Raw genomic sequence first — 72089 nt, 5'->3', positions numbered from 1 at the left:
CTCATTTCTTCGGTTATAGTCACATCTTTTGAGAAATCTTGTTAGAGGAAGGCGATGGGCATTAGAGAACAAAAATAACGGAATAGTGGTAAATAGAGGGATAATTGATCTTCGTAGTAAGGGATGGTTTATGAAAGTTTGGTACCAAATTTACCCAATTAGAAATAACAGTTGATGGAGCTGGTATCTTAATCTGATAGCCCCGGCGTTAAACATGTTCTTCTTTTGTCCTGTATATCCACATTTACCTCATTGCAATTGTAACTATCCGAGGAGGTTTTATTAGGAAAGTTGGGTTTATGTGACCTTTTTATTTGGACAAGCATATGCATCTCCGTTTCCTTTTTGTCATTTTAATTGTTTATTTGTATAGTTGAAACATTAGTTTGTTGTGAGTTTCAGATAACATATTTTGAATTCGCCCCAAACTGCGACCAATTTCATCTCTAACGCATCCTTGTGAGGACACGGGGCAGCCTGGTGAAGTATTCCACACGACAGGCAACAAAGACTCCACCACGCTATGATTATATAGAAGCTCCACACTTAACATGCTTGATTCGTCCGCACCGCCCATGGAATAGTTGATGCATGCGGCACATCCAATTCGATGATCTGCATGTAAGTACTGCTTTGCTGAGTCTCCACAGTTGTTTTCGTGTGAAATGTGCAAACTACAACGAGGTTCTTATTTCCTCTAATTTGCAGGTGTCGAGTTTTGCAAGAATTGCATGTGTACATGGACGATATTGGTCAGTGATCTTAAGATGCCCTACTGTACTACATGGAAGCAGGTAATTATGCAAATCGTAATCACGTTGGTATAAAGGTTGGACTCTACTACATGGAAGAAAGAAACATTTTATGAAGTCCCTCTACTGAAACTATTAAATCTATTTTACTCTGTATTGTTGCAGCTTCATTACCAGTTCATATCACATTTGGAAACCAGCATTAGATGAGACTACCCAGCTTTAAAACATATTAATATAGATAAAAATATACTATCAAACTCAGGTAAAAGGTAAGTACAATTTTTAAGGAGTCGTGCCTGCTTCAACAAATATGTTCTTCAAAGCGTAGAACAAGCACGTACATCTCCATTAATGTTTACTAGCAAAATGATCCGTGCGTTGCAACGGGAGAAAAACAATTATAATCTCCAATGATGCTGATCATATTATGTCTTTAAAATTTTAGGACATTTCTTGAAATGCATGAACATTTTTTTTCAAAATCATGGACTTTTATTGTTTTCACCAAGATTGTTCCCAAAATTATGAACATTTTTCTGAATATGCGAATATTTTTACAAAAATCCCGAGCATTTTTTTTAATTCACAAACATTTTATATTTTCTTCAAACTTTTATTTCAAAATTCCCAGTTTTATAAATTGCAAAAGTTTTTCAAATTTCTAAATTATTTAAACAAAAAAATGGAACGGAAAAAATAAAATAAAAAATGAGACTAAAAACAAAGACACGAACTGTTTTTAAGATTTTTACACAGACTTTTGTTTAAAATCGTTGACTTTTTTATTTTATGGACATTTTCTCAAAGTTTAAACATTTTTTTATATGCAAACATTTTTCAAAACTCCTCAGTAGTTTTTGAATTCTCAAAAAAATATGTTTTGTTGAATATTTTATTTCGAAATTCTCAGTTTCTTAAAATTGAGAAAAGTTGTTTGAAGTTCTAAATTATTTAAAGTAGAAAAACAAAATGGAACTGAAAAGAAAAATAAAAAACTAAACTAAAAAAACAGGCGCCCACGCATGGGCCGGCCCAAACAGGTGTGCTGCATCTTTTTTCATCGCCCAGAGCGTAATATAGGAGGTGCCTACATGGGCCGGCCCAGTCCGGAGATTTTCCTGTTTGATACGTTTTTTTATGACTTATAGGTGGCATTGGTGGGTAATTTTAGTCAATTTTAAGGGCAATTTTGCGTTGCAACGGCAGTAAAAATATTCACATGTAGTTACAACGGCTGCGGGTTGAATACTCAGAAGCGGAGATACTTTTTTGTAAAAGTGACGACGACGTATGGACATGAATCAAGGAATGACATGAAGTGCTTCCCATAACTGAGCAGGTCCTCAATGTAACAAATCGTACGCACTTCGAACGGTTAAGATTATAAACTCAATTGAAGCAACCTTTTGTGTTGCTATGGTGTTGGCAACTGTCTGGCCAATGAAGATGGAGTCATATCCCAAATAGAATTGCACGGACATTAGGTGAATGGTGTATTGGCTTCCGGTCCTGCTTTCCAGTATGCTCCTGGTTGCTTCTACCACGGTGGCGTTGGCTCGAACTACATCATGTGAGGTTAATTTTCTCCTTCCATGCTTGGCCTCAAAAGGACCAACTGTTATGATAATTTTTGAGAGCATAGCAAGGATCTGCTTCGTCTCAAGAGGATGGTGGTTCGTGCGACATCGGTGGTATCAAGTCGCTCGACAATGTTGAGCAAAGCTCATCGGGCAACTTGCTGAGCCTATCAACTCCATTGTCCTACATTTTATATATATGGAAAGGAATGAGAGTCGATTCCTTACCGTCTCATCACAGGTGCAATTTTAATATTTTCCATGGACAAAAATTAAAAATATAGTATATACTTTCACACAGAGACATCTACAGTTTACTCCTACAGTTTACTGAAGTTTATTGCATGACATGACGGATGTACTCCTACAGTTTACCGTGGGAGCTCCCAGGTAAACTGTAGGAGTACATCCGTCATGTCATGCAATAAACTTCAGTTTCTCCCTTTGACCCTCATCCGTGCACGAGGTTCCAAGAAAATTGCCGTTAACGACGGAGGAGGCGTCCCGATCTGCAAGTCGCGCCGGAGCTAGGGTTCCAGTTCCGGCAGCTGGGGCGGCGGATGCTGGCGGCTGGGGAATCTATCCCTAATAATAGGAAAGGAAAAAGATGGAAAAAAAGGAAAGAACCTGCACTCGAACTCGCGTCTTTCCAATAGAAGGAGCAGTCCCTCGCCACTACAGCCAGCCTAGTGCAAGCGTTATATTTGGAGACCGCCTTGAAATAACCAAAGACCACTATCGCGACCAGACGGCGACGTACGGCAGAAGCACTACGTGCTTTATTAATAGGGTAAGATTTACTTCCAGATGTAACACTTCAGCTCATACTTATCAAATTTTAGGGAAGCTTCATAAGATTTTTAGGGAAGCTTAAGAAGGTTTCCTGAAAGTACTAAAGAGATCTGAACTTCAAACTCAGTTTTTTTTTTCTTTGGTTGCTTGGCAGTACAGTCTACAGTATATAAAAAATCTTCTCATTTCTTCAGTTATAGTCACATCTCTTGAGAAATCTTGTTAGGGGAAGGCGATGGGCTTTAGAGAACTCAAATAACGAGATAGTGGTAAATAGAGGAATAATTGACACTAGTAGAAAAAGGGTCTTTTGTCCCGGTTCGTAAGGGCCTTCTGTCCCGGTTTTGCAACCGAGACTAAAAGGTCGTTACTAATGCCCTCGGCCTTTAGTCCCAGTTCTTACACCAACCGGGACAGACGGGCCTCCACGTGGCCGCTGCGGCCAGGTCAGGTAGGGGGGCCTTTAGTCCCGGTTGGTGACACCAACCGGGACCAAAAGGCATCCACGCGTCAGCACCTGGCTGAAGCTGAGTTTTTTTGAAAGGGGCTGGTTTAGGGGTTAATTTAGGTTGTTATATACACCAACCAAGGAGCATCCATGAGCAAGCACAAAAAGAAATAATTTTATCTTTCATCAATGAGCATCCATGAGCATGCACAAAATTTCATCACGCACACCACCATCATACTTAAAAGTGCAGTAGCAGTTCAACACTATCGTACTTAAAACGTTTACACTATAAAGATTAAAGCTCCATCAGGTTCTTAAGATCTTCACTCCTGCTTCTTCACCTTCTCCTTCATCATCCTAATGCACTTAGAGCGGCGAAGCCCCAGGCCAGGCTGTGGGATGTACTCCTCTACCAGAATTGGCATGGCCCTATCGCCCAGCTGTGGGATCACCATCGCGAGGCCATCGTCGCTGCTACTTTTGTTGTAGCCAGAGTCGCTGCTACTTTTGCTATAGCCAGAGTCGCTGCTGCCGTAGACATAGCACATGTCGCAGTACTCGCTGCTCCTGCTCCCATTGCCTTGCCAAATGCAAAAAAGTTTTTTTAAAAATGGGTGTGAGACATAGCCTAATGGATAGGAAGAAGAGACAGAACGTACTGGCATCGTCGTCGTCCTGGTAGCGCCTCCAACACATAGTCGTGTCGAACACCTTCACGGCGAACGTGGCATTGTCGTCGTACCTGAAGACAAGGAAGTATCCGTGCCGCAGGTCGTAGGCACAGATGAACTGCTTCCAGCCACGATCTAGGTACATGCTTCCATCGGTGTCGAACGCCACCTCCACGTCCCACAACTTGCGAAGCCCGTTGCCGGCCTGCCTCAGCTTCATGTTTTGTGGCCATGACCATCCAACATCTTCACAAAATTGTCCGACAGCACCTGCCTGCTGGAGGATTTTTCAAGTATAATCGTGAAGAACTCCATCTCTGAAAAGCAGCAGAAGAGACCAATTACTACCCTTTACAACATTGTCAGTACTCGCTGCTCCTGCTCTCATTGCCTTGCCAAATGCAAAAAAAAGTTTTTCTAAAATGGGTGTGAGACATAGCCTAATGGAGAGGAAGAATAGACAGAGCATACTAGCATCATCGTCGTCCTGGTAGCGCCTCCGACACATAGTTGTGTCAAACACCTTCACGGCGAACGTGGCGTTGCCGTCGTACCTGAAGACAAGGAAGTACTCGTGTCGCAGGTCGTAGGCACGAACGAACTGCTTCCAGCCACGATCTAGGTACATGCTTCCATCGGTGTCGAACACCACCTCCACGTCCCACAGCTTGCGAAGCCCGTTGCAGGCCTGCCTCAGCTTCATGTTCTGTGGTCGATGGCCGTCCAGCATCTTCAAAAAATTGTCCGGCAGCACCTGCCTACTGGAGGATTTCTCAAGTATAATCGTGAAGAACTCCATCTCTGAAAAGCAGCTGAAGAGACCAATTACTACCCTTTACAACATTGTCATACAACATTTACAGCAACATGATCATCAGTATTAGGTAGGACCTAATTAAATACCCTCTTTAAGGTAAAATAGCATAAAACAATATAGACCCTGACTCGAGGTCGGAGGGGGGGGGTCGGTGACGGGGACGACGACGTGGATGATGGAGGGGGCTCCTAGATTTCTGCATAGTGCTCTCAAATTTTAGCATTCAAAGTAGGAGTACTTTTCTAATTTGAGCATTCAATAAGCAAAACCAAATCGTAAAATAAAGTAGTATTCAAATTAGCATGCATTCAATTATAAGCAAAACTACATCATCTCTTGTCATACATATAGCATCACTAATACAGCTAGAACCATAGCGCCCGACGGGTATCGTCGCGGGCGGTGGACACCCAAAGATAAGGAACCATCACAGGATCATAGCTCCAGTGAGATCCCTGAAGAACCTGCCAGGTATTGTCGAACCTGCCCTCCAATGCAACCATGTAGTGACGGACGTGCTCGTCCTCCTCGCTGACATGGTGACGTACCACCTCCGCGGTGTCCGGAAGCCTCGGCACCGTCACTGGCCCACGCGACCGCCACCAAACAAGGATCGGGTCAACAACGGGTTGCCTCCTCACCAACCTACGTCCCCCGGAAGGTAGCACCTCCCAATACCAGCCCGGGGAAGCCCAGTCCCGAACATGGCCCTGATCAAGCACGCCTCCACCGCCGAGTCGACAACGACGAGGATGCGGGATAGGCATCGTCGACGTCGATGCGGGAACTACTTCTATATATAGTTAAATAAAGTTGTTTTATTAATTAAATCAACTAGTTCAACTACTAAGCACTTACTATAAATAAATAAAGTAGTACTTACTAAAAACAAACTACTTCTATATATAGTAAAATAAAATAGTTTATTAAATCAACTAGCTAGTTCAATTATATATGAAGCACTTACTATAAATAAAATAAAGTAGTACATACTAAAAATAAACTAGTTTAACTATAGTTCTATTATTTTTCTAACTAATTATATTAAACACTTTCTCTTCTTATTTTTTTCCTTTTTCCTCTATTCTAAATATGAACATATTCATAAATGACTTTGATCATGCACAATTTTTCTATACATACACAATATGAACATATACATAAATTGACAAAGAAAATATTATGAACAAAAAAATCATTAAAATTCTATTAACAAAATTACAACAGAAAAAAATCATAAAAATTCTATGAACAGAAAAAAAACATAAAAAATTGACATATTCGATCTTTCCATATATATGAACATACAAACATGTATATTCAATAACAATATCACAAAAAAAATCTTTTAACAGAAAAAAATCTAACACAATATGAACAAATTAATTACACAATATGAAAAAAATATAAAAGAAAAATCTATGAACTACACATCTAACAAAAAAATCTATGAGCTACAAAAAAATCTAAAAAAAATCTAACTCAATTAATTACACATCTAAATTATACTACACATCTAAATTAACTACTACTAACATCAAATTAAATTAGCAAACTTTTTGCTCACGGCGACGGTGTCGGGGACGGCGACGGCGACGGCGAGGTGCGGCGCGGGGCGGGGGCGCCGCGGCGACGGTCGACGGTGAGGTGTGGCGCGGGTCGGGGCGGGGCGGCGACGGGCAGGGGCCGGCGGCGTCGCGGGGCACGGGGCGCGGGGCGGGGGGGCGGCGGCGCGGGACGGCGCGGGGCGACGACGACGACGGTGAGGCGGAGGCGGACGGGCAGCCTCGCGGCGTCGGGCGGCGGAGAAGAACGAATTGAACCAAATCTTCGCGAGTGCTGCTTATATAGGGAGAGCATTGGTCCCGGTTCATGGCACCAACCGGGACCAATGCACCCCTTTAGTCCCGGTTGGTGGCACCAACCGGGACCAAAGGCCTCTTTTCAGCAGCCCAAAGGGCGGGAAACAGAGACCTTTGGTCCCGGTTGGAGACCTCTTTTCAGCAGCCCAAAGGGCGGGAAAACAGAGACCTTTGGTCCCGGTTGGTGCCACCAACCGGTACCAATGCACCCCTTTAGTCCCGGTTGGTGGCACCAACCGGGACCAAAGGGCGTGTGCTGGCGCGGTGCGGTGCTATGTTTAGTCCCACCTCACTAGCCGAGAGGGGTTCGGAGTGGTTTATAAGCCGTGCCGAACCAACCACTTCGAGCTCCTCTCTACTGCAGGCTTACGGGACTAAAATCACTCTCTATGCTTGTGGGCCTATTGGGCCTACTGCGGGCCTGCATCCTGGCCCTAGTAATGAGTTTCTAGTCGTATGTAGGCCGTGGTGGCCTTGTAGGTGGCACTTTTTTTTAAAAATGTTCCTGTTTTTTTGCTTTTTTTTTCTAATTACTTATTTATTTTCTTTTACGATAATTCTTTTTGCTATTAAAGTTTGAAACAAAATTTTAATTACTTATTTATTTTCTCTTATGATAATTCTTTTTTGCTTTTAATGTTTTGAAAAAAATTCTAATTACTTATTTATTTTCTTTTATGATAATTCTTTTTGCTATTAAAGTTTGTAACAAAATTTTATATAATTTTAGTTTCAATAATACTAGAGGTTTATAAAAGCTTTTTAGTTGATTCCTTTATTTTAAATTTTTCCCAGTTTTTTTGCTTTCTTTTTTGTTTCTAATTACTTATTTATTTTATTTTACGATAATTCTTTTTGCTATTAAAGTTTGTAACAAAATTCTAATTAATTATTTATTTTCTTTTATGATAATTCTTTTTCTTTTTAATGTTTTGAACAAAATTCTAATTACTTATTTATTTTCTTTTATGATAATTCTTTTTGCTATTAAAGTTTGTAACAAAATTCTATATAATTTTAGTTTCAATAATACTAGAGGTTTATAAAAGCTTTTTAGTTGATTCCTTTAGTACCAGTTCTAAGGCTGTTACAAAGGCATTTTATTTGGTACAGGTTTTAAGGCTGGGGCCCCACGAGCACCTTTTAGTACCGGTTCATGGCATGAACCGGTAAAAGAGTTTTTTAGTTGATTCTTTCTGCAGCTGTTTTTAGTCCAACATCGCCAAGCGAGAGGCACTCGCAACGGTTTATAAGCCCTGAGTGTAGAGACGATGAAGGGAGAAGCGCAGTGCTCACCTGCACGTTGGACTGAAGCTAAGCAACGTGCAGGTGAGCATTGCGCCTCTCTTTTATTTTGGCATGGTATCATCATTTCATCCACATAGCATATGCAAGAAAGTTGAGAGGGTTACGGCAAAAAGTGGATGCACTTCGTGTACAAAACGGACAATCTCTTTCGAAGTATCAGGATTTCATACGGAAACTTGTCTGTTACAACATGCATTTCGAATGAACTACAAAAGGGTTGAAAGTTGGCATGGTATCATCATAATAGTTGTGGAGAAAGTCTTCATTTTTTCTTTGATTGTGTCCTTTCCTTATTGCGCCGTAACCATGGATAATCTTCATCATTTATAAGGATGCTTGGGTCAGCCTTGACTTTGAAGGGAGGAATTTCATGAAACTTTTCATAATCTGCGGACATGTCTGTCTTGCCCTCCACTCCCACGATGTCCCTTTTTCCTGAAAGAACTTTGTGGCGCTTTGGCTCATCGTATGATGTATTCGCTTCCTTATTTTTTCTTTTTCTCGGTTTGGTAGACATGTCCTTCACATAGATAACATGTGCCACATCATTGACTAGGACAAACGGTTCGTCAGTGTACCCAAGATTGTTCAGATCCACTGTTGTCATTCTGTACTGTGGGTCTACCTGTACCCCACCTCGTGACAGATTGACCCATTTGCACTTAAACAAAGGGACCTTAAAATCTACTCCGTAGTCAAGTTCCCATATGTCCACTATGTAACCATAACATGTGTCCTTTCCCCTCTCGGTGGCTGCATCAAAGCGGACACCGCTGTTTTGGTTGGTGCTCTTTTGATCTTGGGCGATCGTGTAAAATGTATTCCCATTTATCTCGTATCCTTTCCAAATCGTAACAGTCGAAGATGGTCCCCTGGACAACGAGTACATCTCATCACAAACAGTGTTTTCATCTCTGAGACGTGTTTCCAACCAACTGCTGAAAGTCCTGATGTGTTCACATGTAATCCAGTCATCGCACTGCTCCGGGTGTTTGGAGCGCAGACTGTTCTTGTGTTCATCGACATAAGGGGTCACCAAGGTAGAGTTCTGTAGAACTGTGCAGTGTGCTTGAGACCAAGAATATCCGTCCCTGCATATTATTGTCTCCCCTCCAAGCGTGCCTTTTCCAGTCAGTCTCCCCTCATACCGCGGTTTAGGGAGACCTATCTTCTTAAGGTCAGGAATGAAGTCAACACAAAACCCAATGACATCCTCTGTTTGATGGCCCATGGAGATGCTTCCTTCTGTCCTAGCGCGGTTACAGACATATTTCTTTAGGACTCCCATGAACCTCTCAAAGGGGTACATATTGTGTAGAAATACGGGGCCCAGAATGACAATCTCGTCAACTAGATGAACTAGGACGTGCGTCATGATATTGAAGAAGGATGGTGGGAACACCAGCTCGAAACTGACAAGACATTGCACCACATCACTCCTTAGCCTTGGTAAGATTTCTGGGTCGATCACCTTCTGAGAGATTGCATTGAGGAATGCACATAGCTTCACAATGGCTAATCGAACGTTTTCCGGTAGAAGCCCCCTCAATGCAACCGGAAGCAGTTGCGTCATAATCACATGGCAGTCATGAGACTTTAGGTTCTGAAACTTTTTCTCTGCCATATTTATTATTCCCTTTATATTCGACAAGAAGCCAGTCGGGACCTTCATACTAAGCAGGCATTCAAAGAAGATTTCCTTCTCTTCTTTGGTAAGAGCGTAGCTGGCATGACCTTCATACTGCTTTGGAGGCATGCCGTCTTTTTCGTGGAAACGTTGCAGGTCCTCCTGTGCCTCAGCTGTATCTTTTGTCTTCCCATACACGCCCAAGAAACCTAGCAGGTTGACGCAAAGGTTCTTCATCACGTGCATCACGTCTATCGAAGAGCGGACCTCTAGGTCTTTCCAGTAGGGTAGGTCCCAAAATATAGATTTCTTCTTCCACATGGGTGTGTGTCCCCCAGCGTCACTCGGAACAGCTAGTCCGCCGGGACCCTTTCCAAAGATTACGTGTAAATCATTGACCATAGCAAGTACGTGATCACCGGTACGCATGGCGGGCTTCTTCCGGTGATCTGCCTCGCCTTTGAAATGCTTGCCTTTCTTTAGACATTGATGGTTGGTCGGAAGAAATCGACAATGGCCCAGGTACACATTCTTCCTGCAGCTTCCCAGGTATATACTTTCGGTGTCAGCTAAATAGTGCGTGCATGCGTGGTATCCCTTGTTTGTCTGTCCTGAAAGGTTACTGAGAGCGGGCCAATCGTTGATGGTTACAAACAGCAACGCATGTAGGTTAAATTCCTCCTTTTTGTGCTCATCCCACGCACGTACACCGTTTCCATTCCATAGCTGTAAAAGTTCTTCAACTAATGGCCTTAGGTACACATCAATGTCGTTGCCGGGTTGCTTAGGGCCTTGGATGAGAACTGGCATCATAATAAACTTCCGCTTCATGCACATCCAAGGAGGAAGGTTATACATACATAGAGTCACGGGCCAGGTGCTGTGATTGTTGCTCTGCTCCCCGAAAGGATTAATGCCATCCGCGCTTAAACCAAACCATACGTTCCTTGGGTCACGTGCAAACTCAGCCCAGTACTCTCTCTCGATTTTTCTCCACTGCGACCCGTCAGCGGGTGCTCTCAACTTCCCGTCTTTCTTACGGTCCTCACTGTGCCATCGCATCAACTTGGCATGCTCTTTGTTTCTGAACAGTCGTTTCAACCGTGGTATTATAGGAGCATACCACATCACCTTCGCAGGAACTCTCTTCCTGCGGGGCTCGCCGTCAACATCACCAGGGTCATCTCATCTGATCTTATACCGCAATGCACCGCATACCGGGCATGTGTTCAAATCCTCGTACGCACCGCGGTAGAGGATGTAGTCATTAGGGCATGCATGTATCTTCTGCACCTCCAATCCTAGAGGGCATACGGCCTTCTTTAATGCGTACGTACTGTCGGGCAATTCATTATCCTTTGGAAGCTTCTTCTTCAATATTTTCAGTAGCTTCTCAAATCCTTTGTCAGGCACATCATTCTCTGCCTTCCACTGCAGCAATTCCAGTACGGTACCCAGCTTTGTGTTGCCATCTTCACAATTGGGGTACAACTTTTTTTTGTGATCCTCTAACATGCGATCGAACTTTAGCTTCTCCTTTTGACTTTCGCATTGTGTCCTTGCATCGACAATGACCCGGCGGAGATCATCATCAGGCACATCGTCTGGTTTCTCTTGATCTTCAGCAGCTCCCCCCGTTGCAGCATCACCGTATTCAGGGGGCACATAGTTGTCATCGTCCTCTTCTTCTTCGCCGTCTTCCATCATAACCCATATTTCTCCGTGCCTCGTCCAAACATTATAGTGTGGCATGAAACCCTTGTAAAGCAGGTGGGTGTGAAGGATTTTCCGGTCAGAGTAAGACTTCGTATTCCCACATTTACTGCATGGACAACACATAAAACCATTATGCTTGTTTGCCTCAGCCACTTCGAGAAAAATATGCACGCCCTTAATGTAATCGGAGGTGTGTCTGTCACCATACATCCATTGCCGGTTCATCTGCGTGCATTACATATAATTATGTGTGTCAAAATTAAGAAAATCAGACAAATATCTATCTAAAGTAAGAAAATCAGACAAGTATCATAAAGAAGATAAGAACAAGAGGCTCACCACGGTGGTGCCGACGACGAGATCGGCGCGGGCGATCAACGGCGGTGAAAACGGGGATGGGGCGTGACGGACCCCTAAATCTAGACAAATCTCGAAAAAAATGGAGCTCCTAGGTCGAGCTTCGAGAGGAGAAAGATTAACCAGTGTGGCTCGGGCATTTCATCGAACACCTCATGTGCATAGGAGGTGAACTAGAAACCTCGCCGGATTGAAAAAACAGAGCACTGTGGAGTGCTCTGCCGCGGCGGTGGGTATATATAGGCAAGTTATTTGTCCCGGTTCGTGGCATGAACCGGGACTAAAGCCACCCCTTCTGTCCCGGTTCATGCCACGAACCGGGACCAATGGTTGTGGGCCAGCAGCGAGGACCATTGGTCCCGGTTCGTGGCTCGAACCGGGACAAATGGTTCTACACGAACCGGGACCAATGCCCACGAGGCCCCGGCCGGCCCCCTGGGCTCACGAACCGGGTCTAATACCCCCCATTGGTCCCGGTTCTTGAAGAACCGGGACTAATGGGCTGGCCAGGGCCGAACGATAGCCCTGTTTTCTACTAGTGTGATCTTCGTAGTAAGGGCTGATTTATAAAAGTTTGGTACCAAATTTACCCTATTAGAAATAACAGTTGACGGAGCTGGCATGTAAAAGGTAAGTACAATTTTTAAGGGAGGGGGGTATAACATCGTTGATTTTAGCTCTTATTGTTATAGATGGGTGGACAATACATCTCTACTCTGTCCTTTCCATAATTCTTGCCATGGTTTTAGTTCAAATTTCTTGACAAGAATTATGCATGAATTGGAGGGAATACTTTGGTACTTTATTAGTTTATTCTTGTTTATCTCTCATATGTGTGCTCGTAAGCATTTCAGTTAATGTTTTGCTACCATATCGATTGGATATCTGATTGAACAAAGAAATGTATATTTAGGCATTGGACATGTTTCATGTCTGAAATTCCAGACTAGGCATTAGTTAATGGATAGATATACAAGGAGTAGTCTTGAAGTAAGATTGGTACAAGAAGGTGATCATAGCATCAGATTGTCTTAACTTGGCGCAAATCTCTGGTCATCATGCATGGGTATATCTCTTCCACCACCAAATCCAAGACATAAGTCAATGGTGGCTAGTTTTTGGTGTATTTATTTGCTTTTGTTAGTCGATGGTGTAATAGTTATTTATTGGTTAAATCAGCTACCCAACTTGTATCTGTTCCGTTGTATGAGGCTCAAGGGTTAACCCTAGCTCTTGTGACAAACAATTCAATCAGAAAGTTGCTTGTTTTATATTTCGATTATCAAGCATGCATTTGTATACCAATAGTCAATTCTGAAACATAATAAGCAAGACCATGCCCTTTTGGCCGTCGAACGAAAAAGTCTCCTTGGTCCTTTATTTGCACCAATCCTTGTGTAACCACAACGAAAAAAGACTTGAGTTTCTACACGGAAATAATAAATCAATGCGAGTTGTACTAGAGTATTGCAAATGATGTTGTTTATGATAATTTAGTGATAACACTCAACATGCTATCTGGTTTGAAAAGGTGGTTCAAAAACTAACTTTCTCCAAAAGCAAGACTTGATGAGATTACCACTTATAAGTACTAGACTTTTTAGAATTCTTTCTTAGCCTTAGATGTCCTTGATGTCATGAATGAATTTATTTTTCAATGAATAGACACGTATTATCCTCTAAAGCTCTTATGCTTTTAGTACTTTTAATTTTACTCTATCAGTTAACACGTGCATTGCACGTGTACAATTATTAGTATATAGAAAGAGGCGGGTTTCATCGTGATCAATTTGGAAATGTTTTTTTTTTTTGTGACGAATTTGGGAATATTGGCTAGGGTTGATTCATTCCTTTACGTACCATAACAGTTGCTCTATTACGAAATTTATGGAGAGATTAATGGTTCTATATAATGAGGGCCCATATATACCATGCTTGTTGCTCTCTCTCTCTGTATATATATAGTACCGAATATCTAAGAATCATATGCACTGATCACAAGATTCCAAGCAGATCGGTGTCACAAAAGTGTGTGGTACTACTCTTCACGCGGATTTTACTTAGGCTGCGTTTGGTAGCAAGGTATTTTCAAAGTTTTCTGAGAAATACCGTGGTTTCTGAAACAAACCATGGTTTTAAATACTTAGATGTGTAAACCATAGTATCCTACTCCCTCCGTTTTTAAATATAAGTCTTTTAAGCGATTTTACTAAGAGTCTACATACGGAGCAAAATGATTAAATCTATAATTTAAAATATGTGTATATATATCCGTATGTAGTCCACTAGTGAACCCTCTAGAAAGACTTATACTCCGTATTTAGGAACGGAGGGAGTAGAAACCATGATATTTTTTATGTATCGAAAAAAGAGGCCCCAAACTCTTTTTTCTAAACAGAACAAAGCGCACTTCACGTCGTTGTCTATGTCGAGATAACTATATCAGATTCTATCGTCTCCTACTTTTCCTCAATCTGTTATCTCGTAAAATAATTCTAATAGGTGCTTCTTCTTCTAGCCGGCCTCACTTATGAATCTCACGTTTCTTTTCTCGGCCATGAGACAGATTCTATGTTTTTTTTAGAGTACGCCAATGACGTACCATATTTTTATAGAATGCAGAAATAATATTTACAGGACGCTAGCGTAGAATGCGAACATTCGAGCCAGCCAACTCCATACAAACATACTAAGGCTACTACCTCACAAAACGTTGAAGACCTCCTACTCCTTTCCCTGCAGTTCTAAGATCCTGCACCTCCTTCCCGATTTGGCCCAACAATTGCGTAGGGTTCATGATTTGCCACGGCCTGTTAAACATCCGGGCATTTCTCTGCTTCCACAATGCCCAGGTCATGATAATTACCAATGTATCAAAACCACGCCGCTCGGCGCGCCTGAAGTGGCCCCTCGCCCAAAGCCACCATTCCGTCAATGTATCTTGAGGCTCCGGAGTCCTGATTTGGATGTTGAGCTTTTGGAGACCTAAGTACCACACCTCTCTTGCGTATACACATTGGATCAGAATGTGCTCGATATTGTCTTGGTCCTGGAGGCAAATAAAACAAGGAGAGGGGTGATCTTGCAATCCATGTCTGGCGCGGTGATCCGAGGTCCATAAACGTCGCTGCGCGGCCAATCAAGCAAAGATTTTGCATCTAAGTGGTGCCCAGCTCCTCAGATTCTATGTTAGCTGATGTGCATGTAGCAGGGGTAAACATATTATACAAATCCTAGCATCTAGGTCCGGCGAACGTGTACATGACGGCTGCATGCAGCCAACCGCCTTTAGCTGCCGCTAATTACTCAGCTATCGACGCTAAATATTTGGTCAAAACTTTGGTAAATAGCACCAGCAAACACATGTAAAACTGAAAAAACAATGCTTTTAAGAAACTACAGTATTCATTGCCCATCCATAAAAATACTTTGCTTGTTCAATTACTATCGTTTTCTAAAAACTTTGCTGCCAAACTAATCGTACGTGAAACATTTATTCCATTCCAGCGAGTCTATGTGTCTCAAAAGCCAAAGAGTAAAATGCATCACAAGTCCTAAAATAATTGAAGGTGTATCAGCTTATGCTCTGTTTGAAACCATTCAGATTATATATTACAGTTTTTATAATCTATTCTGTCTTCAAATATGATAGATTATGATGTAGATTATAAAAACTAGATAAATAGAATATTAAAAACTCACAATCTACTCTACCCCAGCTAAAATCAAATTATGAATTGCTAATGACCCATTACCCTTATAAAGTTAAAGATAATTACATTCCTGCCATCGCCATCCTCCTCTTTAAAAAAAAACAGAGGGCAGACAGGTCATTATGCAATGTAAAATCTGGATTACAGTTTATATAATCTGGCCTCCAAATATGCCCATCGAGATTATTTTTATAAACCATATTATATAATCTATCTTCGTAATCCAGATTATCATAATCTATTCTGGTTCCAAACAGGGCCTTAGTTCTATAACTTTAAAACCGTTATTACCGGTCCTAAAACTATCGAAGGTGTGTCAGTTTAGTCCTATTACTTTGAAATTGCAGCTTTGGGTCCTAAAACTATTGGAGGTGTGTCAGTTTAGTCCTATATCTTCAAAAGTGGAGTTTTGGCTCCCAAAATTATGTAAGTTTATTCATCTTAGGTCCTGAGCTTCCATGACCAGCATCCATGGTGCATTTTTTCTAATGAACCCCTTATATGTGTTTACTTCCTCAAAAATGGAGACCATGAGCTAGTCGGCATGGAGGACCACATCCCTCTCCCTTAGCGTCGTCGCTAGGGAGATCCCGGGCAAATCTGGATCGAGGGCGCCATCCAACTCACCCTCTATTTCTCTCACAACATCGTCATTGCCTCGACACCCTTGCCATAGAACTGATCCTGTAGGTTACTATTTGGGCATGAGCATGCCCACGTGTAGGGAATTGTCGTTGCTGCGGGACAACAAGGAGGAGTGTTCAGAAACTACGAAGCCGGCTCAAAGGTCGGCAAGAGTGATGCAGCCCCAACAGCAGCCACGGGCGGGTAGCGATTGGACATTGTGTGACATGTTGTTCTGCTACTGTTGGGTGAGGCTGTGATGACTGGTCTACCCTTCTCGGTGGAGGTCAACCCATCATGGCACTGATGGCCTTCGTATTGTCGCCTCTGGACATTTTGTGCATGGGAGAAGACAAGGGCGTGAGAATGAGGTGAGACAACACTCCAGGGACCGGGTTTTCTTGCATATTTATCTTTCATAAGTTAACCTGGTGGGTCCATTGGGTCAATGTGGCAACAATCCAAGCTACTCCAAGCGAAAAATCGACGGTTCAATGCTGGTCGTGCAAGCTTAGGACCTAAGGTGAACAAACTTACGTAGTTTTATGACCCAAAAAATACAGTTTAAAAGTTATAGGACTAAACTGACATGTCTCGTATAGTTTTAGGATCCAACTACACATCCAATTGCCCTTTTTTAGATCATGTATCCGACTATCTTTAGTTAGTTAAATACTCCACCTCTTCAAATAGTTAAGTAAAATCCCCACAAATAAATACATATTTTCTTTCTGTATTTCAAATGAATTTAAGCTTAGAGCTTGATATTTACATATTTACAGGACATCAGTTGCCTAACCGTATTTATTACTGGCACTGCTACTACTACTAGTAAATTTTGATTGAAGTGGTTGACAGGTCGTATAGTCGAGAGCGAAGTTGTGTGTAGTCGCGCTGTGGAGTGTGGACTCGGTCGCTCCCATTAGTTGCGCTTGAAGCAACAGCCGACGCGGCCCAGGAAATCCCGATCCAGAGCTCCCTGCTAATTCACCGGCAATGTCGACCGCCGACGGCGCGCCGGAGCGTCGCCTGGTCTTCGCCTTCTACCTCACCGGCCACGGCTTCGGCCACGCCACCCGCGCCATCGAGGTGCGCGCCCTCCCCTCCACTACCCTCCCCAGCCATTCCGGCCACCACGATCCCGACCCGTCCGTTTCGCCGGAGAATTTGACTCTGTTTCTGCGGGTGGCCGTGGCAATTCGCAGGTGGTGCGGCACCTGATCGCGGCGGGGCACGAGGTGCACGTGTCCACGGCGGTGCCGGAGTTCGTCTTCACCGCCGAGCTGCGCTCCCCCGGCCTCCACGTCCGCAAGGTCCTCCTCGACTGCGGCGCCGTCCAGTCCGACCCCCTCACCGTCGACCCCCTCGCCTCCCTCGAGAAGGTTCCGCGCCCAAATTTCCTCACACTCCTACGCTACCGGCCCGCGCCTGGCTGATTGGGTGTGTGATTACGGAAATGCAGTACCATCAGACGGCCGTGGTGCCCCGCGAGTCGATCCTGAGGACGGAGGCGGAGTGGCTCCGGTCTGTCAGGGCAGACCTAGTGGTACTATACTGCTCTGCTCTTCTCTGCTATAAGTCAGTCCATGTCAAAATTGATTCCTCTGTTTCATGGATACAATGTATGAAGTGAATTCTGCTGTGGTGCTGCTTCTGGGACAGGTCTCGGATGTTGTTCCTGTGGCGTGCAGGGCGGCCGCAGATGCCGGTATACGCTCGGTGTGCATTGGGAATTTTAGGCGAGCTTTTGTTTTCCCTCACTCTGTTTCTGCTGCATTGCCTGAAACTGTTAGCATACTACCATTTTGCTCTACCTTGCCTCTCATGCTATATGGTGTCCTGCTAGACCTATCAGCATTTCTCAGGAGTTACCACATCTTAGTATTTTTAGGTGCAATCTTCAGCCCTGCATAATCATGCAGAGTTTTTTTTTCTAGGCTCTGCTGGTGTGATGATGTTATCTGACCGCATATTGACTCTTTGGACAATCTCCACTTGCACTTGCATTAAGAATAACAAATGCATCACATGTCTCAAAATTCTGCATTTTATTTCGCCATGTGCAATTTGCAGTTGGGACTTCATATATGCAGAATACATCATGGCAGCTGGGTATCATCACCGATCTATTGTTTGGCAGGTTCCCTTTTACTATTTCCAGATCATTATTTTACCTTTTTTTTCCTTCCAAAGTGTTCAAAATTTCGAATTTGACCTTTATAATTCCTGATTGATTCAATGTTGTATATTCCAACTCTCTTCCACTGTCTTTTAACACTGTCCCTTTTTGCACACTTATGCTCCTTGGCACTTTTACCTACTCAACGTGACTATCTCATCAACATTTACAGATAGCAGAGGATTATTCCAATTGTGAGATCTTACTTCGACTACCTGGATATTGCCCTAGTATGTGCAATTGTGTCTTTCTTTTTTTCCGAATATTTGTGCCCCACTTCTCAGTAATGATCAGAACTGAGTGTTCCACTCTATAGTGCCAGCTTTCCGTGATGTCACTGATGTGCCTCTAGTGGTAAGAGGTTTGCGCAAATCCAGATCTGAGGTTGGTGTCCTTCTGCTGGAGAACGATATACCACAGGCTTGTTCACCACTCTGTTTTTTAGTTATTATTTTTGATCTATTAGGTGAGGAAGGACCTTGGGATTGCGGAGAGCACTAAGGTGGTCATTTTTAATTTTGGTGGACAGGTGAGTTTAAGAGACATGTTTGATTACTTTTGCGGTAAAGGGAAAGACATACACCCCCTCAGAGACATACTTACTTAAGAAGTGCTTGGGGTATTCAACAAAAAATACGCTAACCAATCAGTTTGAAGTATCATGCAATTGTTTGAAATTGTATTACCATTACGTATTAATATACACACATAATTTTGAACGATTTTTCTGCAACAGTAAAATCTTTAAAATACACTATATACTGATGATCACAACAAAAATGCATGTGTGAACATTGTTCTTCATATAATCACGTACCATGCTTTGTTGAAAGCCTGCAATCTTCTGTATTGAATGGTCATGTGCTTACATACTCACATATCAAATGAAATTATCAATGTACTATTATCCCCAGCCAGCAGGATGGAAACTGAAGCAAGAATGGCTGCCTGATGGATGGATCTGTTTGGTATGTTTCTTTCTGCAATGGAGTTTTGTTTTTACAAAACCGTCACTCTTGCTGATCTTAACTTAGTAATCTCTTCATAAAAGGTCTGTGGTGCATCTGATTCTCAAGAGGTTCCTCCAAACTTTGTTAAGCTTGAGAAAGATACTTACACACCAGATGTTATGGCTGCATCTGACTGCATGCTAGGTAAAATACAGCATTACATTGAATGCTAGGTATTACTTAAAAAAAACTTCCAAGATACTCACTCCAGTTTCTTATAGGAAAAATTGGGTATGGAACGGCAAGTGAAGCTTTGGCATACAAACTACCATTTGTGTTTGTCCGCAGAGATTATTTTAACGAGGAGCCATTTCTGCGGAATTTGCTTGAGGTTGAACATTTCTTACCATCACAATATTCTTGGGGTAAGTCAGTATAGTGTGCTGAAAATGCCTTAATTCGACGTCCTTCTCCCACTTTATTTCAGCACCACCAAAGCAGCATTGAGATGATTAGAAGGGATTTCCTTGCTGGGCACTGGAAACCATATCTACTCAGTGCTCTCACCCTTCAACCTTGCTATGATGGCCCAACAAATGGTGGTCAGGTAATTTCCCTGCAAATATCATAACTGCATCCTAGCTTGTCAGGACAAAAAACCACTTATGCAGACAATTGTATTTAGAGACCATAGGGGCAATTGTCTAGTGAAATCATCTGAAATTTTACAACACACATGTCATGGTTTGAATCCTAAAAAATCTCCACAAAAAAATAACCCACCCGTCCTGTGGTTGATGAGAATTGAACTCTTATCATCAGCCAGAGATACGACGTGCCACTCCGTTGGGCTATACCACGTTGCAGCTTGCAGTCAATTATATTAGAACCTTTGAAGATTCACAATTAGCTGCAGTACATCATTGTGACAGTACCAGCATAATCCTCATATATGTTTGAAAAGATAGATTATCAGTTCACTAAATCTACTATATCATAAAGAAGTCATGTACTTTTTTTCTGTCGAACTTAGAGTTTAACTGCCTGGCTTCTATTGTTGAAATTCATAATATTTGTAATGAGCTAATACTTGTCCATGCAGGTGGCTGCTCGGATCCTTCAGGACACTGCTGTTGGAAAGAAGTGTGCTTCTGACAAAGTGAGTCATTCTGGACAAGTGTTGACTGATCAGTGGGTTTCACACTATTTTTATATGTGACTATGATAGAGATATTTGCATCCCACTGTTCCACTCATTATATGTAACTGCATCTGTCTTCATCCCTGAATTCTCAAGTTTCTGTGCTTCATATGGAAAACCTTTTTCCTTGGGATGGTGGAAGGTCCAGTAGCGTATTTTACAACCTATGCTGTGTTGCAAGTAAACTCGTCACTTATTGAGCACATATTTTCTGTTCTCTTTTAATTTTATAAACGATGTTAGAGTTGTAAGCAACATTTCAGAAACCCTGTTTTAGTGTTCTAGTGCTGAGCTGATCAACGTATTTTATCTGCATTTATAGTTTAATGGAGCAAGACGATTGCAAGATGCAATAGTGTTAGGATATCAACTACAAAGGACTCCTGGGAAAGATGTGGGAATTCCTGACTGGTATTCTCTTAATGGCACAGAAATTGGTGCCCATCCAGTCATAGAAAATACTGAAAATATCAAAACGGCAGAATCGTGAGTTTATCCTTGTGTTTCTCGTACGTTTGTAGTTCTACAATGATAAATTTCTTTTACTGACATACCAAATTTGGTTCTGGTAGATGTTGTGAAGACTTTGAGATACTCCATGGGGACTTACAAGGATTAACAGATACCATGGCCTTTTTGAAGAGCTTATCTGGACTTACTGGAAATGAATTGAAGAATTCTGAAGTGCAATCCCGAGAAAGAACTGCTGCATCTGTGCTCTTTGACTGGGAGGTACTAATCTTTCAGTCCTTTGTGTCAATTTTAGTGAACTGACCTGTACATTCAGATAATATCTTCTTGTAGTTCATAAATAGACCAACTTTTGCCTATGCTCTTGTTATGGTTGCTAGGGTTTGAGCGGGAGAGAGAGAGAGCTGCGAGGGCGCGAGAGAGCCGGCCGTGGGGGTCCTTTCCCACGGTCGGGCAAGAGGGAAAAGGGTTTTCCTTCTTAATTCTTGCCTGATTAGATTGATACATCTCCTCTCCATATAGAGAGAGGTTTACTTGACTCCCAAGTAAGGTTACTTGACCCCTAAGCAAACCCTAAGACTAACGGGCCCAGGCCCATCACGTACTCTAACAGCTCTGAAGTTACATTTTGGAATTTGCTGAGTTATTATCCTTGCATACTATTTTGGTTCAACCAGTGCCATGGCTCATTTCTATTTAGTTTGCACAGGCCATGTAGGGCTAACTTTCCATGCCGGATTCAAGTTTTGTCATAAAGTACAACTCGACGGGAAATTGTAAGATAGATACTTTGCGTATATTATTCTGGTTTCACGTTGTTCACCACAAATTCTACCATGTTAACTAAATACCAATTTTGTGGTGCAACATATGTTCAAACAGGTAATGTTGCTCTTTGTTTTGCCAATAATCCTATTTCTTTCATTGATCTTTCTTTTTCCCAAATTTATCTGTGTTCACTTGTATTCTATCCATGCATATACATAACTTTGTCAAGCTTTTATAGGAGGAGACTTGACACGTAACTAGGATTACTGGCTTGTTTGTATGTTATGTTAGGTTGACACCTGAAGTTAGTCATTCGAAATGCCCAACGAATGATTGGTTTTCTATAATTATTTTTCTCTTAATCGGTTCCTTTGCAGAGGGAAATATATGTAGCAAGAGCGCCTGGACGGTTAGATGTCATGGGTGGCATTGCAGACTATTCAGGAAGTCTTGTTTTGCAGGTATGCTCAATTACAGGTGAAAAATGACAGTTATGTATCTGATTCAACGTTAGATAATATCATGGTCATTAACTCTTACAAATATTTTAGTCCTCTGACAACCATTAACGTCTGTTGTGCCTGAAACAAGCAACTTTTCCCTCTAGAGTGATAAAATGATTTCTGCTCAGATTCTGCATCTTTAAGTTCTATATGCTGTGCAAAAAACTAGAATTCCATCGTTCTTCATATATGCTATATTTTCAGTAAACCGTTGACTTGTCATGATCTTTCTTCAGTATCACAGATAATTAGATAGAACTATGGAAATAAACGCAGTATTATTCTCCTCGGGTCATATTTTAGTTAGCTGTGAATTGTGATGGAAAATTTTGATGCCATTAGTAGATGCCTCTTCGGGAAGCATGCCATGTTGCTGTTCAAAGAAACCATCCCAGCAAGCAGAAGCTATGGAAGCATGTACAAGCAAGACAGCTTGAGAACGCAGGGGTGGTACCTGTGGTACAAATTGTATGTTCTACTCAATTGTTTAAATATTTTTTGTATCATTCATTCTCAAGATTAGTTACCACTATTGTCTTTAGTTATTATCTGCGGAACATGGGTATACTGTATATTGTTTGTATGATAAAAATGCCCATTTTGCCCAAGTTGTAACTCCGGTAAAACTGGTGAATGTGCAGGTTTCATTTGGCTCTGAATTGAGTAGCCGTGCACCAACTTTTGATATGGACCTGTCAGATTTTATGGATGGTGACAAACCGGTATCCTATGAAAAAGCCAGAGAATTTTTCTGCCAGGACCCATCACAAAAGTAGGTACCTTTATTTTTCTACAGAAATTCTGAGTGGTCGAGTATATTCACATGTTTCGTAATTATATCCGATCTCAGATGGGCTGCTTATGTCTCCGGAACAATTTTAATATTGATGACTGAGCTAGGCGTGCAGTTCACTGACAGCATGAACATTCTGGTCAGCAAATAATCTTCTCGTTGTCCTCCATTAATGTGCATGTTTATTTTTGTTGTCAACAAAAATGATTTTAAATGCTCTATTTAGGTGACTGCGCGAAATCACAACGGCATACTAGTTGATCGTGTTTCTTATCTTGGACACATGATAAGGGTTATGTTATGTGTTTTATGCAATCAGTTCTTATTTAGTTTCTGCCCCGAAACTGTAGGTTTCTTCTGCTGTGCCAGAAGGCAAAGGTGTTTCTTCTTCTGCATCAGTGGAGGTTGCCACGATGTCTGCTATTGCAGCTGCCTATGGTTTGTTGATTGCCCATAGCTACCTTACCCTAATCCTGCCATCTAGTATTTGACTAACCTTATTAGAATCTCCCAAATTGTTTTCTATTTTATTTTGTTGCCTTCAGGTTTAAACATTACCCCAAGGGATCTTGCTTTGCTTTGTCAAAAGGTATGATCTTAACAAAAGTCTGGTTGTAAGAATAGGATCTGGCAAGTGCGTTATTGTTCTACGATTTTTCAGGTTGAGAATCATGTTGTTGGAGCTCCATGTGGGGTCATGGACCAAATGACATCTGCCTGTGGAGAAGCTAACAAACTCCTTGCAATGGTCTGCCAGGTTAGTACTCTATTAGATTTCACAAGTCAGTACATTTATGTTAACGCCAGTCAAAACCATGTTACTTCTCTATTGTTCAATCACAGTTTTGCTGCAGCCTGCAGAAGTGAAGGAATTGGTTACCATTCCAACTCATATTCGATTTTGGGGTCTAGACTCTGGCATACGACATAGGTAGTTTTTATTTTCCTCACTGAGCTTTCTGTTAGTGGACTCATGGGACCGAACTTTTGTTGTTGGGCGCGTTGTATCTGATTGCAGTATTCTGTCATGTCTTGAGATAACAGTTTTTTCTTTTTGACACGTTGAGATAACAGTGTTGGTGGGGGAGATTATGGATCTGTAAGGGTAGGCACTTATATGGGACGAAAGATGATTAAGTGTGCAGCATCCGACTTAGTATCGGTACCCTCAGCTTCAGATGCCCCTGCTCAGTCTGATGATTATAAAGAAAAGGGAAGGGATGTACTGAAGTCTGAAGCTTCCCTGGAGTATCTGTGCAATCTGCCACCACACAGGTCACACTTTCTTTACTTAGTTCGCAAAAACATGAATCATTCTGGACATTGAATGTACAGTAGTATCTTATAGTAAGATCTGAATTTCAGATATGAAGCTGCTTATTCAAAAGATATTCCAGAGACCATCACTGGCGATGCATTTTTAGAGAAATATGGAGACCACGATGACATGGTAACAGTAATTGATCCAAAAAGATCTTACAGTGTGAAAGCGCCTACTAGACATCCCATTTATGAGAACTTCCGAGTTGAGGTTCGATATTTTCACCGGTTTTTTTCTGCACTATGTTTGGAATTTTTCTCTGTTTCCCAGCATGCTGTTGTGGCAATGGTTCCAATTTTTTTTGGTAGCAACATAAGTGGCACAATGGTGTAAATGATCATGAAGAGAAGAGCTAAAATCTCTCCAATCAATGATCATTCATCTGATTTCTCTTTACTGAAACAAAAAGGGCAGCCCGGTGCATGTAGCTCCCGCTTGCGCAGGGTCCGGGGAAGGGTCCGACCACTTTGGGTCTATTGTTCTTTACTGAAACAAAGCAATAACTAAATAATTGTGTTGATTTTACTGCTGACATTCTTCTATTTTTTCTGGCATATAGACATTCAAAGCACTATTAACAGCAGTTAATACAGATGAGCAATTGGCAGCCCTTGGAGAACTTATGTACCAGGTGAATTTTAATCACTTAACCAATTTATTTGTTACGATGTATGTTTCGTCCACAAAAAATGATGTTTCCGTGTCATATTTTTGTTTCACTGGACTTTAGGATTGATCCTTCACTGTGTTCCATAGTGCTGACATCGTTTTCACATCCCATTGCTGACACTTGGCAGTGCCACTACAGCTACAATGCGTGCGGGCTTGGTTCGGACGGCACAGATAGGCTGGTTAATCTAGTGCAAGAAATGCAGCACAAAAAGACGCCGGAAAATGGAGGTCCTGATCTGTACGGTGCGAAGATTACGGGTGGAGGGTCTGGTGGTTCGGTTTGTGTTATCGGGAAGAATTGCCTCCAAAGCGCTGAAGAAATCGCCGAGGTAATTAAGTTCATGCACTACCATGTTGATGGCTTCACTATGTGTCGGAGTATGATCGATTTAGTATGTTCCCTCAAGTGCTTACTCCCTTGTGTCGCACTTCGGCAGTACGTCTGATTCTGTTCCGGAATGCACCGTGCGGTCCACTGGGCTATAGTTGCTTTTACTTTGTGTGGGGGGGATTATGACTTTGCCCTTGCATATTTTCCAGATTCAGCAAAGCTACAAGGCGGCCACGGGCTACCTACCGATCGTCTTCGACGGGTCGTCTCCAGGTGCCGGCAAGTTTGGTTACCTGAAGATCCGCCGGCGGCGTCCCTCGTTGACAATCCTCGAATGAAGTGGTCGGCTTTCCCTCGTGCCCAGTGAACTCAGGTTTGTTGAGAGGTCAGGCTGCTGAATTGATTGAACACAGGACATGGGGAGCAGCAATTCATTGTGTATGTCGGACTGCAGCGTGAATAATAAGCTCTCTCTGGAGCACGTTTTCTGTAGCACAGATCTTTGCGTTGCCATGGCATTTGTGTTTCAGCCGCGCATGCCAGGAATACATATATAGCACAAGATAAGAATCAAATACAGTAGTTTTTTTAGATGAAAGTCAAACTTGGTTTATGATTCACCGCCACCAAATAGGTTAAATCTTCTATGGGGACAGGAACAAAAAATAAGTTTTTCCCCCTAGTTTTTTTAGGCAGAGTGAATAATAACATCACAATGTTTTTTTCTTAGTTTATTAAACGGGATAATGCCATTGTCGGCAAACACATGATGGTGAATAGTTAAAACGAAACAGCAAATACATGTTGTTGAAAAAGTAGTAGTAGTTAAAACAAAACGGCAAGTAAGCAAATTTCAAACAGACAAAAAAGTCTGTGCAGACCAGCTTCACCTGTCTCTTCCGCTTCAATCCCGACCCTCCGTTAACTGAACCACTTTGTGTCTTTGTGTCCACACCTGCCCTGCTCTTCAGAGATGGGCTTCAGATGTCTCGGAATAGGGTCTTGACATCACAGGAGGTATAGACGCCCGGGTGGATCATCTAACAGCCAAACTTGGAAAAAAAATCCTATGAGACTATAATGTGAGACCCTGCTGGATGATTGACATGTGGCATCTTTAATCTCAAAGCATCTAATCCCATTTTCATTAGCTCTTAATTCTAATTAGCTATTCCGGGTTGCAATCCTAACCTTCTTTCGTGGGCTCGAATAGGTACGTAATAAGTATAGACGCGGTTAAGATTTAGGTTGGGGTGAAATTCCGTTAGATATCAAATCAAACCGAAACGTGGATCCCAAGGGAACATATGGTTTTGGGTACAAAAATATGGAAACTAGGGATAGACGATTGGTGGCCGTTACGATGGATTGCGTGTTTATGTGTCAATTTTTTAGGGGCTAAAATAAATAAATGCTATATAATTTGAGAATTTGTAGCTACAGCTTAAATAAAGATGGTCTTAGCCTACAAAGTGCACTTTAAGATTCCACATGTCTTCTATTTTAACATGGCTTGTATGTAGATTTAATACTTACAAAGCAACGGGCAATTGGTCTTCAATTTCGTCTCCCGTTATGATTTTGCTAAGGTGTTTATCCTCAATCCGGATCAGTACCGGTATGGAAGAAAGACGGATAATGTATTATTGATTAAGATCGCACTCTAGATTTTATTTTTTAAATGGTTAACAGGTAAAATAACATCATATTCATATTCTACATATTTTTTAATTAAATTCCATATATAACATGTTAAATTTAGAGTTATGGTTTATAAATATGAGTATTTTAAAAAGCATTTGATACGTATTGAATATTTGATATGTATTGTGAGTTTAATGTTAAAAATATCAAGGGGATTTCTATAAAATAACGTGACGGACTAAGAATATCTATTTCCGTTATTAGTAGGTAGGTATAGGTATAGATTTCATAGAAAAATATTAATCTCTTTAAAAAATATATGAATATTTTGTAAGTATGCAAACATTTGTTGTTGAAGTCATGAACATTTATTTTTATACAAATGAACCTTTTGTCCTAGAATACATACAAAATTTTCCGGCATAAGTAAATATTTTTGAAGTATGTTAACATTTATTTCTGAAATCATGACCATACTAGTGTCAAAAAACGTCTTACATTTCGGAAGGAAGGGATTATATTTTACATAGAGAAATTGCATTTTTTTTAGAATACGTATATAGTAGAAATTATTAATAGATATTTTGTAACAATGTTTAAAACTTATACAAAGCCTACACATTTTTTTGAGGGGTAATTATTTAATTTTAATAGAAAATAAAACTATGTATGGGCCAAGAATAAACACTCATGTACCGAGGTTAGATCATGATACGTCTCCAATGTATCTATAATTTTTTATCGCTCCGTGCTGATATGTTACCATTCTAAAATACTTTTGGGTATTTATTTATCATTTTATGTTATTTTTAGCACTAACATATTGATCCAGTGCCCAGTGACAGTTGTTGTTTTCTCCTTGTTTTTCACTTTTGCAGTTTTTTCATACCAAATGGTGTCCAGTTGCATTGGAACTTTTTGATGATTTTTTGTGGACCAAAAAAAGACCAACGAGCATCGAAAGAAGCCTTGAGGCCTACGAGGGGCCCACAAGCTAACATGGCGCGCCGTGATGGCTTGTGCCTCCCTTGTGGCCCTCCAGACTCCGTTCTTTGGCTTATTAATTATCATCCACCCTAAAAACACCAGTGGGAGTCCTGCAACACTTGTTACGCCGCCACAACTCTCTGTTCCGACGGGGGGCCATCTGGAGCTCCGTTATGGCATCCTGCCGGAGGGGGATCGATCACGGAGGGCCTCTTCATCAACCTTGCTGCCCTCATGATGAAGTGTAAGTAGTTCACCACGGACCTACGGGTCCATAGTCAGTACCTAGATGTCAATCTCTCTCTTTGATCTTCAATACAATGATCATAGCATCTTCACTTTGCTCCATATGATGTAATTCCTTTTGTGTGGTGCGTTTGTTGGGATCCGATTAATTGTGAGTTCATGTTCATATTATTCATGATAAATACAATGATCATAGCATCTTCACTTTGATCCATATGATGTAATTCCTTTTGTGTGGTGCGTTTGTTGGGATCCGATGAATTGTGAGTTCATGTTCATATTATTCATGATAAATATTTGAGTCACCTCTGAATGCTTATATGATTATAATGTGCAAGATTATGATAGCTTCACAATTCTCTTTGATCTATTGAAATAGTTTGGCCAACTAGATCAATATTTCTTCGGTGAGAGGGGTGTGTTGTGGTAGGTTCAACCTCGTGAATTTCTATATCCCAGTGATAGAAGGGGACAATATCTGTCTTTGTGTTGCCGCTACTAAGGATAAAACGATAGGGTTTATTCATATTGCTTGAGTTTACTTTGTCTACATCATGCCGTTGTTCTCCATCCATTACTCTGTTTTAATTAATACTCTAGATGCATGCTAGATAACGGTCGATGAGTGGAGTAATAGTAATATGTGCAGGCAGGAGTCGACCTATTTGTTTATGGACATGGTGCCTATATACACATGATCATTGCCGCGAATATCACATAAGTATCTTCTTATCTGTCAATTGCCCAACAGTAATTTGTTTACCCACTGTATGCTACTTTTCATGAGAGATGCCATTAGGGAAAGCTATGGCCCCCAGGTATATTCACAACATATTGATAAAACATTTATTATCTTGTTTTTATTTACTTGTTTTATTTTATCTTGCTATATACAATTATCTATACACCTCACTTTCTTGCAAATAACAAGACAAGAGGATTGAAAACCCTCTTGCCCGCGTTGGGTGCAAGTTGTTTATTCTTTTGTGTGCAATCGCTAAAGATGGTTGTGGTTGATATTCATATTGGTTCGATAAACCTTGGTTTCATAACTGATGGAAATACTTCCCCACTTTGTGTTGCAATAACACGTCCTCTTCACGGAAAACCCAACGCAGATCACGAGTATGGGGAAGTTTTTCTCTTGCTTTTGCCGGGGAATATCATCACCAACTACCAAGTAACTCCACACAAAATTTCATTCACTTGTTCCTCTTTGTATTTTCTGGTATATTTAGTTTGTCTCATAAAAAAGTAAAAATACAAAAATATTTATCTTTGCTTGTTTTGCTTGTCTCTAGATTGCATCTTCGCTCTCTAGTTTGCTTGTCTTGCTTGTTGCTTTGCTTGCTCGATCGCCATGTCTCACGATAGTACTAAGTTGTGTGACTTATCAAATACTAATAACAATGATTTTATTAGTACTCCTATACGACCCTCCACTAGTGCGGATGCTTTTGATATTAATGTTCCATTACTGAATCTTGTCATGAAAGAGCAATTTTTGGGAAGTCCTAATGAGGATCCCGCTTCACATCTCAATACCTTTGTTGAACTTCGTGATATGCGGAATAAAAAGGACATGGATAATGATATTGTGAAATTAAAATTGTTTCGTTTTTCACTAAGAGAGAAAGGTAAAGTTTGGTTTTCATCTTTACCACGTAATAGTATTGGAACATGGGATAAGTGCCACGCTTTTATTACCAAGTATTTTCCTCCTGCTAAGATCATCTCCCTTAGATATCAAATAATGAATTTTAAACACAAAGATCATGGACATGTTGCACAATCTTGGGAGAGGATGAAATTGATCATAATAAATTGTCCAATACATGGCTTAAACTTGTGGATGATTATTCAAAATTTCTATGCTGGACTAAACTTTGTGTCTAGAAATCTTCTAGATTCTACTGCAGGTGGTACCTTCATGGATATTACCTTAGGAGAGGCCACCAAACTTCTGGATAACGTCATGGCAAACTATTCACAATGGCATACAGAGAGAGCTCCAACTGGTAAGAAGGTAAATTTTGTTGACACTAGTAGGAGAAATGCTAGCAGTAGCGCTGGTTTTTCCCTTACTAGTAGCGCTGGTGCCAGTGCTATTGCTATCGCGCTACAGCTAACCTGTTAGCAGTAGCGCTGAAAATAAAACGCTACTGGTGTACATATTAGCAGTAGCGATGGAATAAATAAAGCGCTACTGTTAATCCAACGCTACTGGTAATTTTCCAGCGCTACTGCTAATTTTCCTGCTTTCACAATTTAATTCCCGTCGTATTTATGCCCCCTATGTATTTGAGCATGCTTTATAAAGTGGTTTCATCATATCATAATAAACATGCATTATTGTCATCACATCATACATATAAAGTAGCCTCGTCATTTATACCATCATCATCATCATCATCCAACACAAATATCATCAAATCTCGAAAATAGCGATACACACAAGTCATGGCACACCCACAAGTTTCATCATCCCTATCTAAACTATCTGGACTATGTAGTACTTCTTGAGGCACCGGTTTCGCTCCGTATCTTGCCGTAGCATCCACCTCAAGTAACTCATTTTCACTTCGGCTCTGCTGTCGAACCCTCTGTGGCTAGCGCCTAGGTACCTATCGACCTGGGCTTGAGCGTCTGGCCAGTGGCTGTACACTCCTGAAACCCTCCCAATGAATACGACGTAGCAGTCCTTCGCCATCTTCGATCTATGTACCTGCATCGTAAGTTGATTAATTCAACGATATATAATATGAAACATAATGTACTTGAGAAACACAAGAAGTAAACATATATAAATAATGAAGTTCCTCATACACAAACTAATTAACTAGAGCGATGTACGGTAGTTCATATAAAGACTAGTAGTATTAATTATAATTGAACACACACATTGTCATCGTCAATCACTATTCCATGTCGAAGTTCCAATCTTCATATTCAGGGATGAAACACCCGAGCTTCTTGAAAGGATTCATGTCCAGACCCTGAGTGACTAGCACATCTCGGACAGTCTCCCGCCTCATTGGCCCATGGTAGAACATCCCTCCTTGTTCGACGACCTGCTTCATGATCACCTGGGCAAGTTCACACTGGATGTGATAAAACTCAGCTCAGACTCGATGGTCTGGTGTGCTTCCTATGCTTGTGGCCCAGCTGAGAATCTCGACATCACTGGAATTAGATGTCTATCCCTTCTGAACTCAATCATGTGATGCATGAGGTAGAATCCATCAGCCCTACTACCGTTTGGTTGCTGGATGCACCAGAAGTTGGTCTTATGGCCGAAAGCCGGCGCTTTATTCTTGTACTTTTTCACCTGGATATATCCACCAGTAAAGTTGTAGGTGAAAATGGCTAGATCGAGAACATTCTTTATGTGCGTGTAATCCTTCTTCTTTATGTTCATCGATGAGTCCAAGTACAGAGCATAGGAGTATTGTGGGTAGAGACAGACGAGGACGGCACCCCCCGCCACTGCGAAAAATAAGTAGAGCTCAAATTAGCTGGCCTGAGGTGTGCCCGCATCATGCATCCGCTATATCCGTGGCACACCTGGCCTGAGGTGTACCCGTAACTAAGATAGTCGTGCACCGTCGTCATCAGCGCAGCTCTCATATAGAAATAATATTTTGTGCTGATGTCCCATGTCTTGACCGACGATTTCCATAACGTGTCTAGCTCCTCTTTCAGAAGCCCCATATATATTTTAATATTATTTCCTGGTTGTTTCGGCCCTTGAATCAGCATGCTCATGTGTATGTACTTTGTCTTCATGCACTTCCATGGGGGGAAGTTGTACATCCATACAAAGACGGGCCATGTGCTGTGGTTGGTGCTCTGGTTTCCAAACGGATTCATGTCATCGGTACATGCACCAAGCACGATGTTCCTTGCATCTTCTTCGAAAATACGATATTCGGCATTTAGTGCTCTCCATTGGCTACCATCTGCGAGGTGTCTCAGCTTCGGATCATCTCCATCATCGGGATTCTTCCTCTCCGCATGCCAGCGCATGAGCTTTGCTTCCTTAGGATCTATGAAATACCGCTGCAGACAGGGAGTGATTGGAAAGTAGCGTATGACTTTCTGAGGAGCTTACTTTCCTACCTTCTTGTATCGAGAAGCATTGCACACTGGACTCTTGGTTTTTTCCACGTGCTCACCCCGATAAATGATGCAATCGTTGGTGCATGTGTGGTATCTAATATGCGGCAGATCCAGAGGGCAAACGATTTTCTTGGCCTCATCTACACTAGTAGGTCACAGGTTCCCCGCGGGAAGAACTTTATTTTGTAGATACTTCAAGTGCTCATCGAGGCTTTTGTTTGTCCATTTGTTTTTCGCCTTCGTCTTTAGAAGTTCGAGCATGAAACTCAGGCGGGTAACCTCGGGATCGCAACCATCACATAATGGAGTATTCGAGTCTACTTCAAGTTGCGCCAGCTTTGCCTCCTCTCTAGAAGCAACCGTGTCGTTATTCGTACTCTTGCGAAGGAGGTCTCGAACATGAGGGTCCTGCACGACTGAACTTAGTAGCGTCGAAGTCTGCGGCGTGTCCATCGACTCTTCTCCGCCGTGTCCGGACTCTGCTTCTTCGCTGTGTCCAGAATCTTCTCCGACGCCATATCTGGACTCTTCCCCGCCGCCGTGTCCGGACTCTTCACAACCATCATGTCCGGCGCCATCGCCTTCGTGTCGATCAGTCATCTCTTCATCTAGACCCATGTCGTTATTCCCTTCCATGTGTATGTCCTCATCATCATCTTCACTTATCCAAAGAGTATATCCATCCATGAAACCATTGATCAGCAAGTGGGCCTTCAAACTGCCACGATCAAAAGGGTCCAAAATTACTCCTTCTTTGCATCTTGTACACGGACATCTAATCCTAGTCCGTTTATTTTCATACATGTCCATCACCGCGAATTGCAAGTATCGCTCCACCTTCCTACCACTCACCTTCATGACTGCAAGGTATAACAAGCAAAAGGGTCATAAAAATGCATGCATATAAAAATTTGGCATGACCTTGCCTAAAAATAGGACATATCGAGTTTGCTCAAAATTCACCGAAACGGAAATAAATTGACATTTCGGCAAAACATAGGAAACTCACGGGTCATGTCACTCACACAAATCCCTTCATATCGCAAACAGACATGTTCCCATTATTGAAATGCACAACTTTTTACTCACTGATATATATCCCGAGAGAGATTGTGCACTGCTAAATAGTGGAGAAGTAACAATGGTGGAGAAGTAACTTAGAGAGAGGAAAGGAGAAAGGAGGGGATAGGGAAAAGGGGGAGGAAGGGCGAGAGGGGGTGTGGGTGAAATGAGGGCAACAATGGTGGAGGAAAGGAGAAAGGAGGGGATAGGCAGGGCCGGTCCTGAGATTTCAGAGGCCCGTGGCGGAACTAAAACATAGGGGCCCTTAATATAGGCACCAAACTAATAATCAAGCAGTATACTTTTTTTGCGAGTAAGTAGTCGATATTCCTGTCAATTAATTTGTAAATGTTACCTAGAAATATTTCTTCTAACAATCCAAGAAGCAAAATTGTTGGTGGTCGTATCAATATTGACATTATCTAATACATTTTTCTCAATGCATAAAGTTTCACTTAAGAAATCTGTCGATACATTATGTATGTGATTCTATCAACGAACCATGTATGTTTTCTTTCTTTCTTTCCGACCACCGGATGCAAACTTTTTAGATGATGTGACGGTGCCAAAATTAAATAAGTAATTAGTAATTGATACTAACATAAACCTAACGAAAGCATCAGTTCATCTCGATAAAATCATCAATTCGACTAGGAAAAATCGCACATGACACTATTTCCAGAAAAAAATACACAGGGCAAAAGATGAGACATACCTTCTCTCATCCGGCCATGGAGCATCCGCTGCTGCATGCGCTGTGTGTTGCTCTTATTCCTTCAGTCGCCGGGAAACATGAAGATAAAACAAGTTCGTCGAGGCGGCGCACACGCAAGGTTAACATCGTTAATCGTTGATTAGATCAAGTGAATTAGGCAACTAGCGATCCTTCCAAAAAAATAGCTAATTAGTAGCGCCACAAGGGCAACATGTGCATGCATGGCCCAGGCCTGCTCGCAGCTCGCGTGCACAACGTAGCTATTACGGGGGCCCCTTGAGACATGGGGGCCCGGGGCGGCCGCCCCGCTCACCCCCCTCAGGGCCGGGCCTGGGGATAGGGCAAAGGGGGAGGAAGGGGGAGAGGGTGTGTGTGTGTGGGTGATAGGTAGAAGGAAGAGAGAAGAAGGGCAAGAATGGTGGAGAAGTAACAATGGAGGAGGAAAGGAGAAAGGAGGGCAAATGGGAGGAAGGGGAGAGGGGGTGTGTGTGGGTGAAAAGCTGCCCACATCCACGTGTAGCAGTAGCGCTGGTTCCAGAGGCGCGCTACTGCTATTGCACTCAGTAGTAGAGCTTTTCCCCAGACAGCGCTGCGACTACAGCTGGTGTCGGTGGCCTCGTTAGGCTCCTTTTAGCAGTAGCGATGGTTCAAGGGAAGCGCTACTGCTATGGAACTTAGCAGTAGCGCTTTTTACAGCCCATCGCTACTTATACAGGTACTGTGGGTGGCCTCGTTGGGCCCCGTTTAGCAGTAGTGCTGCAAATGCATCCAGCACTACTACTATGGACCTTAGCAGCGCGTAGTGTTTCTAGAGCTACTACTAGGCTCCTACCTATAAGGTTTTCCCTACTAGTGTGAGGAAATCATTACTTTGAGTGAAAAAGTGGATGCTCTTATGAATTTGGTTGCTAATAAAAATACTCATGTTGATACTAATGATATGCCCTTGTCCACCTTGATTGAACAAAATAATGATTCTATTGATGTGAACTTTGTCTCGCGAAATAATTTCAACAACAATGCTATAGGAGTAATTTCAATGCTAGGCCGTATCCCGGTAATAATCCTAATGGTCATGTCAATTCTTATGGAAATTCCTCTACAAATTCTAATAGGATACCCTCTGATCTTGAGAACACAATAAAGTAATTCATTAATTCTAAAAAACTCAATACTATGGTAGAAGAAAAATTGCATGTTGTTGATACTTCGGCTAAAACATGGATAAGATTGTTCTTGATGTAGAAACTCTTAAAAAAGCTTTGCCTCCTAAGCAATATTTTAATGGGACTATTAAATCTATCCAAGTTTCTATTAATTAAAGTAAGGAGAGGACCGCTAAGTTTAAAACTAAGCAGGAATTCCTAGAAAAAGCTCTTCCACCCGGTTTTTATCAGAATCATGATGACGATCTCAAAATGATTGGTACTTCTCCTATTGAATCTTTGTTTACTTCTCTGAATGTTAATGATAAAGGGTCGGGAGATGAGTCAACTCTAGTGAAGGAGCATCCCGTTTGCTTGGAGGGTGATGATTTTAATGCTAAAACTGGAAAAAGTGGGTTTGGAGAGGTCAAAACTCTAACTAGTCATGTGGCCACTATTTTGGATTACAAGGACTTTAATTATGATAATTGCTATTTATTAGAATGTATTTCCTTGTTTTTTTCCATTATTAGCTCACCCAATGTTTATGAAGAAAACAAAGCTTTTAGTCAACATATATTGGAAGCTATGGTAAAAGCGTATGATGAGAAACTTGAGCTTGAAGTTTCTATTTGAAAGTGCATGTAGTCCCCATGTGTGCTTTTGGTAATTGATGACAAACCTAATGGACTAATTTTTGCATTTAGTTATACATTTGAAGGAATGTTCTATTTGCAATGCATTAAGAATATTGGATGACTTGAAGTATGTTTATTCCATGAAGATGCAAGAAGGAGCTCGAATGAATTCTAAATGAATGGCATATACCTATTGTTGTGCATGCATCAAGGTTTAGCTTAATAATTGAATCAAATATGATACGATCAAGATGAATTCCATGTGATGAACAAGATGTGATCTATGTGTAGTTCATTGAGGATCTTAGACATTCTCATGCTTTTGCTTATGGTTTGAACCATGATGGATCAAGATCTTGAGAGAAGAATTAAAGAGAAGAATAATTCTACATATGTCTTGAACATAAGATCATGATGTGATCATATGTTGAGTCATGGATGATTATGTCTTCAAGCAAGTAATTCAACTGAATAATTCAATGTGCCTCTCAAGAGACTATGATGTACCATGAAGACGATCAAGTTATCGCCAATCTGAGATTCATGGAGAAACTTGATATGGTCATGGTGAATCTAGATATTGGTAATCATGTCTTGAAGCAACAAAGCATAGTGAATAAATAAAAAAGGGCCTTCAAGACATAAATCTGAATCATGGATCAAGATAAAATATTGACCAAGATGAAGATCAAAGATTTAACTCAAAGACGACCATCACACAACCGCAAATGATGTACCACATGGGATATTGTGGTATGGTAAGTAACTGTAAATTGCACTTTGTGTAATAGCCCAAACTATGTGTTCTCTATATCTATGTTGATTAGGTGATTCTCATGGGCTTGCATCAAGAGAAAGATTCCAAGTGTCCATGAGAGGATGACATCAAGATATGATGTTCATGGTTGACAAGGGCAATCTCATGATAAGCATCCTCAAGGATTACATGCTTGAAGCTTGTGGATGATCACATGACGTACATGTGAAGATTGAATGCAATGAAATAATCCCCACATGGCGTATGGGGGAGCTATCTGAAGTCTTCACCAAATGGTGTGATCAAGGTTATGCTTCCATCTTGAGCCAATAATAAATTTCAACATCAAGCTCAAGTGGAATGCTCAAGTCAAAGGTATTAGTTCCTTTGGTTATAGTTGCATGGATCAACGACCATAAAAAATACATATGCCCAAGAATGGTCTTTTGCAAGCTATCTAGTATAGCTATTTTATGATTCTTGAGTTATAGGGATCCCGCACCATAGTGACAAGTGACAATAAATTTCAGCACAGTATATAAATGTTTCCTTACCAAATTCCACTTACCAAATGCGCCTACCTCCCCGACAACGGCGCTAGAAAAGAGTCTTGATGACCCACAAGTATAGGGGATCAATCGTAGTCCTTTCGATAAGTAAGAGTGTCGAACCCAACGAGGAGCAGAAGGCTCTGATAAACGGTTTTCAGCAAGGTAATAACTGCAAGCACTGAAAGTAGCGGTAACAGGTGATGGTGAAGTGAGGTGAAACGTATCAAGCGAAAAGTAACAAGTAACAAGTAGTAGCAACGGTGCAGCAAGTGGCCCAATCCCTTTTGTAGCAAGGGACAAGCCTGAACAAAGTCTTATAGGAGGAAAAGCGCTCCCGAGGACACACGGGAATTTCTGTCATGCTAGTTTCATCATGTTCATATGATTTGCGTTCGTTACTTTGATAGTTTGATATGTGGGTGGACCGGCGCTTGGGTACTGCCCTTACTTGGACAAGCATCCCACTTATGATTAACCCCTCTCGCAAGCATCCGCAACTACGAAAGAAGAATTAAGACAACGTCTAACCATAGCATTAAACTAGTGGATCCAAATCAGCCCCTTACGAAGCAACGCATAGACTGGGGTTTAAGCTTCTGTCACTCTAGCAACCCATCATCTACTTACTACTCCGCAATTCCTTCCTCTAGGCCCAAAGATGGTGAAGTGTTATGTAGTCGACGTTCACATAACACCACTAGAGGAAAAGACAACATACAACATATCAAAATACCGAACGAATACCAAATTCACATGACTATTATCAGCATGACTTATCCCATGTCCTCAAGAACAAAAGTAACTACTCACAAAGCATAATCATAATCATGACCAGAGGTGTAATGAGTAGCATCAAGGATCTGAACATAAACTCTTCCACCAAGTAACCCAACTAGCATCAACTACAAAGAGTAATCAACACTACTAGTAACCTTACAAGTACCAATCGGAGTAGCGAGACGGAGATTGGTTACAAGAGATGAACTAGGGTTTGGAGAGGAGATGGTGCTGATGAAGATGTTGATGGAGATGACTCCCCTCCGACGAGAGGAGTGTTGGTGATGACGATGGCAACGATTTCCCCCTCCGGGAGGGAAGTTTCCCCGGCAGGATTGTCCTGCCGGAGCTCTAGATTGGTTCTGCTCAAGTTCCGCCTCGTGGCGGCGGAGAATCCATGAAAAAGCTCCACCCTGATTTTTTCTCGGACGAAACCCTTCATATAGCAAAAGAGGGGGCTAGTGGGCCGCCAGGGTGCCCACAAGCCCTGTAGCCGCCGCTAGGGGGGTAGGTGGCGGCTACCAGGCTTGTGGGCTCCTGGTAGCTCCCCTCTGACACTTCTTTCGCCCAGTATTTTTTATATATTCCCAAAAAAATCCACGTTGATTTTCAGGGCATTTGGAGTTGCGCAGAATAGAGGACTCAGACTTGCTCCTTTTCCAGTCCAGAATTCCAGCTGCCGGTATTCTCCCTCTTCAAATAAACCTTGCAAAATAAGATAGAAAAGGCATAAGTACAGTACCACAAACTACAATAACAGTCCAAAAAGCGATAAATATCAACATGAAAACATGATGCAAAATGGACGTATCAGTCACACACTTACATATGTTGCGATATTGCTCAAGTAAGTTTGTGTAACTTACATGTGCTTGTGAGTAATCTTGTTGTGCTCATCTTAGTAGAACAAGTTATTGGTGCACTTAGTTGAGCCTAGTATATTTAGGATCTGTGCTTGAAAAGTATCCTCTTAGTTTATTTCCGCATTAGGATAAAGCCAAATGCATAGAAGTTTTTAAAATGCCTATTCACCCCCACTCTAGGCTACATCGTGGTTCTTTCACTATTCCTAGAAAGTTGCATGATGAGTGAAAACATACTATCAAAATTAAGATAAATAAATATGAATGCAATGCTTTGTGTGACCTTGGTGCTAGTGTTTCAACTATACCTAAAACTTTATGTGATGTGCTTGGTCTCACTAATATTGAATAATGTTCCCTAAACTTGCATCTTGCGGATTCTACCATCAAGAAACCCTTGGGTAGAATAAATGATGTGCTTATAATTACAAAAAAAATGTTCTTGTAGATTTCATTGTGCTTGATATTGATTGCAACCCTACTTGTCCAATTATATTTGGAAGACCCTTCCTACGAACTATAGGTGCAATCATTGACATGAAAGAGGGAAACCTAAGGTTCCAATTTCCATTAAAGAAAGGAATTGAACACTTTCCTAGAAAGATAATTAGGCCATCATATGAATCAATCATGAGAGCCACTTATGGATTGAGTGTCAAAGATGACAACATTTGAAACTATGCAATATGCCTAGTTAGGGGCGTAAAACAATAACGCTCGTAGGAAGGCAACCCAATAGTTGTATTTAATTTTTTCTTTTTATTTCTGTTAGTGTGTGATAACATGATTATTTCCTCTGTAATTATTGTGTTTTAATGTTTTAATTAGTGTTTGTGCCAAGTAAAGCCTTTGCGATGATTTGCATGATGAGTGATTTACATGACGAGTAGAATTGATACGATGCAAAAATACAAACTTTGACGTCGAGTGTACAATTTCTTTGATTTTAGTGGAACGTCTTTATAAGATGACTTTTACACAATATTTCTATACAAATTCCTCAGATATTCCTAATTTTCCAAACAAGTTGGAGTTACATAAGAATAGGTTCATTACAGATTACTATAGACTATTTTGTTTCACTTAGATTCTGTTTTGTATGTGTAGTTTTCTTGTTTTAATGATGCTATGGATTGTATGGGGAGGTATAAGCCATGGAGGAGTTAAGATACATTAACATATGCTAAAATAAAATAAGAATCAGTTTGTAACAACACCTGAAAGTATTTCATATGTTGCTTATACTAACGGATCTCACAAAGTTTTGTTGAGTTTTATGTGATTGAAGTTTTCAAGTTTTGGGTATTGTCCCGAAGGACAAATGATTAAGGAGCAGCAAAATCCTAATATTGGGGATATTCTAGGAATACTCAAGCGTCTAAGCTTGAGGATGCCCCAGAAGGCATCCCCTCTTTTCGTCGCAATCCATCGGTATGTTACTTAAAACTATATTTTTATTCGTCACATAATATGAGTTTTGCTTGAAGCATCATTTGCTTTTACTTTAAGTTTATCACAATCAATGTTTAAAATGGAGAAAAAAATTTAAAAATCATTCCAGCCAAGTGTTGTAAAGAAAAAACATTTTCTGATTTTTTTTTGAAAAAGTGGACATTTTTTGAGATTTCCATTAAGAAATTCGACGAATGTATTTTATGTTTTCAGAAGTTCCCGGAATGTTTTTAGACATGAACATTTTTCTGAAATTATGAACAAATCTGAAAACAAGAATTGTCTCTAAAATTCTTGAACTTTTCCAAAACACGAACAATTTTTAAAATTATATGCAATATTTAAAAATAAGAACATTTTCTGGATTTTGAAAACAAGAATTGTTTTTGAAATTCCTGAATATTTTTTCAAGCCTGAACATTTTGAAAAATTGTGAATAGTAATTAAAGTCAAGAAATATATTTTAAATATTTAAAAAAACATGTGTAATTTTTAAACAGAAAAAATAGGGAAAACATAAAAAGGAAACAACAAAAGAAAAATAAAAAAGTAAAAAAGTAGAACAGAAAAAGAATAAAGAAAATAACAAAAAATGAAAAGAAAAAAAACCCGGTAAGGTTCCGAAAACCAAGAAAACCGACTGGAAAATGTCTCAAAAGATTTCTAAGACCAGAAACGCTGCTACACGTTCACGGGCCGGCCCCCATCAGCTCTCGATCGGCAGCCCTGTGCGAAAGCTGGACACTGACGCAAAGAATGTCCAATAGGATCTCCCGGTTAGGCGACAACAATAGTCACGTTCCGTGAAAAAAAGGCCACAACTCGGCCCACCCGTTGAAACCATCGGAAACTTGGATCCCAAGTTGCCGACGACGACACCAACCGACGACCAACACCAAAACGAACCCGTGCCAGTTCAAAAAAAAAGAAAAAACGAACCCGTGCCCGCCAAGGAAACGATCCAAGATGCGTATAAATCTGCCACCGGCGGCTCGTCGTCCCACAGAACCGCAGAAGCAAACCAAGGAAACGATCCAAGATGCGTCGCGAGGGGCGGCAGCGAGGGTGGGTGCGCGTGTACGACCGCGAGCTGGTCGACCCGGATTGCAAGCGCCGCGCCGCGCACGTCGTGGACGTCGACGGGCAGGCCCCGGTGGTGGCCAACGGCGGCTACGTCAGGGCGTCGCGGAGGCCGACCAACCACTCCAAGCCCGGCGGCCGCCGCGCCCTCGAGGCGCTCTGCAGGAAGGCCCTCGAGCAGGAGGAGGAGGAGGACGAGGCGCCTCCGCCGCAGCCGGCCGGGCGGTACGGGTACTCGCCGGGCTGGTGGCCCTCGTCGCCGCCCTTCGGCCACGGCGCCGTCGCGCAGAGGCAGGCGCGGGCTCAGCCGGCGCCGGTGCGTTCGGAGGCCGGGAAGGCGTCGTCCAAGGCGGGCCCGGGCCGCAAGTTCAAGCACGGCAAGATCAGCAAGACGTATTACCTTGACGAGGACGAGATCGATTACCTCTACAACTACGATCCATGAGCGGACCGGTCTTGTTTTCCTTTTCGTGTGGAACTCGGCATGAGGAGCTGTATATGCTGGATCGAATTGATGTGTGTCTTTTCCCGTATATGCTTTTCTAATTCTAATCAAGATTAAACTTGATTTTCCGGCTCTTCAACTTTCTTTTTGAGCAAATCAGACTGTTCAACTGTGTTCCATAAAAAAGAAAACAGTGTTTGTTGGTCCCGAACTAATGCACCTTATTTCCGGTAGTGGCATCTTGAGTCATTATTTTACCCAAATGATAGATGTCACAGGTGTGACACGAAATAGCATCGTTCTGACATTTCTACAACTAAAATTATCATTAAAAACAATCATAAATAAACTGGAATTTGCCATCCAAACATAAAGCTATCATTGTGACGGGCGTCTTACTTTTTTGGTATTTCGAACGAAGATCGGGTTGCGTCACCCGTTGTTGCCGTCGACACATGCACGTCTCTGCTCCAATAACGACAAGGCCTCGCGCACCTTGTTGACCCATCGCGGCCGACGCCCACCCGACTGTCCGCCCCTCGCCTCGCGCCGTCCGTGGCCGCCGACGGCGTGACCCCGGCCACTACTGCAACCTGGCGGCCTCATGCGACGCGGAGGCCTGGCCATCGTAGGCGCGTCTGCCCGCCTGTCGCTCCGTGTCGATCATCGTCACCTGCGTCCAATCAGGATCCTGCATCACCCACCGACTCCGCCGTCGTTCGTCGGTTGCCTCGGGCTCGAAGTATGCCTATCTCGGACGGCCTTGTCCGTTGGAGCTTTTCCGTATCGGGTCTCCGCCGCCCCTTGTTGACTGCCATGAGCTTTTGCGCTCGGGTGTCTGCTGCCTCGAGCACGCCGTTCCCTGCAGACCGACGTCCCCTTGGTCTGCTGGACCACCCCGCTTCATCGTCCATGACATCGTTATCATCACCGAGCAGCGCCCCGACCTCGCGTGCGATCGGATTGATCATCCGTCTGCCACGATCGACTCCATATGTGTCGTGCGACTGATCTGACTAGTCAGTTGCATGCGCCTCCACAGGTCGTGTGACGGATGTCCCCGAGTACAGCGCACCTCTCCACCGATCGAGCAACGAACTGCCGCTGCGTAGCCCCGTCGGGGCCGCAGCGCTGCCACCTAGTGGTTCTCCCAGCGGTTTCCCCAACCCGCGAGCCGCCGCTACACCGCCCCTTTAGGGTGTAGCATGGCGGCACACGGTCCCCGCCACCACACGAGGTCGTCCCCGTGGTTGCACCGACTCGCGCACCACCACTGTGTCGCCCCTTCGGGTCGTAGCATCACGGCACGCGGTCCACGTCCCCACCCCGAGGTCTTCCTGCTCTGGCCCCGACCTGCTTGCCGCCGCTGCGGCGCCACTTCGGGCGCAGCAACGTCGCTCGCGGTCCACTCTGTCGTCTCCGCGCGTCGACTCTACGTGGTATGCGTCGCGCTGCCTACCTTGGCACGAGAACGCCACCGTCCACGCCGGTCTTCGTCACGTTGTCGGGTTCTTCCTCGCCTGCTTCGAGCATCGCCGTCGCACTCCTAACCAGACGCCGCAGCCGCCGTCAGGCCGCAGCCGCCAGTCCTCTTTGGTGATGACGTGTATCGCCCACCCGAGCCATGATGCGCCTCTTCTTCGGTGCTGTTGTAGCTCGTCCACCCTCTTCGTCAACCCTCCAGCACCAGCTCATCGTCAGCGTCGCCATCGTCTACCCCGACCACTTCATCTAGTCCTACCATTGCGGGCGACATCGCCCCCCCTCCCGATTTGCGTCACAACCGTCGTTGAGTCTCCTTCTCTGCTGGCCCCTTCGACTCCTAGACATGGCATACAGCTTGTGCAGGTCCCTCATCTATGCATGCCCGGTGCTGGCAACACTGATGCGTGCCTTCCTTCTCGGTGTGTTCCCAGGCCTGGCAAACCTGGAGTGATGCATCATCAACAGCGCCTTCGTCCGTCTACGCATGCGTGGTGCTGGCAACACCGATGCGTGCCTTCGTCCACGACGTGTCCTCGAGCCTAGCAATCCCGGCGTGACGTGTCTTAACTACGTCTTCTTCTCGGCGCACCACTTCTTCGACACCACCGCGTCCATGACTAACTCGACGCCTCCTTGCGCTCATGGCTCCACGACGACTTCCTCGACACCGGCTACCCCGACTTTACATCGACCACGACGTTCTTCACACGGCTATCTCAACCACGGCTACAACACCATACACTCTTGGCTACCTCGACATCGGCATAAAGGGCTATCGCCTTGCTTGAGCAACCTTGTCGGTTTCCACTCCAGCCACAACTTCCGCAAACCATCGACCGTTACGACTATGGGGGGATGACCTTCGGCTTACCTTCGGATTCTTCTTCAGTCTCATCATCTGCATCGCTACCGTTTTGACTGCGGTGGGATGTTGAGTGTATTGTTTATTAGGAAATATGAGATAGACTAGGATTTGTCCTACCTTGTCTTGTACTCCAAATTGATCATTGTAATCCTATATATATATATATGTCCATGAGGCTCATGCAATACAACAACTATTTAACCAAACTCTCTCTCTCTACCTTCTAACATGTTCGTCCAATCCCTTGTGCAGACCACAACCCCGGCCAGGGTCATATATATAAATAAATAAGATGAAATTAAGAAACTAACAGTTATGGATCTTTGAAAAGAATCATAAAAAAGTATATGCTGCAAAAGTAAATTTAGTTGTCAGTTTAATTGTATCTAATTGTCACATTACTGATGGCCACCGGATCTGGCAGTATTGCCTCACGCGCGATTTGTTGGATTGCTTCCTTAAAAGGTGCATTCGTTAATAATTTGCATGCGTGATTAATTAGTTTCCTAATAACTACTGTTAGTACTATAAATCATGGATATGAAAATAATTGAGATTAATTAGGTGCCATACTATGGACTTCCATATGCATGCAATTTGCTTCCATACAAAGACTAGTTTCCAATCGTGAGGAACCTTATTTCCGGTGCAACTTTAGTTGCCTTGTAGCCTTGTAGTACTACAAATGATCTTCTTTTTCGGCCAGCTTCTGGAAGTGTTTGCTAAATGAAGATTCCTTCCATCTCATCATAGATTGTTTGCTCCCATCTCCATGAAATTTGTTTCCATGACAACTACCAATTGCTTAGATCTAGCTAGTGCCTCGTGTATGCCAGAATATGCTTCGATCTGTAAACATCTGTTTATAGCATGTATGTGAGAATAATAAATTTTTCAAAAATTTAAGGGAACTATTCCTCGTTTCTAGATGTTTTGACTGAAGCATCTTTCCCCATGCGAACGAAACAAAGCATGTAGATTTACGCAACATTTCTCACACACCATGGAAGCATCGTATCACATCTCAAGTAATGCTAACCTTTTCTGATTGATGGGAATTTTTTTTGTTTAATGGAAATATAATGCAAACGTGTTGGAACCATTTTTCCAGTGTCACTGATGTTACAATTGGTGTTAAGAAATTAGATGTTGCATTTAGTTGCTTCATGCATAAGATATAATGATTCCCTACTTTGTCATTCGATGTTTCGGTACCAAAGAATCAGAAAAGGCACATGCTTCCTCACATGTTTAATAAAGCTTTTCGATGCTTCGGTAGAATAAAAAGGTCACATACTTCCTCCAATGATATTCCTGCTTATAGTGCACTAATGTTGTACCGAAAACTATGTTCAATAAAGTGTACACATCATATTGGTATAACAATATTACAAGTAGAAAGTATAACAACTACTATCTCCGTCCCAAAATTACTAGTATTACCATATATGTTCAACGAATGAAAAATATGCTAACTAAGTTGCATAAATTTGTTTCGAACAATATTTCTAATGTACACAGATCTGATTCACAATATTTATGAAGTACACAAAGTCCGATTAAACCAACTAGAGTATTGCTCTATCCAAATAAAATCTTCTTTCTATAAAAAAATAACCATTATCACGTGTACGCATAATACATGCTTGAAGCATATTAGGGATCTGATTCCTAGAAATACAATTGTCCTCAAATTGCTTTCGTCATACGAAAATCACCATGCTTCCAAGCTCCAACACTACAAACCATGCTACACAATTGATATGCTTGATCTCACATCGGAAGCCATGACCACCATTGATGACCTTGACATGCTCATAGTTGGTAAAGCACAATCATCTTCTCAACTTAGCCCTGCCAAAATTTAGGAAGCATGAGTAGTTTGATTTGGATACAAGCATGATGCCAATGAAACATCATGAAGCATGGAAATGAAGTCAACCGAACATAATGTAGAAACAGAAGTGTGAACTAACAAACCAAACTGTACATAGAGAAGAAGCATAACTATCATGTGTGTGAAGCTGACTGTGTATTATGAATAAACACATGTATGATACTTTTTTTACATGATACAAATGAATCATGAAAGTTGGATGCATCGTATTCGTGCAATCCCAACATAACTTCAACATATTGGAAGCACATTTATAATACGAACACGAAAGATCTCTGTCCAACCGTTCGAATTAAGATAAGAATGGGGTGGCACATGCATCTTGTCCAGAATGTGTTTTTTCAGGAAGCATGATTTAGTCGTCATGTAAGTAAAACATGAAGCCTACATGTACATATGTTGCACAGAGCCAAATAAAAAATAAAGACAACGAAGAAGCACAAGTTTGATATGTAAGAAGCAAACTGGCCAGTGTAGAAGCATTGGCATGGTAAATATAATGCAAATTGTAAGGACCGACGATGTAGTGCTACATGTATGAATTATGGAAATTAGGAATTAGGAAGCATGGTATGGATGCAATCTCAACATACTTTCTATAGAATGAGGATAGTGAGGACCAAGGCTGGATGAGGATGGTATGGAGGTTCATTCGTGCAACCTGCCATGTGTGGTTCCTTCATCTACGAACAAGATCGACTTGCAGGAACAAGATCTTCCATAATCGATACGTGGGTGAGATGAGGATGGTACCTGCAGATGGGGGGCTGTGGGAGACTCTAGCAATGTTCCTCGCCTGACAGATACATCCGCTGATCGAGACAAAGCTCTTTTGTGGTGGACTATACGCCGTGGTGCTCGAAGCAGTTGTAGATGACCGAGTCGGTGATGGGGCTGCGAGCTCGCTGGTCGTGCGCGTCGTAGCTAATGTCGGGACCGGCTACATGATGAGACGGCGCACCGGCGTGGCTAGTCGCACCGGGCACGCTGGTGTGTGTTCATGGTGGTGAGAACAGGGGCGGCGACGAAATTGGCTCTGTCCGCGATGTAGATACGAGGAGACAGAAGCAGTTATGGTAGGTGAAATGATTACATAAGGGATTATGGGTGATGATCGGGCTAGATAATTGTGCTATTTTAGAAACGAATAAAAGGATTTTTAAAGGCTATCTTAACTGTAAGATGAAAATACATCGACAAACCGTGCATGGTCTGACAAACATCTGCTATCAGACGACTGCTACTAAGTGTTTCCCTATAAATTATCACGCTTTTTACATACAATTATGGAGATGGTTTGCTATTATCTCACACCTAAAAAGTGCCTACGCACTATTTGAAGAGAACGAGCAGCCGGTCCTCACACACGCATGCATGCAGTTTTGTTGTCTAATTTTTTTATTTATTCATGACGTGGCATGTACTAATAGAATACTCACATGGGCAAGTCAGCACATTTAATGCCATGTCTCTTAGATGTTGCATGTGTATTTATTCGGTTTTATAATTTTTAAAAAAGTCATATCTTTTAAACCATGTATCGAAATTCAGAATCGTTTTCATCATTGAAATCCTCACGACAAGATCTTTGAAACTAGATCCCGCATGAATATCTTTTGATGAATTATTTTGATGCCAATTTTGATGTTATATGGTGCAACTATATTACTACATCGTGCAATTTTAATACAACATGGTGCAACTTTTTTCAATCATTTTTAATGTTGCATGATCGAAATTCTTATGAGATTTGCCACCTACGAACCATGGCAACCAATTTTTAGTGATGTGCAACTAGTCTACTATCCGACCAACTCCCTAATAATCAATGTGCAATCCTTCCTTTTCCTATTCATGGATGATATAGTTTTTCACTACTGTCGTACCATGCCCCACCTACCTTACCAGCTATATGTGCAACTTACTCTGTTGTTTCAGCTAACTTTCTAGTAGTCAATGGACAACTCCTCCCTATCCATACTTATGGATATGTAGTTTTAGTTGGTGAGGGCAATATACGAAGTTGCACATAATGTTATGCCCTACACATTTAATCATGTAAATAATGGCATAACTCTCTTCCTAGCGTTAAGTATAAATCACGATCACCCCGATGCCCAACCAAGCACCTAACTCATACTTTTTCACGCCTTCGGCTCTTCTAACTTCACTCAATACCTGAGCGTGAGCCATGGACTTTTAGTACTTTGGGTGGAATAGAATGATGGTAGGGATTGATTAGAGAAGACAAAAGTTTAGATAGTCTCGCACCAACTAGCCGGATAGTTAGGCTATGGAGATGCGTTCCAATCGATATCAGTGCGAGGAGTAGGGATTGACATGCAACTTATGCACTAGAGATATAAGTACATTAAAGTTCTCTACTAAAAATAAGTGGGTGTCCATCTAATCCTAAATGCATCATGAAGAACTCAGGCAATTGAGGAACCCATAAATGAAATAGGCAAGGTAAGTTCTATATTTATCCCTAGTAGTATATGGAAGTCACTAAACATGAGTACTTTGTATGAATAACATGGTGCTAACTTGAAGCAAAAGTATAGAAACGGATAGTAATGTTGCCCCCTCTCTCTTTTCTCTCATTTTTTGAATGAATCTTTTGCCGCCTATCTCTCTTTTTTCTTCCCCGCAGCTAGGGAGGCACCCTAATAACGATAATGATGATCATCACACTTCTATTTACTTACAACTCGATAAAACTAAAAAACTATATGACTACATATGAATGTCTCTGATAGTGTAACATGATGTGCAATGATACTAGCGTATAATGTATGTAATGATGAATGGTGGCTTTGCCACAAATACCATGTCAGTTATATAATCATGCAAAGAAAAATAACAATGAATGATAAAGTCATACAAAAGATAATGGTGGAAGTTGCATGGCAATATATCTCAGAATGGTCGTGGAAATGCCATGATAGGTAGGTATGGTTGCTATTTTGAGGAAGATATAATAAGGCTTATGTGTGATAGAGCGTATCATATCATAGGCTTTGATATGTCTCCAATGTATCTACTTTTCCAAACACTTATGCTCTTGTTTTGGACTCTAATTGAATGATTAGAATGAAACTAACCCGAACTACTACGATTGTGTTATTTTTGTACAGAAATAAAATTTCTTGGATTGGGCTAAAAATTAACAGAGAATATTTTCAGAATAAGTAAAACTTATTGGCAAAGAGACCTACTAGAGGGGGGCCACCAGGGAGCCACGAGCTTAGATGGAGCCCCACTAGGGCATGCTATGTGAGCTCATGGGTCCCACGAGCCTCCATTAGCCCTAACTCTAACTGTATAAGTATCATCTTGTCCAAAAACAAGTCAAAAAGAAAGTTCATCTTGTTTTACGATATGAAGCTGCCGTCGCCGCCTCCTGTTCTTCTCCGGAGGGCTAGTCTAGAGTCCGTTCTAGGCTCCGGAGAGGGGGATTCATCGCCATCATCATTATCAACCCTTCTCCATCAACAATTCCATGATGCTCACCATCGGGAGAGAATAATTTATTTGTAGGTTGCTATATGGTGATGGGATTGGATGAGATTTTTCATGTAATCGAGTTAATTTGTTAGGTTTGATCCCTAGTATCCACTATGTTCTGAGATTGATGTTGCATGACTTTGCTATGCCTAATGCTTGCCACAAGGGCCCGAGTGCGAGGATTTCAGATCTAAACCTATTATGTTTCCATGATTATGAGAGTGTTTTAGATCCAAAACTGGAAGTTGTAAGAACATATTATGTGTTATGAATCATAGACCCCAAAGTGACAGAAATTGGGATCATCTTCAGTTACTTTATTTCGGTTCTCTATTAAAATGAGACCTTAATTGCTCTTAGATTTCCATTAGGACCCCGCTGCCACGGGAGGGTTGGACAAAAGATGTTATACAAGTTCTTATCATAAGCACGTATAACTATTTATGGAATATATGCCTACATTGAATCTACGAATTGGAGCTAGTTCTGTGTCGCTCTAAGTTGTGACTGCTACATGATATATGACATCCATTCAATTATCCACCACCGATATGATGCCTACACTTTGCTACCATTGCCTTTAGTAAGTCACTACTGTTGAAACCATGGTTACAATTGCTACAAACTACTGCTGCTACTACTATTACTGTTACCGCTACTATCAAACTATCAAAATTTTGTGCTACTAAATACTTAGTTGTAGATATATGTATATATATATATATTTCCAAGTGTGGCTGAATTGAAAACTCAACTTCTAACGCTCATAAATATACTTTGGTTCCCCTTTTGTCAAACCAATATTTTTTGGTGAAATGCTACCCTCGAAGACTTTTGTGATCTCCTATGCTTGTGGGTTATCAAGACCTTTTTTCTAGCGCCGTTGTTGGGGAGCATGGATTTATTTATTGAGTTCACTTGGGAATTATTTATCCGGCCATCATTATAAATAAACTGAAGGATTCGAGAACTAGGGTCATACCCTCTAAGACGAGGGGAGGTAAGGAATTGCCATCTAGCTCTCCACTTGATTCTCCTTCTGTTTTAAATAAGCTTGTGAAACCGCCACCTACTATTCAATGTGATATATCACAAGTAATATACACTACTTCTACTATGGAAGATATTCATGATGATTATACTACTATGCTTGATACTTAAATTGTGCCATTAGGTGAATTCCATAATGAACAAATTGCTAAATCTAAACAAAATGAGAATGTTGAAACTGATAAAAATTATGATTCACCTATATGCCTAGCTCTCCTACCAGAGATGAAATGCCTAAGATGCGTGAATATTATGTTATGGATGAGGAGATAGCTAGAGAATTTGTCGCTTGAAATAATATAATGATCTCAAGAAGTTATTGGCTAAGTTAAAAGAAAAATCTTTGAATGAAAGAATGAAACATGATCCAAAATTTGCAACTTCACCTATATTTGTCGATGATAAGGATTATGAATTCCGGGTTGATCCTGAGCTTATTACTTTAGTGGAATCCAATCCTTTTAATGGTTATGAATCTGAAATTGTTGTTGCACATCTTACTAAGATGAATGAAGCCAGGTTCATGCGTAGATGTCTTCTCGAGTAGAACACAAAAGGTTTTGTGGGCGGTGATGTGCGTTTTGCTGCCCTCCTTAGTCTTTTCTTGATTCCGCGGTATTGTTGGATTGAAGCGGCTTGGACCGACATTACTCGTACGCTTACGAGAGACTGGTTTCATCGTTACGAGTAACCCCCTTTGCTCAAAGATGACTGGCAAGTGACGGTTTCTCCAACTTTAGTTGAATCGGATTTGACCGAGGAGGTCCTTGGATGAGGTTAAATAGCAACTCATATATCTCCGTTGTGGTGTTTGCGTAAGTAAGATGCGATCCTACTAGATACCCCCGGTCACCACGTAAAACTTGCAACAACAAAATTAGAGGACGTCTAACTTGTTTTTGCAGGGTATGATTGTGATGTGATATGGCCAATGATGTGATGTGATATATTGGATGTATGAGATGATCATGTTGTAATAGAAATATCGACTTGCACGTCGATGGTACGGCAACCGGCAGGAGCCATAGGGTTGTCTTTATACTAACATATGTGCTTGCAGATGCGTTTACTATTTTGCTAGGATGTAGCTTTAGTAGTAATAGCATAAGTAGCACGACAACCCCGATGGCAACACGTTGATGGATGATCATGGTGTGGCACCGGTGACAAGAAGATCGTGCCGGTGCTTTGGTGATGGAGATCAAGAAGCACGTGATGATGGCCATATCATGTCACTTATGAATTGCATGTGATGTTAATCCTTTTATGCACCTTATTTTGCTTAGAACGACGGTAGCATTATGAGGTGATCTCTCACTAAAATTTCAAGACGAAATTGTGTTCTCCCCGACTGTGCACCGTTGCGACAGTTCTTCGTTTCGAGACACCACGTGATGATCGGGTGTGATAGACTCAACGTTCACATACAACGGGTGCAAAACAGTTGCACACGCGGAACACTCGGGTTAAGCTTGACGAGCCTAGCATGTGCAGACATGGCCTCGGAACACATGAGACCGAAAGGTCGAGCATGAATCGTATAGTTGATATGATTAGCATAGGGATGCTTACCACTGAAACTATTCTCGACTCACGTGATGATCGGACTTGAGATAGCGGATTTGGATCGTGTACCACTCAAATGACTAGAGAGATGTACTTTTTGAGTAGGAGTTCTTAAGTAATATGATTAATTGAACTAATTGTCATGAACATAGTCTAATGGTCTTTGCGAATTACGATGTAGCTTGCGCTATAGCTCTACTGTTTTTACATGATCCTAGAGAAAATTTAGTTGAAAATTGATAGTAGCAACCTTTGCAGACTGAGTCTGTAAAACCAAGGATTGTCCTCGTTGCTACGCAGAAGGCTTATGTCCTTAATGCACCACTCGGTGTGCTGCACCTCGAGCGTCGTCTGTGGATGCTATGAACATCCGACATACACGTTACTGATGACTACACGATAGTTCAGTGCAAGATACTTGATGGCTTAGAAGCAAGGCGCCGAAAACGTTGTAAAACGTCACGGAACATAAGTGATGTTCCGAAGAGATGAAATTGTGATTTCATGCTTGTGCCCTTGTTAAGAGGTTCGAGACCTCCAAACAAGATTCTTTGTCCACAAAGTAAAGGAGAAAAGCTCAATCGTTGAGCGTGTGCTCAGATTGTCTGAGTACGACAATCGCTTGAATCAAGTGGGAGTTAATCTTCCAGATGAGATAGTGATGGTTCTCCAAAGTCACTGCCACCAAGCTATGAGAGCTTCGTGATGAACTATAACATATCAAGGATAGATACTATGATCTTTTGAGTGATTCGCGATGTTTGACACTGCGAAAGTAGAAATCAAGAAGGAGCATCAATAGTTGATGGTTAGTAAAACCACTAAGTTTCAAGAAAGGCAAGGGCTAGAAGGGATACTTCGTGAAACGGCAAAACAGTTGCTGCACTAATGAAGAGACCCAAGATTAAACCCAAACCCGAGACTAAGTGCTTCTGTAATAAGGGGAACAGTCACTGAGGCGGAGCAACTCTAGATACTTGGTGGATAAGAAGGCTGGCAAAAGTCGAGAGAAGTATATATGTGATATACATAATGTTGATGTGTACTTTACTAGTACTCCTAGTAGCACGAGGGTATTGGATACCGGTTCGGTTGCTAAGTGATTAGTAACGCGAAATGAAAGCTACGGCATAAACGGAGACTAGCTAAAGGCGAGGTGACGATATGTGTTGGAAGTGTTTCCAAGGTTGATATAATCAAACGTCGCACGCTCCCTCTACCATCGGGATTGGTGTTGAACCTAAATAATTGTTATTTGGTGTTTGCGTTAAGCGTGAACATGATTGGATCGTGTTTATTGCAATACGATTATTCATTCAAAGAGAATAATGGTTACTCTATTTGCTTGAATAATCACCTTCAATGGTTTACTGAATCTCGATTGTAGTGTTACACATTGGTGCCAAAAGATACGAGTTAATAATGATAGTACCACTTACTTGTGGCACTGCCGCTTGAGTCATGTTGGTATAAATTGCATGAAGAGGCTCCATGCTGATGGATCTTTGTACTCACCTGATTTCGAATCACTAGTGACATGCAAATCATACCACATGAGCAAGGCCTTGTTTTCGTTGAGATGAAACAAGATAGTAACTTGTTGGAAAGTGATACATTTTGATGTATGCAGTCCAGTGAGTGCTGAGGCACGCAGTGGATATCATTATGTTCTTACTTCACTGACGACTTGAGTAGATACAGAAGTATTTACTTAATGAATCACAAATCTGAAATATTGAAAAGTTCAATTCTGTTTCAGAGTGAAGTTCGTCGTAACAAGAAGATGAACTGTCTACGATGTGATCATAGAAATGAATATCTGAGTTACGAGTTTTTGGTACACAGTTAAGACAATGTGGAAATTGTTTCACAGTTCATGCCACCTGGAACATCATAGTGTGATGATGTGTCTGAACATCATAGCCACGCACTATTTAGTATGGTGCATACTGTGATGTCTCTTATCGAATTACCACTATCGTTTATGGGTTATGCATTAGAGACAACCGCACTCACTTTAAATAGGGCACCGCGTATTTCCGTTGAGATGACACAGTATAGACTGAGGTTTAGAGAAATCTAAACTGTCGTTTCTTGAAAGTTTGGGGTTTCGACACTTATGTGAAAAGGTTTCAGTCTGATAAGCTCGAACCCAAAGCGGATAAATGCATCTTCATAGGATATCCAAAACAGTTGGGTACATCTCCTATCTCAGATCCGAAAGCAAAGTGTTTGTTTCTAGAAACGGATCCTTTCTCGAGGAAAGGTTTCTCTCGAAAGAATTGAGTGGGAGGGTAGTAGAACTTGATGAGGTTATTGAACCATCACTTCAACTAGTGTGTAGCAGGGCGTAGGAAGTTGTTCCTGTGGCGCCTACACCAATTGAAGTAGAAGCTGATGATGGTGATCATTGAGCTTCGAATCAAGTTACTACAAACCTCGTAGGTCGACAAGGTCGCATACTGCTGCAGAGTAGTACGGTAACCCTGTCTTGGAGGTCATGTTGTTGAGCAACAGTGAACCTACGAGTTATGGAGAAAGCGATGGTGGGCCCAGATTCCGACAAATGGCTGGAAGCCATGAAATCCGAGAGAGGATCCATGTGTGAAAACAAAGTGAAGACTTTGGTAGAACTACTTGATGGTCATAGGACTATTGAGTAAAAATGGATCTTTAAGGGAAGACAGACGATGATGGTGATAAGTCACTATTAAGAAAAGCTCGACTTGTCGCAAAGATGTTTTCGACAAGATCAAACAGTTGACTGTGATGAGACTTTCTCACTCGTAGTGATGCTAAAGGTCTGTTAGAATTATGTTAGTTGTTGATGCATTATTTATGAAATATTGCACGTAGGATATCAAAACATTGTTTTCTCGACGGTTTCCTTGAGCAAACATTGTATGTGATACAACCAGAAGGTTTTGTCGATCCTAAAGATACTAGCAAGTATGCAAGCTCCAGCGATCCTTCAATGGACTGGTGCAAGCATCTCGGAGTTGGAATATACACTTTGATGAGATGATCAAAGATTTTGGGTTTGTACAAAGTTTGTGAGAAACTTGTATTTCCAAAGAAGTGAGTGGGAGCACTATAGAATTTCTGATAAGTATATGTGGTTGACATATTGTGGATCAGAAGTAATGTAGAATTTCTGTAAAGCATACAAGGTTGTTTGAAAGGAGTTTTCAAAGGAATACCTGGATTGAGCTACTTGAACGTTGAGCATCAAAGATCTATGGAGATAGATCGAAAGCGCTTAATGGAAGTTTCAACAAGATGCATGCCTTGACAAGTTTTGAAGGAGTTGAAAATAGATCAACAAAGAAGGAGTTCTTGGTTGCGTTGTAAGGTGTGAATTTGAGTAAGACTCAAAACCCGACCACGGCAGAATAAAGAGAATAGACGAAGGTCGTCTTCTATGCCTTAGCCGTAGAATCTAAAGTATGCCATGCTGTGTACCGCACCTGATGTGTGCCTTGACTCAAAGTCTGTTGAGAGGTACAGAGAGTGATCCATGATTGAATCACTAGCAGCGGTCAAAATTTATCCTTGGTAACAAATGGACTGAGGAATTTTTCTCGATTATGGAGGTGGTTAAAGAGTTCGTCGTAAAGGGTTACGTTGATGCAAGCTTTGACACTAATCTGAATAACTATGGGTAGTGAAACGGATTCATACAGTAGAGTAGATATTTGGAGCATTTCCGAATAGCACGTAGTAGCAGCATCTATAAGATGACATAAAGATTTGTAAAGAACGCACGGATCTGAAAGTTTCAGAGCCGTTGACTAAAAACCTCTCTCACGAGCAAGACGTGATCAGACCCCATAACTATACGGGTGTTGGATTCGTTGGAATCACATGGTGATGTGAACTAGATTATTGACTCTAGTGCAAGTGGGAGACTGTTGGAAATATGCCCTAGAGGCAATAATAAATTAGTTATTATTATATTTCTTAGTTCATGATAATCGTTTATTATCCATGCTATAATTGTATTAGTTGGAAACACAATACTTGTGTGGATACATAGACAAAACACTGTCCCTAGTAAGCCTCTAGTTGACTAGCTCGTTGATCAAAGATGGTCAAGGTTTCCTGGCCATAGGCAAGTGTTGTCACTTGATAACGGGATCACATCATTAGGAGAATCATGTGATGGACTAGACCCAAACTAATAGACGTAGCATGTTGATCGTGTCATTTTGTTGCTACTGTTTTCTGCGTGTCAAGTATTTATTCCTATGACCATGAGATCATATAACTCACTCACACCGGAGGAATGCTTTGTGTGTATCAAACGTCGCAACGTAACTGGGTGACTATAAAGATGCTCTACAGGTATCTCCGAAGGTGTTAGTTGAGTTAGTATGGATCAAGACTGGGATTTGTCACTCCGTGTAACGGAGAGGTATCTCGGGGCCCACTCGGTAATACAACATCACACACAAGCCTTGCAAGCAATGTAACTTAATGTAAGTTGCGGGATCTTGTATTATGGAACGAGTAAAGAGACTTGCCGGTAAACGAGATTGAAATAGGTATGCGGATACTAACGATCGAATCTCGGGCAAGTAACATACCGAAGGACAAAGGGAATGACATACGAGATTATATGAATCCTTGGCACTGAGGTTCAAACGATAAGATCTTCGTAGAATATGTAGGATCCAATATGGGCATCCAGGTCCCGCTATTGGATATTGACCGAGGAGTCTCTCGGGTCATGTCTACATAGTTCTCGAACCCGCAGGGTCTGCACACTTAAGGTTCGACGTTGTTTTATGCGTATTTGAGTTATATGGTTGGTTACCGAATGTTGTTCGGAGTCCCGGATGAGATCACGGACGTCACGAGGGTTTCCGGAATGGTCCGGAAACGAAGATTGATATATAGGATGACCTCATTTGGTTACCGGAAGGTTTCCGTGCATTACCGGGAAAGTTTCGGGCTCATCGGTAGTGTACCGGGAGTGCCGGGAGGGGTGCCGGGGACCATCGGGAGGGGTGTCACGCCCCAAGGGGTCTCATGGGCTATGGGAAGAGATAAACCAGCCCCTAGTGGGCTGGAATAAGTTCCCACTAAGGCCCATAAGGTTTGAGAAGGAAAAAACACAAGGTGGAAAGAGTTTCCAAGTGGGAAGGTGGAATCCTACTCCAAGTAGGATTGGTGTAGGACTCCTCCACCTCCAATTTCGGCCAACCCTTGAGGGTTTGAGGCTGCCTCTTCCCTCCCCCTCCCACCTATATATACGGAGGTTTTAGGGCTGATTTGAGACGACTTTTCCACGGCAGCCCGACCACATACCTCCACGGTTTTTCCTCTAGATCGCGTTTCTGCGGAGCTCGGGCGGAGCCCTGCTGAGATTAGATCACCACCAACCTCCGGAGTGCCGTCACGCTGCCGGAGAACTCATCTACCTCTCCGTCTCTCTTGCTGGATCAAGAAGGCCGAGATCATCGTCGAGCTGTACGTGTGCTGAACGCGGAGGTGCCGTCCGTTCGGTACTAGATCGTGGGACTGATCGCGGGATTGTTCGCGGGGCGGATCGAGGGACGTGAGGACGTTCCACTACATCAACCGCGTTCTCTAACGCTTCTGCTGTACGATCTACAAGGGTACGTAGATCACTCATCCCCTCTCGTAGATGGACATCACCATGATAGGTCTTCGTGCGCGTAGGAAAATTTTTTGTTTCCCATGCGACGTTCCCCAACACATCTTACTAAGATGAATGAAATTGCAACCCTATTTGCTCATGAGGAAAAGTTTCAATACTATCATATTCTTAAGGTGTTTCCTTTCTCTCTAAAGGGTAAAGCTAAAGACTGATTCAATAATCTTGCCCCTGGTTGTGTGCGTAGCCCCCGGGATATGATTACTACTTCTCCCTCAAGCTTGGGGGAGGCTTCTCTAGCAATTAAATGCCTTGCCTAATCATCCACCTAAGAAAAATGATATACTTGACATATTTTGTAGTGGACTAACCGATGCTTCTAGGGACTACCTAGATAGTTGTGTTGGTTGTGTTTTCAGGGAATGAACAATTGAACAATCTCTAGAGTTATTGGATAATATGCTCAAGAACTCCAATGATTGGACACTCCATGAACTACCACCTGAACCTATACTGAAGAAAAGAGCTATTCTATTCATAAGTCCAGAAGATATGCAAGGGGTAAAGGAATCTATGAAAAATAAAGGAATTAAATTTGAAGATGTTAGAAATCTACCACCTATTGGGCAAATACATGGACAAGATATCCCATCATAGGTAATAAAGGTAAACTCTCTATTGAGATTTGATGAAGGTGATGTTCCATTTACTAAACCTCCTAGTCAATGCTTGGATGATTTTGATGACTTTATTATTTAAGCAAGAAATTTTTATAGATATGTTAATAGTAAACTAAAACATAATGCTATTATGATTTAACACTTAATTAATAGGATGTTTAGAATTGTCAATGATGTCAAGGGCTTATGCAAACATTCACCTATGGTTCATACGCAAATAGAACAAGTCTCTAAGTCACAAAATGTTTCACGTAATGAGATGAACAATAACAAGTGTTAACATGTTGTTAGAGTTATATGACTAGAGGAGGTAGAATGACTCAGGAACCTTTGTATTCTGAGGGTCATCCCAAAGGAATTGAACAAGATTCTCATGTGGTTGGTAAGGATGCACCTAGTTCACTAATGTCTACTACACAACTTTATTCTTGTAGACGCTGTTGGGCCTCCAAGTGAACAATGACATGAGTTATTATGTTGTTAGAGTTACGACTAGAGGAGGTAGAATGACTGATACGTCCATTTTGCATCATGTTTTCATGTTGATATTTATCGCTTCTTGGGCTGTTATTTCACTTCACGGTACAATTCTTATGCCTTTTCTCTCTTATTTTGCAAGGTTTACATGAAGAGGGAGAATGCCGGCAGCTGGAATTCTGGCCTGAAAGTGGAGAAAGTTTGAGATACCTATTCTACGCAACTCCAAACGCCGTAAAAATCAACGATGATTTTTTCTGGATTTATAAAAAAATACTGGGCCGAAGAAGCGCCAGAGGGGCGCCAACAGGTGGCCACAAGCCTGCTAGGCGCGGCCACCCCCTGGCCGTGCCTAGGGGGCTTGTGGGCAGCCTGCTGGCCCACTGGCCCCCTCTTCTGCTATATGAAGGGTTTCGTCCAAAAAAAAATCAAGGAGGAGCTTTTTCGTGGATTCGCCGTCGCCACGAGGCGGAACTTGAGCATAACCAATCTAGAGCTCTGGCAGGACGATCCTGCCCGGGAAATTTCCCTCCCGAAGGGGGAAATCATCGCCATCGTCATCACCAACACTCCTCTCATCGGAGGGGACTCGTCACCATCAACATCTTCATCAGCACCATCTCATCTCCAATCCGTAGTTCATCACTTGTAACCAATCTCCGTCTCGCGACTCCGATTGGTACTTGTAAGGTTGCTAGTAGTGTTAATTACTCTTTGTAGTTGATGCTAGTTGGATTACTTGGTGGAAGAGTTTATGCTCAGATCCTTGATGCTACTCATTACCTCTCTGGTCATGAATATGATTATGCTTTGTGAGTAGTTACTTCTGTTCCTAAGGACATGGGATAAGTCATGCTAATTGTAGTCATGTGAATTTGGTATTCGTTCGATATTTTGATGTGTTGTATGTTGTTTTTCCTCTAGTGGTGTTATGTGAACGTCGACTACATAACACTTCACCATTATTTGGGCCTAGAGGAAGGCATTGGGAAGTAGTAAGTAGATGATGGGTTGCTAGAGTGACAGAAGCTTAAACCCTAGTTTATGCGTTACTTCGTAAGGGGCTGATTTGGATCCACTAGTTTAATGCTATGGTTAGACTTTGTCTTAATTCTTCTCTCGTAGTTGCGGATGCTTGCGAGAGGGGTTAATCATAAGTGGGATGCTTGTCCATGTAAGGGCAGTACCCAAGCGCCGGTCCACCCACGTATCAAACTATCAAAGTAACGAACGCGAATGATATGAACATGATGAAAACTAGCATGACAGAAATTCATGTGTGTCCTCGGGAGCGTTTTTCCTCCCATAAGACTTTGTCCAGGCTTGTCCCTTGCTACAAAAGGGATTGGGCCACTTTGCTGCACCGTTGCTACTTTTGTTACTTGTTGCTCGCTACGAATCATCTCACCACACAATCACTTGTTACCGATAATTTGAGTGCTTGCAGATACTTCATTGCTGAAAACCACTTGTGAGATCCTTCTACTCCTCGTTGGGTTCGACACTCTTACTTATCGAAAGGACTACGATTGATCCCCTATACTTGTGGGTCATCAAGACTCTTTTCTGGCGCCGTTGCCGGGGAGTGAAGCGCCTTTGGTAAGTGGAACTTGGTAAGGAAACATTCATATAGTGTGCTGAAATTTATTGTCACTTGTCACTATGGATACTAATCCTTTGAGGGGCTTGTTCGGGGTATCTTCACCTCGTACGGAAGCACAAATAGTTGCTCCTCAGCCTGCTGCACCTACTGAAAATATTTGCTTTGAATTTCCTTTGGGTATGCTTGAGAAACTGTTGGCTAATCCTTTTACACGAGATGGAACATCACATCCAGACTTGCATCTAATCTATGTAGATGAAGTTTGTGGTTTATTTAAGCTTGCAGGTTTGCCCAAGGATGAGGTCAAGAAGAAGGTCTTTCCCTTATCTTTGAGGGATAAGGCTTTGACATGGTATAGGCTATGTGATGATACTGGATCATGGAACTACAATTGGTTGAAATTGGAATTTCATCAAAAGTTTTATCCTATGCATCTAGTACATCGTGATCGGAATTATATTTATAATTTTTGGCCTCGTGACAGAGAAAGCGTCGCTCAAGCTTGGGGGAGGCTTAAATCAATGTTATATTCATGCCCTAACCATGAGCTCTCGAGAGAAATTATCATTCAGAACTTCTATGCTCGGCTTTCTCATGATGATCGCACCATGCTTGACACTTCTTGTACCGGTTCTTTTATGAAGAGAGATATTGACTTCAAATGGAATTTATTGGAGAGAATTAAACGCAACTCTGAAGATTGGGAGCTTGAAGAAGGTAAGGAGTTAGGTATGAATTTCACGTTTGATTGTGTTAAGTCCTTTGTTGAGACAAATACTTTTTGTGACTTTAGCGCTAGGTACGGACTTGACTCTGAGATAGTAGCTTCACCGTGTGAATCATTTGCTGCTTATATTTATCTCCCCAAAGAGAAGTGGTTTAAATATCATCCTCCTTTAGAAGTCAATGTAGTCAAACCCACTCCAGTTGAAGAGAAATTCATTGCCTATAATGATCCTATTGTTCCCAGTGCCTACATTGAGAAACCACCTTTCCCTGTTAGGATAAAGGATCATTCTAAAGCTTCAACTGTGATACGTAGAGGCCACATTAGAACACCTACACCCCCCTGAGCAAATTAGAGTTGAACCTAGCATTGCTATTATCAAAGATCTCTTGTCCGACGATGTTGAGGGACATAATATTCACTTCTGTGAAGATGCTGCTAGAATTGCTAAACCTCATGCTAGAGACAAACATAGGCCTGTTGTTGGCACGCCTGTGGTTTCTGTTAAGATAGGAGATCATTGTTATCATGGTTTATGTGACTTGGGTGCTAGTGTTAGTGCAATACCTCAATCCTTATATGATGAAATTAAAGACGAGATTGCACCTGTTGAGATAGAGCCTATTGATGTCACTATTCAGCTTGCCAATAGAGATACTATTTGCCCTGTGGGAATTGTTAGGGATGTTGAAGTCTTGTGTGGTAAAACAAAGTATCCTGCCGATTTCCTCGTTCTTTCTATCGCTCAAGATAGCTTTTGTCCCATCATATTTGGCAGACCCTTCCTCAATACCGTCAATGCTCATATTGATTGTGAGAAGCAAGTTGTCACTGTTGGCTTTGAAGGTGTGTCACATGAGTTCAATTTCTCCAAGTTTGGTAGGCAACCTCATGAAAAAGAGTTTCCTAGTAGGGATGAAACTATTGCCTTAGCTTCTATTGCCGTGCCTCCTACTGATCCCTTAGAGCAATACTTGCTTGAGCATGAAAATGATATGCATATGGATGAAAGGGATGAAATAGATAGAGTTGTCTTAGAACAATATCCTATCCTTAAGAATAACTTGCATGTTGAACTGCTTGGGGATCCACCCCCACCAAAGTGTGATCCTGTGTTCGAGCTTAAATGGTTGCCTGATACTCTTAAGTATGCATATCTGGATGAAAAAGAGATATATCCTGTCATTATTAGTGCTAGCCTCTCGGAGCATGAAGAAAAGAAGTTACTAAAAACCCTGAGGAAGCATCGTGCTGCTATTGGATATACTCTTGATGATCTTAAGGGCATTAGTCCCACTCTATGCCAGCACAAGATTAAAACTGATCCTGACTTCAAACCAGTTGCTGATCATCAAAGGAGATTAAATCCTAAGATGAAAAGGTAGTAAGAAAAGAAATACTAAAGCTCCTGGAAGCGGGTATTATCTATCCTGTTGCTCATAGCGATTGGGTGAGTCCGGTGCATGGCGTCCCTAAGAAGGAAGGCATTACCGTTGTCCCTAATGATAAGGATGAACTGATCCCACAGAGGATTATTACTGGCTATAGGATGGTGATCGATTTTAGGAAATTGAATGAACCCACTAGGAAAGATCATTACCCTTTGCCTTTTATCCACCAAATGCTAGAAAGACTGTCTAAACACACACACTTCTGCTTTCTAGACGGTTGTTCTCGTTTCTCCAAAATACCAGTTGCACAATCTGATCAGGAGAAAACCACTTTCACCTGCCCTTTCGGTACCTTTGCTTATAGACGTATGCCTTTTGGCTTATGTAATGCACCTACCACCTTTCAAAGATGTATGATGGCTATATTCTGTGACTTTTGTGAATAGATTGTTGAGGTTTTCATGGATGACGTCTCCGTTTACGGGTCTTCCTTTGATGATTGCCTCAGCAACCTTGATCGAGTCTTGCAGAGATGTAAAGACACCAATCTTGTCTTGAATTGGGAGAAGTGCCACTTTATGGTTAATGAAGGCATCGACTTAGGACATAAAATTTCTGAAAGAGGTATTGAAGTCAATAAGGCTAAGGTTGATGCAATCGAGAAAATGCCATACCCCACAGATATCAAAGGTATAAGAAGTTTCCTTGGTCATGCTGGTTTCTATAGAAGGTTCATTAAAGACTTCTCTAAGATTTCTAGGCCTCTTACCAATCTCTTGCAAAAGGATATTCCTTTTGTTTTTGACGATGATTGTGAGGAAGCCTTCTAAATACTTAAGAAGGCTTTGATAACTGCACTTATTGTTCAACCACCTGATTGGAACTTACCTTTTGAAATCATGTGTGATGCTAGTGATTATGTTGTTGGTGCTGTTCTAGGGCAAAGAGTTGATAAGAAGTTGAATGTTATTCACTATGCTAGCAAAACTCTAGACAGTGCCCAAAGAAACTATGCTACTACAGAGAAGGAATTTTTAGCAGTCGTGTTTACAGGTGAAAAGTTCAGGTCTTACATAGTTGATTCCAAAGTCACTATTCACACTGATCATGCTGCTATTAAGTACCTCATGGAGAAGAAAGACGCTAAACCTAGACTTATCCGATGGGTTCTCTTGCTACAAGAATTTGATTTGCACGTTGTTGACAGAAAGGGTGCAGATAACCGAGTAGCAGATACTTGTCTAGGTTGGAGAACGTTCTTGATGACCCACAACCTATTGATGATAGCTTTCCCGATGAGCAACTGAATGTCATCAGTGCTTCACGTAGTGCACTGTGGTATGCTGATTATGCAAACTATATCGTTGCCAAATATATATCACCTAGTTTCACATACCAGCAAAAGAAGAAAGTCTTCTTTGACTTGAGACACTACTTTTGGGATGATTGATACGTCTCAAACGTATCTATAATATTTGATGGTTTCATGATGTTATCTTGTCATCTTTGGATGTTTAATGTACCTTTTATATATTTTTTGGGACTAACTTATTAATTCAGTGCCAAGTGCAAGTTCCTGTTTTTTCTGTGTTTTTGGCTCTTTTCACATCTGATTTTGGAACAGAGTCCAAACGGAATAAAATCCCCGAAATAAAATTTTCCCGAACGGAAGAAGATCAGGTGGCTTGAGGGCCAAGTCAGGAGGGCTACAGGGGGCCCACAAGCCCGCTAGCCGCCACCAGGGGGGCGGCGGCCAGCAGGCTTGTGGCCTACTTGGGGGCTACAGGGGGCCCACAAGCCCGCTAGCCGCCACCAGGGGGGCGGCGGCCAGCAGGCTTGTGGCCTACTTGGCGCCCCCCTGACCTAGCTCCTTCGCCTATATATTCCCTAAAATACAGAAAAAATAAGGGATCCACGAAAATACTTTTCCGCCGCCACAAGCTTCCGTTTCCGCGAGATCTCATCTGGAGACCCTTCCCAGTGCCCTAACGGAGGGGACTTTGGAGTTGGAGGGCTTCTACATCAACATCATCGCCCCTCCAATGACTCGTGAGTAGTTCATTTCAGACCTACGGGTCCGTAGTTAGTAGCTAGATGGCTTCTTCTCTCTCTTGGATCTTCAATACAAAGTTCTCCATGATCTTCATGGAGATCTATCCGATGTAATCCTCTTTCGCGGTGTGTTTGTCGACGTCCAATGAATTGTGGATTTGTGATCAGATTATCTATGCTATATATTTGAGTCTTTGCTGATTTCTTATATGCATGATTTGATATCCTTGTAAGTCTCTCCGAGTCTTGGGTTTTGTTTGGCCAACTAGATCTATGATTCTTGCAATGGGAGAAGTTTTTGGTTTTGGGTCCTTACCGTGTGGTGACCTTTCCCAGTGACTGTAGGGGCAGCAAGGCACACATCGTGTAGTTTCCATCAAGGGTAACAAGGTGGGCTTTGTCGTAGATATGAGATTGTCCATCTACATCATGTCATCTTGCTTAAGGCGTTACTCTGTTCTTTTGGACTTAATACACTAGATGCATGCTGGATAGCGGTCGACGTGTGGAGTAATGGTAGTAGATGCAGAAAGTATCGGTCTACTTGTTTTGGACGTGATGACTATAGATATAATAATTGCCATAGATGACGTCACGACTTTGCGCGGTTCTATCAATTGCTCGACAGTAATTCGTTCACCCACCATCTAGTTGCTTTCATGAGAGAAGCCACTAGTAAACACTACGGCCCCCGGGTCTATTCACATCTATCGTTTCCACTTTCGCTTTTACTTTGCTTTGTTACTTTGTTGCTTTCAGTTCTCACTTGGCGAACAATCTATAAGGGATTGACAACCCCTTCATAGCGTTGGGAGCAAGTTTTTTGTGTTTGTGCAGGCACTTGAGATACTCCTTCACTGGATCGATACCTTGGTTCTCAAACTGAGGGAAATACTTACCACCGCTGCGCTACATCACCCTTTCCGCTTCGAGGGAACACCAACGCAAGGCTCCAAGGCCACGGGGAAAATCCTGTGCATATTTGCCTAGGAAGTCCCTTAAGGTGTAGTCGTAGCAGAAGGATTCCTGGTGTCGTAGCACGTTTCTGGCGCCGTTGGAAGGTCTTTTGTTGCAGTAGCAGAAGTATTTCTGGTGCCGTTGCCGGGGAAGGAGAGATCTATCCAAGTAGGTCTCACAAACTCATCTCTTGCATTTACCTTTTTGTCAGTTGCCTCTCGTTTTCCTCTCCCCCACTTCACACTTACCGTTTTCATTTGCCTTTCTCCTTTTCCTTTTGCCTTTTTGCCTTTCTCCTTTGCCGTTTTCTTTTGCCCGTTTCACTCTCTCTTCCTGCTCGTTTGTGTGTGAGATAGTCCATCAATGGCTAGACCCACCACTCCAAATGATACTCCTGAGAATGAAGTTCTCAATTTCAGGCAGAATGAGGAACAAAATTTAAAGGACGCTTGGTATAGGATTTGCAATGCTCAAAGTAGATCTACTCGTAAGCAATCCACTACCGTTCTTCTTCAAAGTTTTTATGTTGGAATTTCTCCTTGGAATAGGTATATCCTTGATACCATTGTAGGCGAGAATTTTTTGGGGAGCCATACTATTGACTCCTATGGAGCTATCATCAATTTGGTAGGCTCACCCCCGCTCATGGTTAATGGAACAACCTTAACCCTGGAACACGTGATGCAAAGGCTTGACGCTATTGAAAACAAAATTGCCACAGTTGAACTTATTGAGGGTTTGGATAGAAAGATCCACAATCAAATTACTCAGTACGGATCCAAAGTGGGAAATTTTTAGAAAAATTTATGGGAGAAGGAACTTATAGTTAATGATTCTTCTAGAATTGGCAAACTAGAATATGTCATAACCAACTTGGGTTCCGCTTTTGCCGCTGTGCAAAATACTCCAAATCTCAAAAAGACCGTCAAGTCGGTTTTTGTTCCTAAAGCTAGTGGTGAGTCATCCAATAAAGATGAAGATCTTAAGATGATAAATGATCACACTTCTTATGGTTTGAGCACCAAAGATGACTATACGTGATTCCATCACCTTTTGCCTAGCTAAGGGCGTTAAACAAAAGCGCTTGTTGGGAGGCAACCCAACGAATCTATCCATTTTCTTTCTGTTTTGTGTTTTCCACACTTTCATAATTCTGTTATGATTGTGTTTTTTGTGTTTCTTTTTGCGTTTGTGCCAAGCAAAACCGTTATGATTAGTCTTGGGGATGATCGTTTGGTCATGCTGGAAAAGACAGAAACTTTCTGCTCACGAAAAGATTTTTTTTTTCTGTAAGAGCTTTTGAGTTGATTCTTTTTGCTGCTTCTTGCTACGCAAATGCTTCAAACTGTCGTAATTGTTCAGGATTTTTGAAGTACCATAAGTATATGAAATATACAAATTGCTACAGACTGGTCTGCTGTTAACAGATTCTGTTTTTGTTGTGTTGGTTGCTTATTTTGATGAAACTATGGATAGTATCGGGGGGTATGAGCCATGGAAGATTGAAAATACAGTAACCCAACATCAGATAAGTAGAATTTAAGTTTGCTACAGTACCTAAGGAAGTGGTGGTTTGCTTTCTTATACTAATGTTATCACGAGTTTCTGTTTAAGTTTCGGGTTGTGAAGTTTCAAGTTTTGGGTGAAGTTCTTATGGACAAAGAGATAAAGAGTGGCAAGAGCTCAAGCTTGGGGATGCCCAAGGCACCCCAAGAGATTCAAGGATGCCGTAAAATCCTAAGCTTGGGGATGCCCCGGGAAGGCATCCCCTCTCTCGTCTTCAATCCATCGGTAACGTTACTTGGGGCTATATTTTTATTCACCACATGTTATGTGTTTTTGCTTGGAGCGTCTTGTATCGTAGGAGTCTTTTATTTTTGTTGTGTCACAATCATCCTTGTTGCACACTTAGAGAGAGAGACATGCACTCACCGTGATTTTGTCAAGCTTCACTTATATCCTTTGGTAGACAATTCAGCTCACATGTGCTTCACTTATATCTTTTGAGCTAGATGCTTTTGCTCTATGTGCTTCACCTATATCTTTTAGAGCATAGAGATGCGTGGCTTGGTAGTTGATCTATGCTATGAAAGTAGTCTCAAAAGGGGTAGTTATCCAAAGGGATATGAAAACTTCCACCTTCATGTGCATTGAATAGTTAGAGAAGTTTGATTCATCTCAATTAGTTTTGAGTTGTGGTTTTGGTAATATTGAAGTTATGCTAGTAAGGTGTTGCGGATCTAGAAATACTTGTGTTGAAGTTAGTGATTCCCGTAGCATGCACGTATGGTGAACCACTATGTGACGAAGTCTGAGCATGATTAGTCTTTTGATTGTCATCCTTTGTGTGGCGGTCGGGATCGCGTGATGGTTTATACTTACCAACCCTTCCCCTAGGAGTATGCATTGAATGCTTTGTTTCGATTACTAATAAAACTTTTGCAACAAGTATATGAGTTCTCCATGACTAATGTTGAGTCCATGGTTTAGATGCACTTTCACCTTCCACCATCACTATCTTCTTAGTGCCGTGCAACTTTCGCCGGTGCACAAAACCCACCATTAGCCTCCCTCAAAACAGCCACCATACCTACCTACTATGGCTTTTTCAAAGTCATTCCGAGATATATTGCCATACAACTACCACCAAGACATGTGCCACCACGTCTACATTGCCATTGCATGATCGTAAGATAGCTAGCATGATGTTTCCATTAATGTCTATGCCATGCTAGATCATTGTCACGATACACTACCGAAGGCATTCCATATAGAGTCATCGTTGCTCTAAGTTTTGAGTTGAAAGTGTGATGATCATCATTGATGGAGCATTGTCCCATGTGAGGAAATAAAAGAGGCCAAAGATGCCCACGAAAATAAAAAAGTAAAAAATAAAAAAAGAGGCCAAAGATCCCACCAAAAAAATAAAAAAATAAAAAAAGAGAGAGAAAAAGAGAGAAGGGACAATGCTACCACCTTTCCACACTTGTGCATATTAAGCACCATGATCTTCATGATTGAGAGTCTCTCGTTTTGTCAGCACCATATAGCTAGTGGGAAATTTTCATTATATAACTTGGCATGTATATTCCAATGATAGGCTTCCTCAAAATTGCCTTAGGTCTTCGTGAGAAAGCAAGTTGGATGCACACCCACTAGTTTTCTTTAAGAGCTTTCACATACTCTTAGCTCTAGTGCATCATTTGTATGGCAATCCCTACTCATTCACATTGATATCTATTGACGAGCATCTCCACAGCTCATTGATATGCCTAGTTAATGTGATCGTCTTCTCCTTATTTTGTCTTGCAACCTCCACCACACTCCACACCATTTATAGTGCTAAAACCATGGCTCACGCTCATGTATTGCATGAGAGTTGAAAAGGTTTGAGAAAGTAAAGGTGTGAAACAATTACTTGGCCAATACCGGGGTTGTGCATGATTTAAATTTGTTGTGCAATGATGATAGAGCATAGCCAGACTATATGCTTTTGTAGGGATAACTTTCTTTTGGCCTTGTTATTTTGAAAGTTCATGATTACCTTGCTAGTTTGCTTGAATTATTATTGTTTCCACGTCAATAGCAAACTATTGTTTTGAATCTAATGGATCTGAACATTCACGTCACATAAGAGGAGTTACAAAGGACATCTATGCTAGGTAGCATGAAAGCATCAAAAATTCATTCTTTATCACTTCCCTACTCGAGGACAAGCAGGAGTTAAGCTTGGGGATGCTTGATACGTCTCAAACGTATCTATAATTTTTGATGGTTTCATGCTGTTATCTTGTCATCTTTTGATGTTTTATGTACCTTTTATATTTTTTTGGGACTAACTTATTAATTCAGTGCCAAGTGCGAGTTCCTGTTTTTTCTGTGTTTTTGGCTCTTTTCAGATCTGATTTTGGAACGGAGTCCAAACGGAATAAAATCCCCCAAAATAATTTTTTCCCGAACGGAAGAAGATCAGGGGGCTTGAGGGCCAAGCCAGGAGGGCTACACGGGGCCCACAAGCCCCCTAGCCGCCACCAGGGGGGCGGCGGCCAGCAGGCTTGTGGCCTCCCTGGCGCCCCCCTGACCTAGATCCTTTGCCTATATATTCCCTGAAATACAGAAAAATAAGGGATCCACGAAAATACTTTTCCGCCGCCGCAAGCTTCTGTTTCCGCGAGATCTCATCTGGAGACCCTTCCCGGTGCCCTGCCGGAGGGGACTTTGGAGTTGCAGGGCTTCTACATCAACATCATCGCCCCTCCAATGACTCGTGAGTAGTTCACTTCGGACCTATGGGTCCGTAGTTAGTAGCTAGATGGCTTCTTCTCTCTCTTGGATCTTCAATACAAAGTTCTCCATGATCTTCATGGAGATCTATCCGATGTAATCCTCTTTGGCTGTGTGTTTGTCGAGATCCGATGAATTGTGGATTTGTGATAAGATTATCTATGATATATATTTGAGTCTTTGCTGATTTCTTATATGCATGATTTTATATCCTTGCAAGTCTCTCCGAGTCTTGGGTTTTGTTTGGCCAACTAGATCTATGATTCTTGCAATGGGAGAAGTGCTTGGTTTTGGGTTCTTACCGTGTGGTGACCTTTCCCAGTGACAGTAGGGGCAGCAAGGCACACATCGTGTAGTTGCCATCAAGGGTAACAAGGTGGGCTTTGTCGTAGATATGAGATTGTCCATCTACATCATGTCATCTTGCTTAAGGCGTTACTCTGTCCTTTTGGACTTAATACACTAGATGCATGCTGGATAGCGGTCGACGTGTGGAGTAATAGTAGTGGATGCAGAAAGTATCGGTCTACTTGTTTTGGACGTGATGCCTATAGATATAATCATTGCCATAGATGACGTCGTGACTTTGCGCGGTTCTATCAATTGCTCGACAGTAATTCGTTCACCCATCGTCTACTTGCTTTCATGAGAGAAGCCACTAGTAAACACTGCGGCCCCCGGGTCTATTCACATCTATCGTTTCCACTTTCGCTTTTACTTTGCTTTGTTACTTTGTTGCTTTCAGTTCTCACTTGGCGAACAATCTATAAGGGATTGACAACCCCTTCATAGCGTTGGGAGCAAGCTTTTTGTGTTTGTGCACGCACTTGAGATACTCCTTCACTGGATCGATACCTTGGTTTTCAAACTGAGGGAAATACTTACCACCGCTGCGCTACATCACCCTTTCCGCTTCGAGGAAACACCAACGCAAGGCTCCAAGGCCACGGGGGAAATCCTTTGCATATTTGCCTAGGACGTCCCTTAAGGCATAGCCGTAGCAGAAGGATTCCTGGTGCCGTAGCACGTTTCTAGCGCCATTGGAAGGTCTTTTGTTGCAGTAGCAATGATCCTCACATTTATAAGGAAGGAGTAGATAGTGTTATTAGACGTTGTGTACCTGAACATGAACAAGGACAGATCCTACAGAAGTGTCACTCCGAGGCCTACGGAGGACACCATGCGGGAGATAGAATTGCACACAAGGTATTGCAATCAGGCTTCTATTGGCCCACTCTTTGCAAGGATGCCCGTAAGTTTGTCTTGTCTTGTGACGAATGTCAAAGAATAGGTAATATTAGCAAACATTAAGAAACGCCTATGAACTATTCACTTGTCATTGAACCATTTGATGTCCGGGGCTTTGATTATATGGGACCTTTTCCAAAATCTAACGGGTATACTCATATCCTAGCTGCTGTTGATTATGTCACTAAGTGGGTAGAAGCTATCCCCACTAGTAGTGTTGATCACAACACCTCTATCAGGATGCTTAAAGAAGTTATTTTACCTAGATTTGGAGTCCCTAGATATCTAATGATAGACGGTGGTTCACATTTCATTCATGGTGCTTTCCGTAAAACGCTTGCTAAGTACGATGTCAACCATAGAATTGCGTCTCCCTATCACCCTCAGTCCAGTGGTCAAGTAGAGCTAAGAAATAGAGAGATTAAACTAATTCTGCAAAAGACTGTCAACAGGTCTAGAAAGAATTGGTCTAAGAAGCTCGATGATGCACTGTGGGCTTATAGAACTGCCTATAAGAATCCCATGGGCATGTCTCCGTACAAAATGGTGTACGGTAAAGCATGTCATCTACCTCTTGAGCTAGAGCATAAAGCTTATTGGGCAATCAAATAGCTCAACTTTGATTTCAAACTTGCTGGTGAGAAGAGGTTATTTGACATTAGCTCGCTTGATGAATGGAGAACTCGGGCATATGAGAATGCCAAGTTGTTCAAAGACAACGTTAAGAGCTGGCATGATAA

At 41.9% G+C, this 72089-nt stretch overlaps 2 protein-coding genes across 2 annotated transcripts; both read left to right on the top strand.

Moving 5' to 3' along the window:
• Window positions 1-17166: 17166 nt before the first annotated feature.
• Window positions 17167-25951, top strand: LOC123407561 (L-arabinokinase-like). Its single transcript, XM_045100724.1, has 28 exons — window positions 17167-17359; window positions 17476-17652; window positions 17733-17816; window positions 17933-18009; window positions 18344-18410; window positions 18622-18679; window positions 18766-18833; window positions 18916-18978; window positions 19364-19417; window positions 19501-19603; window positions 19681-19790; window positions 19887-20006; window positions 20502-20558; window positions 20923-21086; window positions 21173-21332; window positions 22217-22300; window positions 22688-22810; window positions 22984-23114; window positions 23193-23274; window positions 23486-23573; window positions 23681-23724; window positions 23797-23892; window positions 23990-24066; window positions 24210-24410; window positions 24501-24666; window positions 25016-25087; window positions 25254-25457; window positions 25669-25951. Exons 1-28 carry the CDS (start codon window positions 17267-17269, stop codon window positions 25795-25797), a joined length of 2952 nt encoding a protein of 983 aa, XP_044956659.1. The 5' UTR covers window positions 17167-17266; the 3' UTR covers window positions 25798-25951.
• Window positions 25952-41423: 15472 nt separating this feature from the next.
• Window positions 41424-42155, top strand: LOC123407560. Its single transcript, XM_045100723.1, has one exon. It carries the CDS (start codon window positions 41455-41457, stop codon window positions 41938-41940), a length of 486 nt encoding a protein of 161 aa, XP_044956658.1. The 5' UTR covers window positions 41424-41454; the 3' UTR covers window positions 41941-42155.
• The last annotated feature ends 29934 nt before the right edge of the window (window positions 42156-72089 follow it).

This window comes from Hordeum vulgare, chromosome 7H, assembly GCF_904849725.1.
Source record: "Hordeum vulgare subsp. vulgare chromosome 7H, MorexV3_pseudomolecules_assembly, whole genome shotgun sequence".
Taxonomy (NCBI): domain Eukaryota; kingdom Viridiplantae; phylum Streptophyta; class Magnoliopsida; order Poales; family Poaceae; genus Hordeum; species Hordeum vulgare.
Note: the sequence above shows the minus strand (reverse complement) of the source record. Positions and strands in the feature narration are given on the sequence as shown.

Excerpts from the sequence above, each read along its gene's own strand:
- LOC123407561 (XM_045100724.1), top strand. The coding sequence starts at position 17,267 with ATGTCGACCGCCGACGGCGCGCCGGAGCGTCGCCTGGTCTTCGCCTTC. Across the intron at positions 17,360-17,475 it reads ACGCCACCCGCGCCATCGAG|GTGGTGCGGCACCTGATCGC; the intron begins GTGCGCGCCCTC and ends GGCAATTCGCAG. Across the intron at positions 17,817-17,932 it reads CTGTCAGGGCAGACCTAGTG|GTCTCGGATGTTGTTCCTGT; the intron begins GTACTATACTGC and ends CTTCTGGGACAG.
- LOC123407560 (XM_045100723.1), top strand. The coding sequence starts at position 41,455 with ATGCGTCGCGAGGGGCGGCAGCGAGGGTGGGTGCGCGTGTACGACCGC.